We start from the raw sequence: 72089 nt of genomic DNA, 5'->3' as shown, positions 1-72089 counted from the left end.
ACTTTGTTTTGTATTTCTGAAGAAATAAACTTATATCTTGATTTATGTATAATGAGTCAAAATCTGTCACGATGTTAGATATGAGGGTCTGGTTTTTTCTGTTGGTGGAAATGGAAGATCCTATGTATTAATTCTCGAGGCTGGTCCATTGGCGAATCCAAGTCAGAGCAAGTTATATTTTGCAAGAATTAGTACAAAAGTGGGATTTTGTAGGGTAACAATCATTGCCTTCTAATGAAGTTATAGTCCATTGATTCTACATTTTTTTTATTAACCTGCTTTGAATTCTAAGTCATAATAGGTAAAGTTATAGCTTTTGTTTACTATATTTATTTATGTGCCAGGTTAGAGTACCATTGCTTCTACCTTTCCCTCCTTTCTTTTTTAATTCTATTTTATTCCGGGTCTGTCTTTTTCCCATGTTAATTTTTGTTGTTTTAAAGTAGGCAATATTTTCAACCATTGCTCATTTTATATTCATTATTGTTTTAGAAGCCTGTCGAAGTAAATGCTGAAACGAAACAGGATTTGAGAAGTTTTAAGCTTATATTGGAATATATAAAAGCCTTGCCTGTAAGTGTTGAACTACAGTTTACTCTTCATTATATAGCATGAACAATAATGCTGATTTGTGTGCATGTCTAATGTTCAATGTATGCTAATTGTAAAGCTTGTTTATTTGTAGATTCTGATGGTAGAGCTTATTCGTATTATTTATTACTTCTTGCCTTTTTATAGAATGTTTTGAAGTTTGGATTTTGATATAGGGACCATGTAACTAAAGTGGTTTAAATTTGAATATTTAGCTTCTCAGCCTAGGAGTTCTAGGAAGTTAGATCACAGAGCTCTGAGTTGAATAGTTTTGTTACTGCTTACACCAAATCAACTTCTGCCCCTCACTTAATTATCTATTGAATTGCATTTTCAAGTGAAAACTCTGAATGGTGTATGGTGTATTTGCAAGCAGAGTCTAACTGATTTACTGGTGTTGCAGAAAGGAAGCTTCGTTATGTTGAAGCACGGGAAGATAACCTAAGGCGGAAAATCATTACTTTCAAGTCAGAGTATGTTATTTTCTATATAATTTGCATTTTTCCTTTTATCCCAGAGTCATTTTAATTATGATACTGATTTGCTAATTCCGTTGTCATTGGGAGCATGTACAAATAGATTATGCAATATCTACCTGTGTTGTCTATAATGGCTTGTTTAGGAGGATACCTAACCTTACTTTTTTAATACACAAATCCTGTAGTTATACAGGAGACTGTGAAAAGCCTTGAAGCAAGAAATTGATTAATGAAATTTGTTATTGCTTTGAGTTGAAATCTTCTTTTACTTAAAAAATTTACTCAATTTTTGGAATTGAAATGCTGACTATAATTAGATCATGAATGGTGCAACTCACAGTCAATGTTAAGTTTCATATGTTATTAAAATTTGATTGTTTAAAAAGTATGATGATCTCTGTTGTGTGTGTGTGGGTGTGCGTTTGCGTGTTTCAGTTGTGATGAAAAGGACAAAGAGATCATACTTGAGAGGCAATCCCTTTCTGAAAGGCAGAAGATTTTACAGCAAGAACAGGAAAGGCTACTTCAATCACAAATGTTGCTCAATGAGAGAGAGGATCACCTTTTTAGTATATCTCAGGAACTAGATCGTCTTCAAAGAGAATTAGAGGATACAAAAAAAGAGTTTGAGAAGGAACGTGAAGCCCTTCATGATGAGAAAACCAATCTAAAACTAATGGATGCCACTCTAAGACAAAGAGAAGAGGTTTGTCTCTAAAAATTCTTAGTCTAGATGAAATTAATATGAAATATATACTATCTTTCTATTATTCATGTTTGGATTTGCATTCTGTAAATATAGGTACTTGCTAAATAGGAAACCGAGCTGAACAAGAAAGAGCAAGAGTTGGTTGAATTTCAAAGAAAACTTGCTAGTAGAGAATGTGTATGTTCTCTCACATTTATTTTACTTTAAAATTCTAAGTTTTTTCTATACATTAATTTAGTTTGATTGAAAATGTAGGATGAAATTCGGAAAGCAATAGCTGGTCAGGAAGCTGCATTGAAAACAAGAAAACGAGTTGGAAACTGAGCTACAAATGCACCGGAAATCGGTTCAAAATGAAATCGAGACGAAGAGAAGAGCTTGGGAATTGAAGGAGGTTGATCTTAAACAAAGGGAGGACTAAATCTTGGAAAGACAGCATGATTTGGATGTTCGGTCAAGGTCACTGAGTGATAAGGAGAAGGAACTGGAAGATCTGTCAAGTACTCTTGAAGAAAAAGATAAAAGCTTGAGAGCTGCTGAGAAGGAATTTGAATTAAATAAAACCCTTTTGCAAAAAGAGAAACATGAAATTGAAAAACAAAACAAGATCTGCATAAGTCTTTGGCATCTTTGGAGGATAAAAGAAGAATTATAGTTGATGATCAATACATTTTGTTTATGTTTTGAATTATATTGACTTGCTTGTTTATAGTACTTTTCTTTTAGTTTGATAATACAATTAATTTGTTTATTTTTTTTAAATATTATAAATATTCGAATACAAATTAGATAAAAATTTGTATTAAATTTATATTTATTTTGTATGAAAATAAGTTTATTTTGTAATTAGAAAAATAAAAAAAAATTCTATTTTACCTTACAGACGAATTTTCTGTCTGTAATTAGAGTGTGATGATTTTCCAAAGTTCAAATTACAGACGGAAAATCTGTCGAAAAATTCGTCTGTATTACAGACGGAAAATCTGTCGGAAAATCCGTCTGTAATTACAGACAGAAAAATCCGTCGGAAAATCCGTCTGTAATTACAGACGAAAAATCCGTCTGAAAATCCGTCTGTAATTACAGACAGAAAATCTGTCGGAAAATCTGTCTGTAATTACAGACGGAAAATCCATCGAAAAGTTCGTCGCCTTCGGAAAATGGATGGAGAATTTACAGAGGGAAAATCCGTCGGTAACTGGTAAAAATCCGTCGGTAAATTTCTGACGAAAAAAAATTCGTCGGTAAATAATTTCCGACGGGGCTTTTACAGAGGAATAAAATCCGTCGGTAACAAAAAATCCGTCTGTAATAAAGACTAAATCTGTCTGTATTAATCAATTTTCTAGTTGTGAATAAATTATAAATAAATTTATTATTAAATTTTTTAAAATCAGGGATCTTATAAGCTCACCTTTTTAGAGGTGTCACTACAAGAAAAAGCGTATTTTTCAATGCAAAAAATCGACGGCTTGTTATATATATTTTGTCGACGAACCAGGGGGTGACGTCTATTTTTATATTTAAAATATCGACAATGTTTTCGTCGATAAATTTGAATGGTCTCGATTTCTTTCTAAAATCGAATAAATGGTGTGGATTTAATGTATAAAATAGATGCAAATGATGTTGCTTTTTTTCAAATTAAAATCGACAAATTTTGCTGTCGATTTTTATTGTTAAAAACACAACCTCGCGTCCACTTCCCGCCCAAGTTCAGGAACACAATTTTCCCCCAATTTTCCTTACCAACCCTTATTTTACCTCCAAATTCACCAACCTCATTCTCCGCTGCCGGCATTACGGTTGTGCCGTCGTCACTCCGTTTGCTCGCGTCGCCGTCGCGTTCTGTTGCTGTCGTGTCACTGTCGCTCTCCACATTCGCGCCATCGTCGCTCCTTTTCTCTGTTGCCACCGTCGCTCCTCCTGCTTTGGTCTTTCTTTGCTTTCTCTCAATCGAGCTCACAAGAACCATTCAAGGCCTCGTCGAATTGCTCTCTTTGTTGAGCTTTCTCCTTTTGCGTGAGTCCCCTACCTTTTTGCTGTTATTGCTTCTTCTTTATTATGTGGATCGTTTGAAATTGAAACCCTTTTTAGTTTGTTCTGTTCTAGAATTACAAAACATTGGGTTTTGAATTATTGCTGTAGCTATTGAAATAGTGTTGACTTTGTGATTATTGGATGGCGTTTATCATTAGTCAAAAGTTATAAGTATAACAGTCAGTTAGCACAGGATTTTTTAATAATTAACATTAGTTTATGGTTTAAGAGTAATCCTGGAAGAAACTTTTTAAACTTTTTAATAAAGGACGATATAGTTTAGAGTACTATATAATCAAAATTTCAGCTGCTGTACAAATATGCATTTATATTTAGTTCACTCTTATACTATATTTAGTAATAATCATAGGACAAAAGTATTAAAACAGTTACTGATGAAGTAAAAATACAATAGAAAAAATTGGTAGATTATACGTGGGGCCTGTGAAATATATCTAATATGAAAATCATGCTCTTCCAAGCATTCAAGTCTCAAATATGAAAATCATGCTAATAATGAAGGGTCGGTTCCTTTTTCATTTTTTGGTTTCAAAATTGATTTACTTAAATTGTGATCAAGTGTTTAATTTTGAAGGGTTCACTTAAATTAAACAAACCATTTTTCTTAATTTATTTATTTATTTACTGTCCCTCTCATTTTGTTGTGGTTTTTAATTTTTATAGAGGTAAAGGCTTATCTAAAGTGATATTGGTTGAGAGATATAGCAATGGTACTGCTAAGAGGTTTTTACTCTTTACTTTTAAACTATTAAAGATTTGTTCTTTGGCTTCTTCCTATTTTTTAATTTATGAACAAAACTTCACAGCTTATGGTAAGTACATTTTACATATTTGATTATTTTCCCCCTTGTTATGAGTAGATATGTGTTAGGTGATGATTCACAGTTGCAAACTATTCTTGTTGAGGAGGATAGGTCTACAACAAACAGGTTCCAAGATTTGCATTCTTTTGATGGAAGAATATCGTGGCTTCCACAGATAATCAAGGATTTTATTCTACCAGTTGGCTTTCCTGGTGATTCATTTAACATAAATTTCATTTCTTATTTGTATATCATAAGCTATTGTTGAGCTTATTTTCCTATAAACCACTATATCAGCTGAAGTTAGTGGTTTTGATATCAACTTTTCAGATATTAAGCTTTAGGGAAGTAGGATAAGCATTGTGATTTTGACATGTTCACTTATATAATTTCATTCTTATATTATTTTATAGTTTATACGGAGTGCTTCAAAACTTGATGGTACCGGTAGTTGTATAAATTTTTAATGATTTGAGACTTGTCTAATAGGCTAGTAGATATTTGTATAAGAGTAGAAAGCTTATGTTATAAACTTTAGTAGAAGCTTGTTGTAAACTACGATAAATTAGTAGATAATTAGTCAATAAATTAGTTTTTAATAAGGAAGGTTAGAAATGCGAAAATAATATTAAATTAGGATAGAGCTCATGGAAACGAGAATTTTGACATTAATTTCGAAGAAAACGGTCCAAGATTAGACCGAACGGCCGAACCGATTGAATCGGGTCTAAATCGGGCCGTCGGTCCAACCGGACCAACACATTAAATGAGCCCGAAAGCCCTTTCTTCCTCATTTCACCTGTAAGCATCGTGAAAGCTCCAGGGAGAAGAAAACACTCCCGAACCCTTACGGCAATCTTCCTTGCGCCGTAACTTCTCCGTCCGAGCTCCGATCGCCGCGCCGTTTCCGGCCACACATTCACCGCGTCGAGCTCTACGTTTCTACCAGAACAATTTCATAGGTAACTTGTTATTTTATCCTTAGCTTTCTCTTCCCCCAATTCATGAACTATTGAATAGGAAGTTGAATTTCTTTGATTTCTGATGTTTTAGGATCCAATTAGCTTGAGGAAAACATTCACTTTTGCTTATGTGAAGCTTGGGTAAGGCGAGGATACAATAATTCTATTTTAATTTCATTGAATTTGAGCTTTGAGTATTAAATTAGATATATATATATATATATATATATATATATATATATATATATATGTTATAAATGTGTATTAGGCTGAAAATAAATAACTGGAGCTTGAAATTGTGAATATTGGAACATGGAGGAAGCTGAGCTTAGAGTTTGTTGAATTTTAAGGAGCTGCCTTGGTTTTGAATAAATTGATTTGGTCGCTACATGGACATTGGCCAAGGTATGGTTTAGGTTTCTTACATTTAATATGTAAGGTTCTGTGAAAATGATGAGCGGATAATTTATACGCTTTTTGGCATTGTTTTTAGGTAGTTTTTAGTAGGATCTAGCTACTTTTAGGGATGTTTTCATTAGTTTTTATGTAAATTCACATTTCTGGACTTTACTATGTGTTTGTGTGTTTTTCTGTGATTTCATGTATTTTCTGGCTAAAATTGAGGGACCTTAGCAAAACTCTGATAAGAAGGCTGACAAAGGACTGCTGAAGCTGTTGTATTCTGACCTCCCTGCACTCGAAATGAATTTTCGGGAGCTAGAGAACTCCAAATGGCGCGCTCTCAACGGAGTTGGAAATTAGACATCCAGAGCTTTCCAGCAATATATAATAGTCCATACTTTATTCGAGATTAGATGATGCAAACTGGCGCTCAACGCCAGTTTCATGCTGCATTCTGGAGTCAAACGCCAGAAACACGTCACGAACAAGAGTTGAACGCCAAAAACATGTTACAACTTGGTGTTCAACTCCAAAAGAAGCCTTTGCACGTGTAAAGTTCAAGCTCAGCCCAAGCACACACCAAGTGGGCCCCGGAAGTGGATTTCTGCATCAAATACTTATTTTTGTAAACCCTAGTAGCTAGTCTAGTATAAATAGGACTTTTTACTATTGTATTCCGTGTCTTTTGACTGTCTAGTCTCTGACCATTCGGTCTTTTGAACACAATTGGGGGCTGGCCATTCGGCCATGCCTGGACCTTCATCACTTATGTATTTTCAACGGTGGAGTTTCTACACACCATAGATTAAGGTGTGGAGCTCTGTTGTACCTCGAGAATTAATGCAATTACTATTGTCTTTTATTCAATTCAAGCTTATTTTTATTCTAAGATATCATTCGTACTTCAACCTGATGGATGTGATGATCCGTGACACTCATCATCATCCGTCCTTATGAACGCGTGCCTGACAACCACCTCCGTTCTACAAGCAAGAGCTAGAGTGTGTATCTCTTGGATTCCTGATGCACGACACATGGTTGCCCTCACCTGACAACTGAGCCTTCCATTCCGTGAAATCAGAGCCTTCGTGGTATAAGCTAGAATTGATGGCGGCATTCATGAGGATCCGAAAAGTCTAAACCTTGTCTGTGGTATTCCGAGTAGGATTCAGGGATTGAATGACTGTGACGAGCTTCAAACTCGCGATTGTTGGGCGTGATGACAAACGCAAAAGAATCAATGGATTCTATTCCGACATGATCGACAAACCGACAGATGATTAGCCATGCTGTGACAAGCATTTGGACCATTTTCATTGAGAGGATGGGAAGTAGCCATTGACAACGGTGATGCCCTACATACAGCTTGCCATGGAAAGGAGTAAGGATGATTGGATGGAAGCAGTAGGAAAGTAGAGATTCAGAAGGAGCACAGCATCTTCATGCGCTTATCTGAAATTTCCACTAATGAATTACATAAGTATTTCTATCTTTATGCTTTATTTACCTTTACTTTCGAAAACCTTTATAACCATTTGAATTCGTCTGACTGAGATCTACAAGATAACCATAGCTTGCTTTATACCAACAATCTCTGTGGGATCGACCCTTACTCACGTAAGGTTTATTACTTGGACGACCCAGTACACTTGCTGGTTAGTGATACGAAGTTGTGAAAGAAAGTGCCGAGTTAGTAAATGCGCATAACAAGTTGAATGATATTGTTAGAGATCACAATTTCGTGCACCAAGTTTTTGGCGCCGTTGCCGGGGATTGTTCGAGTTTGGACAACTGACGGTTCATCTTGTTGCTCAAATTAGGTAATTTACTTTTTTATTTTCAAATATTTTTCAAAAATCTTTCAAAAAAATTTCTCACCTATTTTCGAAAATTTTTCAAAATTATTAAGAATGGATTCTAGAGTTTCATGTAACATGTTGAAGCCTGGTTGGCTATAAAGCCATGTCTAATTCCTGGACCGGAGCTTTTGACTAACATTACATGATTCCTGGAATTCTGATTGAGGACTTTGGATTTATTACTTCCTTTTTCCAAAATATGTTTTTGAAAAATTTATTACAAAAATCCAAAAAAATAATAAAATCATAAAAATAAAAAATATTTTGTGTTTCTTGTTTGAGTCTAGTGTCAATTTTTAAGTTTGGTGTCAATTGCATGTTTTAAAAATTTATGCATTTTTCGAAAATTCATGCATTGTGTTCTTCATGATCTTCAAGTTGTTCTTGATAAGTCTTCTTGTTTGATCTTGATGTTTTCTTGTTTTGTGTCTTTTGTTGTTTTGCATGTGCATTTTTGCATTTATAGTGTCTAAGCATTAAAGATTTCTAAGCTTGGTGTCTTGCATGTTTTCTTTGCATAAAAAATTTTTCAAAAATATATTCTTGATGTTCATCATGATCTTCAAAGTGTTCTTGGTGTTCATCTTGACATTCATAGTGTTCTTGCATGCATCATGTGTTTTGATCCAAAATTTTCATGTTTTGGGTCATTTTTATGTTTTTCTCTCTCATCATTAAAAATTCAAAAATAAAAAGAAAATTATCTTTTCCTTAATTTGCTCATAATTTTCAAAAATTTGAGTTGACTTAGTCAAAAAATTTTTAAAACTTAGCTATTTCTTATAAGTCAAGTCAAATTTTCAATTTTAAAAATCTTATCTTTTCAAAACTTTTTCAAAAAATCAAATCTTTTTCATTTTTTTCTATTATTTTCGAAAATTTTTAAAAAGAGATTTTTAAAATCTTTTTCTTATCTTTATCTCAAAATTGAAACTTTACTAACAATTAATGTGATTGATTCAAAAATTTGAAGTTTGTTACTTTCTTGTTAAGAAAGGTTCAATCTTTAAATTCTAGAATCATATCTTTTAGTTTCTTGTTAGTCAAGTAATCAATTTTAATTTTAAAAATTAAAATATCTTTTTCTTAAAAATCATATCTTTTATCATATCTTTTAAAATTATATCTTTTTCAAAAAAATTGATTTCAAAATATCCTTTCTAACTTCCTATCTTTTCAAAAATTGATTTTCAAATCTTTTTCAACTAACTAATTGACTTTTTTGTTTGTTTCTTATCTTTTTCAAAACCACCTAACTACTTTTCTCTCTCTAATTTTCGAAAACATCTCCCTCTTTTTCAAAATTCTTTTTAATTAACTAATTGTTTTAAATTTTAATTTTAATTTTGTTTCTTCTTTTAATTTTCGAAAATCACTAACTCTTTTTCAAAATTTATTTTCGAAAATTCTCTCCCTCTCATCACCTTCTATTTGTTTATTTATCTACTAACACTTCTCCTCTACTCAAGAATTCGACACTATCCTTCCCCTTGTGTTTGGATTCTTACCTTTTCCTTCTCCTATTCCTTTCTTCTTCTACTAACATAAAAAGGAATCTCTCTACTGTGGTAAAGAGGATCCCTATTATTATTTTCTGTTCCCTTCTTTTTCATATGAGCAGGAGCAAGGACAAGAACATTCTTGTTGAAGCAGATCCTGAACCTAAAAGGACTCTAAAGAGGAAACTAAGAGAAGCTAAATTACAACAATCCAGAGACAACCTTACAGAAATTTTCGAAAAGAAAGAGGAGATGGCAGCCGAAAATAATAATGCAAGGAGGATGCTTGGTGATTATACTACACCTACTTCCAAATTTGATGGAAGAAGCATCTCAATTCCTGCCATTGGAGCAAACAATTTTGAGCTGAAGCCTCAATTAGTTGCTCTAATGCAACAAAACTGCAAGTTTCATGGACTTCCATCAGAAGATTCCTACCAATTTTTAACTGAGTTCTTGCAGATCTGTGAGACTGTTAAGACTAATGGAGTAGATCCTGAAGTCTACAGGCTCATGCTTTTCCCTTTTGCTATAAGAGACAAAGCTAGAACATGGTTGGACTCACAACCTAAGGATAGCCTAGACTCTTGGGATAAGCTGGTCACGGCCTTCTTGGTTAAGTTCTTTCCTCCTCAAAAGCTGAGCAAGCTTAGAGTGGATGTTTAGACCTTCAAGCAAAAAGATGGTGAATCCCTCTATGAAGCTTGGGAAAGATACAAGCAGATGACCAAAAAGTGTCCTTCTGACATGTTTTCAGAGTGGACCATGTTAGATATATTCTATTATGGTCTGTCTGAGTTCTCTAAAATATCACTGGACTATTCTGCAGGTGGATCCATTCACCTAAAGAAAACGCCTGCAGAAGCTCAGGAACTTATTGAAATGGTTGCAAATAACCAATTCATGTACACTTCTGAGAGGAACTCCGTAAATAATAGGACGCCTCAGAGGAAGGGAGTTCTTGAAATTGATGCTCTGAACGCCGTATTGGCTCAGAACAAAATGTTGACTCAGCAAGTCAACATGATTTCTCAAAGTCTGAATGGATGGCAAAATGCATCCAACAGCACTAAAGAGGCATCTTCTGAAGAAGAAGCTTATGATCCTGAAAATCCTGCAATGGCAGAGGTAAATTACATGGGGAAAGCCTTTGGCAACACCTATAACCCCTCATGGAGAAACCATCCAAATTTCTCATGGAAGGATCAACAAAAGCCTCAACAAGGCTTTAATAATGGTGGAAGAAACAGGTTTAGCAATAGCAAGCCTTTTCCATCATCTACACAGCAACAGACAGAGAATTCTGAGCAGAGCACCTCTAACTTAGCAAACATAGTCTCTGATCTGTCTAAGGCCACTTTAAGTTTCATGAGTGAAACAAGGTCCTCCATCAGAAATTTGGAGGCACAAGTGGGCCAGCTGAGCAAGAAAGTCACTGAAACTCCTCCTAGTGCTCTCCCAAGCAATACTGAAGAGAATCCAAAAAGAGAGTGCAAGGCCATTGACATAATCAACATGGACGAACCTAGAGAGGAAGGAGAGGCGTGAATCCCAATGAGGAAGACCTCATGAGACGTCTCTCAAGTAAGAAGGAGTTCCCTATTGAGGACCTAAAGGAATCTGAAGGTCATATAGAGACCATAGAGATCCCATTAAATCTCCTTCTGTCATTCATGAGCTCTGAAGACTATTCTTCCTCTGAAGAGGATGAAGATGTAACTGGAGAGCAAGTTGCTCAATATCTAGGAGCCATCATGAAGCTGAATGCCAAGCTGTTTGGTAATGAGACTTAGGAAGGTGAACCTCCCTTGCTCATTAGTGAACTAGATGCATGGGTTCAGCAAACTTTATCTCAAAAGAGACAAGATCCTGGTAAATTCTTAATACCCTGTACCATAGGCACCATGACCTTTGAAAAGGCTCTGTGTGACCTAGGGTCAGGCATAAATCTTATGCCACTCTCTGTAATGGAGAAGCTGGGAATCATTGAGGTACAGCCTGCCATATTCTCATTACAAATGGCAGACAAGTCAGTAAGACAAGCTTATGGATTGGTAGAGGACATGTTAGTGAAGGTTGAAGACCTTTACATCCCTGCTGATTTCATAATCTTAGACACTAGGAAGGAGGAGGATGAATGCATCATCCTTGGAAGACCTTTCCTTGCCACAGCAGGAGCTGTGATAGATGTTAACAGAAGAGAATTAGTCCTTCAATTGAATGGGGACTACCTTGTGTTTAAGACCCAAGGGTGTTCTTCTGTATACATGGAGAGGAAGCATGAAAAGCTTCTCTCAATACAGAGTCAAATAAAGCCCCCACAATCAAATTCTAAGTTTGGTGTTGGGAGGCCACAGCCAAACTCTAAGTTTGGTGTTGAATCCCCACATCCAAACTCTAAGTTTGGTGTTGGGAGTCTATAACATTGACCTGATCACCTGTGAGGCTCCATTAGAGCCCACTGTCAAGCTAGTGACATTAAATGAGCGCTTATTGGGAGGCAACCTAATTTTTATTTATCTAATTTTATTTTTTATTTCATTGTTCTTTTGTGTTTTATTAGGTTCATGATCATGTGGGGTCACAAAAAAATACTAAAATTAAAAACAAAATAAAAACAGCAGAAGAAAAAGCACACCCTGGAGGAAGGGCTTACTGGCGTTTAAACGCCAGTAAGGAGCATCTGGCTGGCGTTCAACGCCAGAACAGAGCATGGATCTGGCGTTGAACGCCAGAAACAAGCAACATCCTGGCGTTTAAACACCAGGAATACACCCTGAGGAGAGCTGGCGCTGAACGCCAGAACCAAGCATGGAACTAGCGTTCAACGCCAGAAACATATTGTAGATGGGCGTTGAACGCCCAAAACAAGCATGAAGCTGGCGTTCAACGCCAGAAACAAGCATCAATCTGGCGTTAAATGCCAGGATTGCATGCATAGGGCATTTTACACGCCTAATTGGTGCAGGGATGTTAAATCCTTGACACCTCAGGATCTGTGGATCCCACAGGATCCCCACCTACCTCAACTTAGCTTCTCTCTTCTTCACACAATCCAATAACACTCTTCCCCAAAAAAACCCTTCACCAATCACCTCAATCTCTCTTCCCCATCACCTCTTCACCACTCACATCCATCCACCCAAACCCACCTAATATGGCCGAACCTTAACCCATCTCCCTCCACTATATAAACCCCTCCATTCTTCTTCAATTTCACACAACATAACCCTCTCCTCTCCTCCTTGGCCGAAACACAACCCTTTCTCCCTCTCCTCCATCTCTTCTTCTTCTTTATCTATTCTTTCTTCTCTTGCTCAAGGACGAGCAATATTCTAAGTTTGGTGTGGTAAAAGCATAGCTTTTTTTTTTCAAAACCACCTATGGCACCTAAGGCCGGAGAAACCTCTAGAAAAGGGAAAGGGAAGACAAAAGCTTCCACCTCCGAGTCATGGGAGATGGAGAGATTCATCTCCAAAGCCCATCAAGACCACTTCTATGATGTTGTGGCCAAGAAGAAGGTGATCCCCGAGGTCCCTTTCAAACTCAAGAAAAATGAGTATCCGGAGATCTGATATGAGATCCAAAGAAGAGGTTGGGAAGTTCTGACCAACCCCATTCAACAAGTTGGAATCCTAATGGTTCAAGAGTTCTATGCCAATGTATGGATCACTAGGAACCATGATCAAAGTATGAACCCGAACCCAAAGAATTATCTTACAATGGTTTGGGAGAAATACTTAGATTTTAGTCCGAAAAATGTGAGGTTGGCATTCAACTTGCCCATGATGCAAGGAGATGCACGCCCCTACACTAGAAGGGTCAATTTTGATCAAAGGTTGGGCCAAGTCCTTATGGACATATGTGTTGAAGGAGCTCAATGGAAAAGAGACTCCAAAGGCAAGCCGGTTCAATTGAGAAGACTGGACCTTAAACCTATGGCTAGAGGATGGTTGGAGTTCATCCAACGCTCCATCATCCCCACTAGCAACCAATCCAAAGTTACTATGGATCGGGCCATCATGATTCATAGCATCATGAATGGAGAGGAAGTAGAAGTTCATGAAGTCATCTCCCTTGAATTCTACAAAATAGCCGAAAAGTCCTCCACCATGACAAGGCTAGCTTTTCCTCATCTTATCTGCCATCTATGCTACTCAGCTAGAGTTATCATAGAAGGAGACATCCTCATTGAAGAGGACAAGCCCATCACTAAGAAGAGGATGGAGCAAACAAGAGAGGTCATCCATGGATCTCAAGAGATGCATGAGGAAGCTCATCATCAAGAAATCCCTGAGATGCCTCAAGGGATGCATTTTCCTCCAAATAACTATTAGGAATAACTCAACACTTCTCTAGAAGACTTGAGTTATAACATGGATCAATTAAAGGTGGAACATCAAGAGCACTCCATCATTCTCCATGAGATTAGAGAAGATCAAAGAGCAATGAGGGAGGAGCAACAAAGGCAAGGAAGAGACATAGAAGAGCTCAAGGATATCATTGGTCCTTCAAGAAGAAGACGCCACTAAGGTGGACTCACTCCTTGTTCTTATTTCACTGTTTTTCGGTTTTTATGCTATATGTTTGTCTATATTTGTGTCTTTACTTCATGATCATTAGTATTTAGTAACTATGTCTTAAAGCTATGAATAATTCCATAAATCCTTTACCTTTCTTAAATAAAAAATATTTTTAATACAAAAGAACAAGAAGTACATGAGTTTCGAATTTATCCTTGAATTTAGTTTAATTATATTGATGTGGTGACAATACTTTTTGTTCTCTGAATGAATGCTTGAACAGTGTATATTTTTTATCTTGTTGTTTATGAATGTTAAAATCGTTGGCTCTTGAAAGAATGATGAATAAGAGAAATGTTATTGATGATCTGAAAAATCATAAAATTGATTCTTGAAGCAAGAAAAAGCAGTGAAAAACAAAAGCTTGCGAAAAAAAACTGGCGAAAAAAAATAGAAAGAAAAAGAAAATGCAAGCATAAAAAGCCAATAGCCCTTAAAACCAAAAGGCAAGGGTAAAAAGGATCCAAGGCTTTGAGCATCAATGGATAGGAGGGCCCAAGGAAATAAAATCCAGGCCTAAACGGCTAAATCAAGCTGTCCCTACCCATGTGCTTGTGTCATGAAGGTCCAAGTGAAAAGCTTGAGACTGAGTGGTTAAAGTCGTGATCCAAAGCAAAAAGAGTGTGCTTAAGAGCTCTGGACACCTCTAACTGGGGACTTTAGCAAAGCTGAGTCACAATCTGAAAAGGTTCACCCAGTTATGTGTCTGTGACATTTATGTATACGGTGGTAATATTGGAAAACAAAGTGCTTAGGGCCACGGCCAAGACTCGTAAAAGTAGCTGTGTTCAAGAATCAACATATTTAACTAGGAAAATCAATAACACTATCTGAACTTTGAATTCCTATAGATGCCAATCATTCTAAACTTCAAAGGATAAAGTGAGATGCCAAAACTATTCAGAGGCAAAAAGCTACAAGTCCCGCTCATCTAATTAGAACTAATATTCATTGATATTTTGGGATTTATAGTATATTCTCTTCTTTTTATCCTATTTGATTTTCAGTTGCTTGGGAACAAGCAACAATTTAAGTTTGGTGTTGTGATGAGCGGATAATTTATACGCTTTTTGTCATTGTTTTTAGGTAGTTTTTAGTAGGATCAAGCTACTTTTAGGGATGTTTTCATTAGTTTTTATGTAAATTCACATTTTTGGACTTTACTATGCGTTTGTGTGTTTTTTTGTGATTTCAGGTATTTTCTGGCTGAAATTGAGGGACCTTAGCAAAACTCTGATAAGAAGGCTGACAAAGGACTGCTGAAGCTGTTGGATTCTGACCTCCCTGCACTCGAAATGAATTTTCGGGAGCTACAGAACTCCAAATGGCGCGCTCTCAATGGCGTTAGAAAGTAGACATCCAGAGTTTTCCAGAAATATATAATAGTCCATACTTCATTCGAGATTAGATGGCGCAAACTGGCGCTCAACGCCAGTTTCATGCTGCATTCTGGAGTCAAACGCCAGAAACACTTCACGAACCAGAGTTGAACGCCAAAAATACGTTACAACTTGGCGTTCAACTCCAAAAGAAGCCTCTGCACGTGTAAAGTTCAAGCTCAGCCCAAGCACACACCAAGTAGGCCCCGGAAGTGGATTTCTGCATCAAATACTTATTTCTGTAAACCCTAGTAGCTAGTCTAGTATAAATAGGACTTTTTACTATTGTATTCACTGTCTTTTGACTGTCTAGTCTCTGACCATTCGGTCTTTTGAACACAATTGGGGGCTGGCCATTCGGCCATGCCTGGACCTTCATCACTTATGTATTTTCAATGGTGGAGTTTCTACACACCATAGATTAAGGTGTGGAGCTCTGCTGTACCTCGAGAATTAATGTAATTACTATTGTCTTTTATTCAATTCAAGCTTATTTTTATTCTAAGATATCATTTGTACTTCAACCTGATGGATGTGATGATCCGTGACACTCATCATCATCCGTCCTTATGAACGCGTGCCTGACAACCACCTCCGTTCTACAAGCAAGAGCTAGAGTGTGTATCTCTTGGATTCCTGATGCACGACGCATGGTTGCCCTCGCCTGACAACCGATCCTTCCATTCTGTGAAATCAGAGTTTTCGTGGTATAGGCTAGAATTGATGGCGGCATTCATGAGGATCCAGAAAGTCTAAACCTTGTCTGTGGTATTCCGAGTAGGATTCAGGGATTGAATGATTGTGACGAGCTTCAAACTCGCGATTGTTGGGCGTGATGACAAACGCAAAAGAATCAATGGATTCTATTCCGACATGATCGAGAACCGACAGATGATTAGCCATGCTGTGACAAGCATTTGGACCATTTTCACTGAGAGGATGGGAAGTAGCCATTGACAACGGTGATGCCCTACATATAGCTTGCCAAGGAAAGGAGTAAGGATGATTGGATGGAAGCAGTAGGAAAGCAGAGATTCAGAAGGAGCACAGCATCTTCATGCGCTTATCTGAAATTTCCACTAATGAATTACATAAGTATTTCTATCTTTATGCTTTATTTACCTTTACTTTCGAAAACCTTTATAACCATTTGAATTCGCATGACTGAGATCTACAAGATAACCATAGCTTGCTTCATACCAACAATCTCTGTGGGATCGACCCTTATTCACGTAAGGTTTATTACTTGGACGACCCAGTACACTTGCTGGTTAGTGATGCGAAGTTGTGAAAGAAAGTGCTGAGTTAGTAAATGCGCATACCAAGTTGAATGATATTGTTAGAGATCACAATTTCGTGCACCAGAAAACTTAGGCTAGATGACCATAGGATAAGTTGGAACGTATGTATATATTGTGGTTTAGTATTTTGTTATTAAATACGGATTCATATGGTATTGATTATTTGAAGGATTAATGAAATGTTAATCAATGAATTGAGGACACAAATGTGTAATTCATAAACTATGGTGTGGTTGTGAGACTTGGTTGTGAGTCTATGCAATTGTTGTTGGTGGTTTTGGCTTGTGTAAATGTGATAATTGTGGGTGTCAAGTATGATGTTTATGGTGGATATGGTGTTGAAGAAATAGGACTTGTTGATATTAATATGTGCAGGTGAATGTATTGGGAGCATGAGAATTGTTTGAATGAGGAAAGAGGTTTTGCAAGTTTTTCTAAAAAGTTAGTTTTTGGCCAAACTTCGGTGAGGTATAAATTGGCTTCCGGACCCTCAATTTGCTTCCAACTTGTTTTAAAATAAAAATTGGGTTCGTGAAGTTTATGCCATTCGAAAAACGGGTGAAAAATATTTTAAATCGAATAAGTTATTGTTGTTGGACGATGGTATGTCAAAACTTAATTTTATCATCATGCGGCCTTGCTATCGAATCTGTTTCTTTTCAAGACCGTACGCGTGATATGAAGATTTTACCTACGCGTACACATGACAAGAGATGCACGCGCGAACTGCATTTTTACACTCCCACGCGCACGCGTACGCGTGAGCCACGCGTACGCGTGGCACCTGTTCAAGCAAACATGATTTTTAAGGCTTTTAAAACCTATTTCAAACTACTAAACCTCTATTCTCATTCAATTGGCCATAAATAATAGTATTAAACCTGATAATCAGATGAAGCTAGGAAATGAAGATAACTTAAAGGTGAAGTAAAGTTGAAAAAGTGATGAATTGATTATGAGGTGTTACAGATAAGCCATATATGATACTTGACTGGATATTTGAATGAAAGATTATGTATGAAATTTGGCTTGAATGATTTAATGATCTGAGATACGAGATTCCCTGGATAAAGTGTCGTGGCTTGCCACCATGTGTACCAAGTTGAAAACTCGATAATCTGATGCCCTACGACGTAAGGGTGATCGGGCACTATAAATTTCCGAGAATGTTACTCCCATTGAGCAATATTGATTATTTTGAAAAAACCTATGCATAGACTCTTGGGGATGCACGTCGAGGGACAGTCTAAGATTTTCGGACTTGTCGGGTTGGCGGGATAACCGACAGATAAGCCTCATCAGCCATAGGACAGACATGCATCATATACATATTACTTGAATTACTTGCTTGTGCTTTAATTGGGTGTGACTAAGTGTACTTGCCATGTTAAATGTATACTTGTTACCTACAGTATTTGTAACCTTCTTGTTCTTGCTTTTATCTGTTTATTTGTCTGTGAATGCATGATGGAGTTGGAGGTATGGAGGAATGGCAGTGTGGGACTTAGATATAAGGTTAAGTTAAGTTAGGTTTAGATACTTTTAGAAAACCATCTTTTATGACTCCTGTTTAATACTTTAAGCTCTATAATCTGAGTGTCGGCGTTCTAGGATTGCCTCTGGCATTCCCACGACCTTATATATTATGTGTGTGGCACCTTTACCATACTGAGAACCTCCAGTTCTCATTCCATACTATGTTGTTGCTTTTCAGATGCAGGTCAAGAGGCATCTCACTAGGCGTCTGGATACCTGAGGCGACGTGGTTACTGAGTTATTTTGTTGTGCAGTGATGTATATATATGTACTTGGCTTTCTCTCCGAATAACTTATTCTTTTTTATCCTCTTAGAGGTTTATGGAGAGGCAGGATTTTGTTTATGTGCATTTGGGTTTTGGATATGTATGTATATATGTATAAATATTCTCCAGCCAATCTTGACTTCGCAAGCTGAGTTAGGAGCTTGTTATTTTGTATCTTTGGCACTCTATTCCTACTTTTATACTCTTATATTTAATGGTTATAGCTTTCTTAGCATGCAAGTAAACTCGTTTATTGAGCGATGCGCTTTTTTTTGCGAGTTTTATTTCTCCCATTCTTCAAGACTCCTAGTATATTATAATTCTTCTCCTATTACATGTACACATTTTATTTTAAAGGTCGTAATACCACACCACTTTTGTTTTACGACTTAAGCGTAAAGCTCAGTATGGTAGGGTGTTACACTTGTTGATATTTTACTCCAGTGGTTAAGTGAAGTTGGAGGAAAACTTCTTGTTTACATAACTTGGTCATAGTGCAGGATCTGTCTCGGGTGATTACTTGAACTACATGTTGTTGCAGTTCCCTACCAATGTGACTGGATGGATCTTGTAACTATATGCAAATAAATTGCGGTATGGTATGAGACTATGAAATATGAATGTCACATTACTCAGTTTTTGGTAGATTGTATGTGGGGCCAATCTGGTTATAGTTTAAAGTACTATATAATCAAAATTTCAGCTGCTATACAAATATGCATTTATATTTAGTTCACTCTTATACTATATTTAGTAATAATCATAGGACAAAAGTATTAAAACAGTTACTGAAATAAAAATACAATAGAAAAAATTGGTAGATTGTATGTGGGGCTGTGAAATATATTTTGTCTGCAGTTTTATATGTCAATTGACAAGGGCCTGTGAAATTTGTTTACTATCTCGGACAGTAATTAAATAAATATTTAGTATGTGCGTATGGAAGATGCTCCTCCACATATTTTTTGAGTGTTCACAGACATCTCTATCTTATAGTAGAAACTGTGTGTTAGAAAAAGGTGCTTGGCATCTAATACTTTTTTTAATTTTCTGTTTTACTTTTTAATACAGTATTGAGAAGCAATTCCCACATCAAAAAAATTGGAAAGTTGGAATTAAATGTGTACAGGATATGATTGGTAGAGACGGAGATTGCGGCCGTGGCCAAGGCCGAGGCCGAAAGGGGAGGCCTAGGCTTTCTACCAGTCACCCCCTTGACTTACATGCGGATCCATACATTTTTGTTGGGTCATTATCAGGCATGACTGTTCCGACCAATGGGAGACCACCACCTATTGCTACTACTACCCATTTCCGTTAGGAGCCTCAGATACACATGATGCCTACTTCAGGTGTGCCAAGATCATACACTCAACAAGCCAATGAACCTTCCAACACTGCCTCACATGATGTGTAAAGTGATCCAGCTATTGTAATTTCCAGTCGAGTAGGACCTTGTGGGGAAAGACAAATCACATCTAATAGTACCCAAGATGTTCAGAGTCAAGAAACATCTACTGTCATTGGTCACTCTAGCACAAGTGCTTCCAAACTTAGATATAATAGTGTCAAATGGTTTGTTATTTACTTTAAATTTTATGAACTAAGCCTGCATTTTAAATGTCAGTATATTCTGTTATACGTATTGCAGTTATTTGTTTCTTTGAATCGCCGTTCCTGTACATTCACTTTTTCTATTTATTTCTTTATTTATACTATTTGAGACAACTGATAACAATGCATACAGTATTATTTATCAGGATACTGCTGCTATAATACTTGTCAGATGGTGAAATTATACTTATATTACAGTTTTTTTATACTTATTATTAACTTCTTGAAGATAATTTTCTCTCATTTTTTTATATTTTTTTTCTCATTTTGATTTCGAATGAAAGTATTTAATGTCCGATTTTACTTATCCTTTCTTTAAAATCTTCTTTTTTTTAAAAAAAAAAATTCTAAGAAGCGACCACTAATATAATCTCCAAATATACCATCAGAGATTAGCTAGAAAGCTTTGCATACATTTTTTCTTGACTATAAAAAATTAAAAACCAAAAAATATTATAATTACTTCCAGAGTTGGAAGCAAAGACACTTATACCTACATATGCATGACGCAATATATGTATATGGGATACATGAATATACTAATTACAAATTCTTTTGTTAAATACGTGAATAAGACATATATGCACGATATAAAAATTAAAGTAAATAAATCATAACAACATAATAAATTTTTTTTGTAAACGAAAAAGTTTGACATAAAATTTTTTAGGAACTTATTAGATATATACTTTTAATGTCTTTAATTTTTTTAATTTTATAAAGTATTTTAGATTTTTTGGTATTGATAATAAATAATACACATTATTATTAAACTCATTTTAAGAATATATATAAATACAGAATAAAATTAAATATATTGATACTTAATTATATTTAAAAGTGTTTGTTTCGTTTAATTTTTGTTCGACTTTAACATAAATATCGATTAAACATGTATCAATAATCTCAATTCCAGAAACAGATATGACTAGATTGTATATTTGGAGATTATACTAGTGGTCACTTCTTAGAAATTTTTTTTTTAAAAAAAAAAGAAGATTTTAAAGAAAGGATAAGTAAAATCGGGCATTAAATACTTTCATTCGAAATCGGAATGAGAAAAAAAAATATAAAAAAAATGAGAGAAAATTATCTTCAAGAAGTTAATGAATTCCATATATGCTTTTGTACGTAGGTATTAAATGCATTTAAGAATTTTTAAGACTATTTTAATTTTTGACACAGCATTTCTTTTATTTTTTTATTTTTGGGTTTTTTAAATTATTATTGTTCCAAGAGCACAAAATAATTTAACTAAAAAAATTTATCGATCTCTTTAATAATAGATCTATCGAGTAAACTATTAAAAATGTATTTGAAGTGTCTTAACAGTGATAAAAAAATATTTTTAAATTTTAATTTGTTATCGATAAAAATTTTCTCAAATAATTTTAAAATTTGTAAAAAAGTTTTAGCTATGATCAAAGATTTACTTCTTAATAAAAAAGTATGACGTGAGTCACTTGTAAATATTAGAATCTTACTTTTTATATAAAAAGTTCCATTGGCCACATCATTTTTTGTATTAACGTTAAATATTTAAGTTCACAATATGTATATTTTTGTCACGTTTTTAAATAATTTAAAGATATTTTTATTGATAATAAAATTTAAAAATATTTTGTCAATAATAAAATAATTTAGATATATTTTGATAGTTTGTCCTAGATCTATTCTTCTACATATTTTTCTAATAATAATACTTTTTAACTTGTATTCAAATAAGTGTTTATTATTTGTTTTCCTTTATATGAATTGAGAGAAAATTGTCTTGTTAACATGCTTTTAGAGTCCATTCTAAAAACATCATAAAAAGAATATTTTACTAAAATTATTAATTAAAAAGATATTTATATTTTTAATATCCTGGATATATTAAAAAATTAAAAAAATATTATTACATTTTTAAAATATATTATTAGAGTATCAATTGAAATAGCTAAATCTTTAAGAAAATATATAGTCTTGCTAATATATGAGAATGACAATAAAAAAAAGTGAGAAGGTATTCCAATAGCACACACGTTTCGAATATTAACTATTCATTTCATTATTTGTGTCATTATTCGCAAACATTTTATTTATGAAGAAAAGATAAATAAATCTTTGACTTTTTAATTTGTAGATATTTAAATTTTTTAAAATTTAAAAATATATTTAAGTTTTTGATTTTTTTTTAAATTTGGACATATCAATTGTTAATGTTCATTTGGATCTGTCAGACCAATAAAAAAATCAAACGTGATTCCTGTTGCACTAACCTGATCGATATAGTGCTTGTTTGGGCGCCATTATTTTGATAAAAAAAGATCTTTTTTCATTGAAAAAAGATCTTTTTTATTTTTTAGTGTGTTTGGTAAATTTCTAGTAGTAAAAGTAAAAGCACTAGAAAAATCAGAAAAATATCTTTTTTGAAAAGCTGTAATTTACATCTTTTTTTAAAAGATCTTTTTCCTTAAAAAAAAGATGTTTTTCATATAATAAATAAACAAAAAGTACTTTTATATTGTTATACCCAAACATAATTGATAAATAAAAAGATCTTTTTACATGAGATACCCAAACATAAAATTACTTTTACTTTTACATAAGATCTTTTAAAAAAAGATAACTCGAAAAAAGATCTTTTCTTATAAACTCACCCAAACAAGCCCATAGATGCACACGAAGAAGAGTTTTTAAAATGGGACGAATAAAACTTAGAGATCGATGTGTTTAAATTTAAAAAAAGTCAGAAATTTAAATATATTTTTAAATCTTTAAAGACTTAAATATTCGCGGACCAAAAAGTTAGGCATCAATTTGTCTTTTTTTTGGCTCAAATCTATCTATATTTGTTGCGAGTACCTTACAAACCCATAAAGACATATTCATATTAATACTCGTCCAAACTTAAACGTGATACATTTTGTCTTTGTTTTTACAACTCCGCTAGGAAGACAATGAAAAATCTAAACAATATGAACAATGGACTGCAGATTTAGCCCAATACATATAAAAAAATAAAAAACACTCTACAAATTACCTAAATAAAAAAATTCACTTAGTTGTTTCAAAAAAATAACTATCACAAATCCTAATTTATCAAAGCATTTCACTCCAATACCTTCTTCTTTTCCAACTGGCTGCCACCCCACCTTCATCAATAATCATCCTACTTCACAATTGTTGCTTGGCATGCCACATACCGCCACCAGTGTCGCTCACCCCTAATAAAAATATTTTTTTATTATTTTGATTTAGTTAATATGTGACGAATATCTCTAATACTAGTTCTAATTTTAATTTCATTTTGAATATTATAAGAATATTTGTGGGATTAAATAGTGATTTAAAATTAAAATAAATTTGCTCCCCCAATATTTAGTCTTGGTTTATTTAAAATTTTATATTTTTTTAATTATTTCATTAACATAATTATATGAGTGACAAAATTTTATTGGTTCTCCATTAAGGTGATACTATATCTCAGATGATATAAATAAACTCCAATAAAAATTTTAATTCTAAATCAATTTATTTTTTGAAAGTATCAAAAGTAATACTCTAAAAACATACCATTATAAATTTTCATTATAACATTATTAATAAAAAGTGTTAAATTTTTTATTTTAATATATATGAAATAAATATTAAAGATATAAACTTTGTATTATTTACATAAAATAAATAAATAAATAAATAAATAAATAATCTATGTGTTTTGGACACATATTACTTAAATATTAATTATTTTACTATTTGGTAATACTATAGAGATAAAAAAAACTAAAACTTATTACAATAATTAATAAATATTAAATAAGATAAATTCTAATTATTTTTGACTAATTTTTTTGTTATTAAATATTTTCATTTACTACTTTTGTTTTCTCTCATCAGTTATGATCGAAAAAAAAATAATGCTGCATTATTTAATGACAAAAAAATTTTTTGATCCCTAATAGATTCTGTTTTTGTTTTTCTTTGAATGCATTATATTTAAAAACAAAAATAGTACATACATATTACATATTAATCACTAAATTAATCATTACACACATACACGCACATATATATTATTTTAGTTATTTTAAATATATATGTTATATTTTAATATATATTTTATACGAGTGATTAATTTAGTGGTTAATTTTGTATGTACACCTAATATAGTAAATTTAAAAATTAATGTATGTATTAATGTATAAATTATATTCATGTAATTTATTAATTGGTAAATGTATTAAAAAAATTCAAAACGATAGTTATGAATGACTAAAGATTGTAATTATAAATTTTTTGTTGACCAATTATTTTTTTGTTTTCGTACAATTTCTAGTTGAACATTATATTTAATTTTATAGAATTTTATAAGGACTTGATGGCTTAGTTCTCTATAAATTACATAGAATCTAAATTTCAATTTTCTTCAATCTTTTGTTCACCACAAATCAAAAAAAGTGAAATAGGAAATACGCTTATTTCTTTTTCTTGTTATATTTTATTTTAATTTGTCCATGATTGTATCCTAAACTTAGAGACTCCATTGGAGATGCTCATTATAACATTATTAGTAAAAATTGTTAAATTTTGTATTTTTACATAAAATAAATAAATAAATAATCTATGTGTTTAGGAACACATGTTACTTAAATACTAATTATTTTACTATTTAGTAATACTATAGAGATAAAAAAAAATACTAGAATAATTAATAAATAATTAATAAATATAAAATAAGATAAATTTTAGCTATTTTTTATTAATTTTTTTGTTATCAAATATTTTCGTTTACTACTTTTGTTTTCTCTCATTAGTTATGACTGGAAAAAGATAATACTACATTATTTAATAACAAAAAACTTTTTTAATTCCTAATAAATGCTATTTTTGTTTTTCTTTGAATGCACTATATTTTTTTTTTTTGTGACTTGAATGCTAATATTTAAAAACAAAAGTAGTATATACATATCAAATATTATTCACTAAATTAGTATATTAGTAACTAAATTAGTCAACACACATATATTATTTTAGTTATTTTAAATGTGTATTTTTTATTTTAATATATATTTTATACGAGTGATTAATTTAGTGGTTAATTTTTTATGTACACCTAATATAGCAAATTTATAAATTATATTCGTGTAATTTATTAATGGGCAAATGTATTAAAAAATTCAAAATGATAGTTATGAATGACTAAAGGTTGTAATTGTAAATTTTTCTATTGACCAATTATTTTTTTTGTATAATTTTTAGTTGAACAGTATATTCAATTTTATACAATTTTATAAGGTCTTGACATAGAAGGTATGTTTATTTCTTTTTCTTGTCATATTTCATTTTAGTTTGTCCATGATTGTATTTTAATCTTGGAGACTCGAGCTCTACAATTTTATTTTTATCTTCTAACAAATTTATTTTTTTCGTTTCGTGAAAAAATTGATTATACATAAATACGGTTAAATCATATTGTTCGAAACTTTTTTTTAAGTCGGATGTTTCATCCATCCTTGAATACATGTTTATCATAAGGTATTATTCATACATGTCTCTAAATTTAGCCAACTATTAAAAATTTTGCACCCATTCACAAGATCGGATTAAGTTGGGTCGACTTAAATTGCCATCTCTATTATAAAAAGAAATATTTTAAATTGAAAATTCTCATTATAACATTATTAATAAAAATTATTAAATTTTTTATTTTAATAAATATAAAATAAATATTAAAAATATAAACTTTGTATTTTTTACATAAAATAAATAAATAAATAATCTATGTGTTTATGACACATGTTACTTAAATACTAGTTATTTTACTATTTAGTAATACTATAGAGATAAAAAGAAGTTAGAATTTGTTACAATAATTAATAAATAATTATTAAATATTAAATAAGATAAATTTTAATATTTTTGACTAATTTTTTTTATTATCAAATATTTTCCTTTACTACATTTGTTTTCACTCATCAATTATGACCGGAAAAAGATAATGTTACATTCTTTAATGACAATAAATGCTGTTTTTGTTTTTCTTTGAAAGCATTGTATTTAAACACAAAAATAGTATATACACATTAAATATTAGTCAACACGCGCACATACACACATCTAAATTTGAGTCTTCTTTAGTCATTCAGTCTTCTTTGGTCTTTTGTCTAAATTCCAGTCTTCTTCCATTTTTTGTTCACCACAAATCAAAGAGAGTGACATAAGAGGTATGCTTATTTTTTTTTCTTGTCATATTTCATTTTAGTCTCGTCCATGATTGTATCCTAATTTTGGAGACTTGAACTCTACAATTTTATCTTTATCTTTTAACAAATTTGTTGTTTTCGTTTCGTAAAGAAATTGATTATACCTAAATACGGTTAAATCATATTGTTCAAAACTTTTTTCAAGTCAAATATTTCATCCATTCTTGAATATATGTTTATTTTGAATTTTACAAGAATTAAAAAAAAGACAGTTGCTTCGGCACCATTTTAAAATTAGAGGGTACATTATCTTCTCATCATATGTATTGTTGCATAATAGATCTTAGTTGTAATTTAAAAAAAAAAAGTAATTCACCTCTTATTTCTAAATAATACTAAGTATATTTGCCTTGAAAAATTTGTTGAAATGTGTTAAAAAGTAGGTCAAAATTATCTTTAATAACAATAATTACTCTTCTTTATTATTTTAGTTGTATTCTCTTTCATCCATTAATTAATTTTGGGGTATGATTGAAGCAGAAATCATAGTATTGAGAATATTCAATTCTATTGATTTGTGGAGAGAAAAAAATTCTAAAAAATAACACTTATTTGAGAAGAAAAGAAGTGCATAAGATTTTGGGTCAAATATGATCATAAAGAAAATCTTCAGTTTCTGTGACTTATTAATTCGTATTTTTAAAAACTGAGTATCTAGCTTTAATTTTGTTAGATTTTCAATCTTATGTTTTGATTATGGCCTAGTTCATTAAACAACATGAAAATTGGCTAATCTAGGACTAGTAAGATTCAAAAATCTATGTGACATTAAGAATGAAGTGTTTTGTTATTACAAGAACATTTCATTTAATTTATGAAGATATTCTTAGCATATACGCAGTTATATATATAGTTCAATCAATTTAAAATGCTTTTTTTTCATATAATTTCTTTAACAATCTCATGCATTTGACAATTGACATATATTAATTAAGGTTTTAATGATTATTCATGTAGGAAAAATTTTGAACAATGAAAAAAAAGTGTGTGAAATCCAAAATCAGCGATGCTAGAAACATCAATGATGTTTTATACTACGAGTTGTTGGTGAATATTTTCATGGCCCTTAATGTTGTAGAGCTTGCAACAGTATCAAGAGTGTGTAAAACTTGGCGTGAAGCTCGTAGTGATCCTAAACTTTGGCATAAGCTTGACCTTAGTGTACTTTGCTATAAACCTTTTAACGTACCCCGAATGCTAGGATCTTGGAAAGATTCAAGTGAAAGACTGACTAAAGTCTTGAGGGGAATCTTAACTCTGAGCGAAGTAAGGCACATTCGCTATTTTGTGTTCAATTACTATACTTACTTAAAGGACGAACACTTGCTCCTTGTTGCTGAAAGGTAACACTTCTTTCAATTATTCTTTGTGCTCGGATTGCATAATTATATATGCTATATTATATACATAAAGTGTATGCATGTCTAAAAAATTATGATAGGTGACTGGTTTTAGGCTTTGAGCACTTCATTTGTGTGGTTTGATAGGTAATATTATTGAAGCCGAATTTTTTAAGATATTTTTTTGGAGTAGAGTATCGTTCTGTACTCAATGTTTGGGATAAGTTTTAAAGTTCTTTCTAACGTTTAGATTGTCCTATTTAAGTTCCTATTGTTTTAAAATTGTCTCAATATTGTCTTGTCGTTAATAAATTGTTAACAAAATTAATAGCGAGACGAAATTGAAACAATTTTAGATTAAGATAACTTCAAGTCAAGTTGTAGAATATAAAGTCTTAGCATCAAGATACAAAAGCTATGGCGAAACTTTTTATTCTTCAGGTTGGTAAATCTAGGATAATAAGTTGTATCTACAAAAGTTTTCAACGCTCAAATTAGTAATAATTTAAAATTAAAAGACATAAGAATTAGAAATAAATTAAACACCTTAAACATGTGTTAAATTATTTATTTATAATGTTTGAAAAAAATTAAAAACAAATCGAATAAATTCATACAAGATTTGACGTGAATATAACCATTATTTATTAACTTTCTCATTATTATTATTACTGAGGTAGAGTTTCTTCTGGCAGGACTCCAAATCTGAAAATGTTAGTTCTACCTGCCATATGCAACTTATCAAAAGAAGCAATTGAACATGCAATTAGTTTATGGGTAGGGCTTGAATCCATCACAATTACCCGCATGATCAATCATAAGGACATTTTTCCTGCAATTGGCAAATACTGCAAAGGAATCACCGGTCTGAAATTTACTATTGGCTTCGAAATGGATCATGCTAGAGCCTTGATTGAACACACCCCAAATCTCAAGTTCTTGAGCCTTCAATCCATAATAGTGAGCTTTAGAGCATTGCGTTGTGTGCTTGAGAACTTGAAGCATTTGGAGATTGTGAATCTCTGCCATAGTCTCATCATAGACAAGCCTGACACATCAAACCGGGTTGTTTTGTACACTTCTCACCAATTGCAACATCATCAATGGCCGCTCCTCCACCGTTTGAGAAAGATTCTGACTTGTCAAAGTAATAACGGCTGTGCCATATGCAAGAATAGGATGGCGGGTCATAACTATATGACCAAAAAGGCATTATATGAAGTCGTGAATAAATTATATGATCATGAATGAAGAAGCTTCAAATAAATGTGGTTGTTTGAACATACACCATTTGAATTACTTTCATGGAGGTGGCTATTATGAATTACTGTTATTCTTGTTTTGGCATAAAGATATATGAGTATCTATGTTTGATCATTTATATTCCGATATGCAAAATTAGCTGTTATTCAGGGAAATGAAATAGTCTTGCTAATATCTAAGAATGGCAATGGGAAGAAGTGAACACATATTCCAATACCATACATGTTTCGAATATTAACTATCTATTCCATTACTCTTCCTATTATTTGCAAATATTTATTTATTGTCTCAAATCTATATTCATCGTGAGTACCTTATAAATCCATATATGATCATATTTATACTCATACTCATACTCGTCCAATCTTAAACGTGATACATTTTGTCTTTTTTTATGACATCTCTCCTATGGTCCTACCTAAAATATAATCTATATCCTAAAAAAATATAAAGTGCTAAAATATAATGTAAGTTACAAATATAATAATTAAAATCATCAAACTAAATTACAAATTCCATTTAAGCAATTTTAAAAAAATTTAAATTCACCAAACTGAATCTATCAAATTCAATAATCTGTCTCATCAAAATTTATGTTTTGGAAGTGTGGGACGACCACTACTCAAACTCACTCTATACCGAAACAATTATCATTAAGTATTACCCATATCTGTCCTTAAATTTAGCCAACTATTGAAACACTATAAAAAATTACTAAAATAGCAACCGATTTTAGTGACCAACAAAATCAGTTGCTAATAGTGACCAATTATTTTTTATACCAAAAAAAAAGTTGGTCGCTAATTTCTAAGTCAGAAACCGATTTAGCGACTGCCACCAAAATCATTCTATTTAGTTGCTAAATTAGGAATTAGCGAGTGAATTTAGTGACCAACATTTTTTGGTAATAAAAAAATCATATCAGTCACAAAATCAATCGCTAATTTTATCATTAGCAACTGATTTAGAGACTAACATAAAAAATAGCTGAAAATTTGTTACTCGCTAAATTGATAGCTAAGGAGTTGGTCTTTAAATCGGTCTCTAATAATAAAAATTAGTGACCAATTCAACGACTAACGAAAAACTAAGGTGATAAACCAGTTGATCACAAAAAACTAGGCTAAAATTTGTTGGTCACTAAATCGGTTACTAAGGAGTTGGTTTCTAAATCAGCCACTGATGATAAAATTAACTACTGATTCAGCGACTAATTAAAATATAAGGGGATAAAGCAGTTGGTTGCTAAAATCAGTTGCTAATTTTATCACCAGCGACTGATTTGGCAACCAACATAAAAAATATGCTGAAAAGTATTGGTCTCAAAATTGGTTGCTAATTTATTAGCGACCTACACTAAAAAATGTTGAGTATCATCAGATTTACTGTCAGATTCATCAAATAAATTCGTGGGTAATCAGTTTATCGTCGTCCCAGGGTTGACGGTATAAACGGCGCCAAAAACTCGTTACCAGCGGATTTTTTCTTCCGACGCTAAGTACCGGCAGATTTTCCATTGGTGTTTTCAATAGATTCGTCGAGGCTGAGTTGACGATTATCCGACGGTGAAATGGCGCCAAAACTACCATCGAATTAATCCGACGGTAGTATTTTTTATTTTTTTTATTTTTTTAGACACTAATAAACCACATTTAGTAGCAAATTAAGTTAATAAAATTATTAACAAAAATCTAAAATTATCAGAAATCAACAAATTATTTTGTTAAAAAAATAGTCTGAAATACAAATTAATGTCACAAAATTAGAGTACAATGAAGTAGACAAAGAAAAAAATAAAACCCCAACCCCTACAAATCTCGGTAATCGTCATCGTCGTCGTCGTGGCTCCCCTGCTAAGGCGGTGAAGAAAGTGCTGACGTGGGTGCCCCACCAGCAACGTTGCCTTTGGAATCAGCAACGCCACTACCTCCGGCGCGTATCTACTAGTTGTACTCCTCCATATCTGCTGTCGCAATCGATCGAGATGCTCCAGCTTCTCCGTCAAGTCCAAGCTGATTGCAACGGCTCCTCCCACGCATACAAGAAGGTCGTTGTACCTCTGCTCAGACTGCTCCGCTTGCTGGTTAAGCTCCTGTGTCAGCTTCTGCTCCTCCTCCCTCAAGTCGACAACCTCCTAGGGATCGGCAAGGCTGGTGGCGGTGACAGAGGAAGCCACCAACACGGAGGAGCGGAGGTCACTAGCAAAGAACGACTCCAACCCGAAGCGATGATTCTTGTGGGACTCAAAAGTGGTCTCGCGCCAAATTCGATCCCTATCTACCACTGAGGACTCAGAGCCGACTTCGTCGTTCCCATCAGGCAGCTGAGGTTGCTAGGTCACGGCCTCCAATCTCTGCGTCTAATCCTTCTGTGTGTCAAAGCACCAAAGCTTACAAATGAGTAACATGAAGATGAAAAATACCCAATAATAAAACTGATGTTTGAAGCATATTTCTCTCTCTACAAACTTCCAATCAAAATCTCCACCTTTTAGAATGAAGAACAAGATGAGATAAAGCTGCAATTCAAATTTCAAGCCGATCCAACAATGAGAGAATGAGAAACTGTTGTTTGAAATCTGTTGCTTTGCACAAAAATGAAAATTATGTTTTCCCCTCTTCTCTCTCACTTTGTGGTAGGGATGGCAAAACTCCCCGAAGCACGGAAACTGCCCCAAATGGAGATTCGAAGACGGAGAATTTTCTCCGTGGGAATGGCGGCCAAAATTCCTCCGAGGCAAACATGGAAACCCGAGCAGGATCCCTGCCCCATTCCCGATAATCTCCAAATTATTAAATTTACTTAAATACCCTTAATAATTTATTCTAATATAAATATTTTAGTCATTTCACAAACCATATATATATATATATATATTGAAAAACCTAACCCTAATTTCAAAAGTGTCTTTCCTTATCTCTATAACACTAACATTGCATCGTCCCACTTCCCAATAACCCCAAAAGACCAAAACTCGTAAATCCAAATCTTCTATAGCATCGCAATCATACCCCTCGCTACTCTTATTCAGTGCCCATAGTGTCGTCACCTCCTCGGCGCCTCATTGTCTCTGATCGCGGCGTCCTTTCCCTTTTCACCATTACGTGATTGTGTCCTTGTATGTTGTAATAATATTTTTTATTTTTTTATTTTTCATTACAATTTTTATATAAATGATCAATATAGAAAGATAGGGAATGAGACCCCATAGGAAATGAAAATTCCCGAAAAATGGAGATGGAAGACAATATTCTCCCATGATGGGGATTGGAGCGAGGACAAGAAGCAAATCTAGGGGTAGAGACGGAGAGCCGGAAGATATCTCCCACCCCCACTCTGTCATGTTGCCATCCCTATCTTGTGGCTGCTCTCTCTCACTTTCAAATGCCGCAAAAATTCCAACTATGGTAATAATGCAAATATATAAGAAGACACTCAATAAAAAATTAAATTTGAGCCTCACAAAAAAAGAAAAAAAAAATCTAACAAATTAAATGCTAATTATCTTACTATTTTTGTTTTCTCTCATGAGTTATGACTGAAAAAAGATAATACTACGTAATTTAATAACGAAACAAATTAAATTAGTTTTTTAATTCCTAATAAATGTTGTTTTCGTTTTTCGTTGAATGCATTATATTTAAAACCAAAAATGGTATATGCACATTTAATATTAGTTACCAAATTAGCCTTATTTATTTTAAATATGTATTTTATATTTTAATATATATTTTATACGAGTGATTGATTTAATGGTTAATTTTTTATGTACACCTAATATAACTAATTTATTAATTAGTAAACGTATTAGAAAATTCAAAACGATAGTTATAAATGACTAAAGGTTGTAATTGTAAATTTTTCTATTGACCAATTTTTTTTTGTTTTCGTACAATTTCTAGTTGAAAAGTATATTCAATTTTATAGAATTTTATAAGGGCTTGACTGGTTATCTATAAATTACATAGAGTCTAAATTTTAGTCTTTTTTAGTCTTTTGTTTATCACAAATCAAAGAGAGTGACGTAGGAGGTACGCTTATTTCTTTTCCTTCATGTCATATTTCATTTTAGTCTGTCCATGATTATATCCCTAACCTTGGATACTCGAGCTCCACAATTTAATCTATATCTTTTAACAAATTTTTTTTGTTTTGTGAAAAAATTGATTATATATATTGTTTGAAACTTTTGTTCAAGTCAAATGTTTCATCCATTCTTGAATATATGTTTATGTTTATTTTGAATTTTACACGAATTAAAAAAAAAGACAATTATTTTGCCACCATTGCAAAATTAGAGGGTATGTCATCTTCTCATCATGTGTATTGTTGCATAATAGATCTATTTTGCATATTTTTTAATGGTTTTCATTTTTTTTTCAAAAGCTCAAAGTGATAATAAGAGACATATGAATAGTTATATATCTAACACATCTTTTTAAGCAAGAGTATGTTTTTGAATTTGTGTGACTTTTTTTAAATTTTTTACCTCTTTTAAGATTTATGTGAATTTTTTTTGAATTTTTTGTATAGATTTTTTTTATTTGTTTTATACTGAATTTTTTTTAGGTTTGACAAAAAATAAACTCTAGAGCTTTCAATCATAGAAATTAAGATATCATGTCATGAAAACACTTTTTTTTTAGTTTAAATTATTAGAAAAAGACATATAAATAATTATATCTCTAACATTTAAAATCAAATTGGGTTGATCTAGTGGTTAGCTCACTAGTCTACTTAAACAAGTGTTAGGGGATTAGTCATTTGAAAACCAAAAAAATATCTCCAACATTTAATACATGAAATAATTTTTTTAACTTATTATTTAGGTTATTCAAAAAAAGTGTATACAAAAAAAAAATAATTTACCTCTGTTTTATGAATGATACTAAGTACTTGCCTTAAAAATTTTGTTGAAATGTGTTAAAAAGTAGGTCAAAATGATTTTAATAACAATAATTACTCTTTTTAATTATTTTAGTTGTATTCTCTTTCATCCATTAATTTTGGGGTATAATTGAAGAAGAAATTATAGTATTAATAATATTCAATTTCATTAATTTGGGCAGAAAAAAATACTAAAAATTGAACACTTATTTAATAAGAGAAAAGGAGTGCATAATATAAGGTCTTGGGTCAAATATGATCATAGAAAGAATTTTCAGTTTTTCTGCCTTGTTAATTCGTGTTTTTAAAATCTAGGTATCTATACGACATGAAAATTGACTGATCTAAGACTAGTAAGATTCAGAAATCTATGTGACATTAAGAATGAAACGTTATATTATTACAAGAAGAATATTTCGTTTATGAAGATGTTCTTAGCATACGCAGTTATATATATTAGTCGATCAATTTAAAATGCTTTTATTTCCATATAATTTCTTTCACAATAATCTCATGCATTTGACATACATTAATTAAGGTTTTAATGATTCATGCAGAAAAACTTTTGAACAATGAAAAAAAAGTGTGTGGAATCCAATAACACCGATGCTAGAAACATTAATGATGTTCTATACTATGAGTTGTTGGTGAATATTTTCATGACCCTTAATGTTGTAGAGCTTGCAACAGTATCAAGAGTGTGTAAAACTTGGCGTGAAGCTCGTAGTGACCCTAAACTTTGGCATAAGCTTGACCTTAGTGTACTCTGCTATAAGCCTTTTAACGTACCCAAGATTCTAGGATCTTGGAACCTTGAAAATTCAAGTGAAAGAATGACTAAAATCTTGAGAGGAATTTTAACTCAGAGCGAAATAGGACACATTCGCTGTTTTGTGTTCAATTTCTATGCTTATATAAAGGACGAACACTTGCTCCTTGTTGCTGAAAGGTAACACTACTTTTAATTGTTTGTGTTCAAATTGCATAATTATGCTATATTATATTTATAAAGTGTATGTATGTCTAAAAAATTATGATAGGTGGCTGGGTTGAGCACTTCGTTTATGTAGTTTGATAGGCATAATACTATTGAAATAGAATTTTTTTAAGATATTTTTTTATTTATATCTATAGGAGATGAGACTATTTTTTTCTTTGGACAGTAATAATATAAGATTTAGTTTTTCAATTAATATTCTCTCTAGTGTCTTTAGATATTATTTCTAGTAAGATAGAAATATAGAAGGGTGCCAAAGTATATAGATTAAGATAACTTCAAGTTGAGTTGTAGAACATAAAATTCTAACATCAGGATATGAAGCCGCGGTAGAATTTTTTATTCTCCAATTTGGCATATCTAGAATAATAAGATGTATCTACAAAAGATTTTGACACTCAAGTCAGTAATAATCTAAGACTAAGGTGTATCTTAAACATGTATTAAATTATATAGGATAAAGTATAGTTTTTGTCTCTAAAGTTTAGCAAAAGTTTTAAAAATATCCCTAAGTTTATTTTGTTTCAATTTTATCCCAAAAGTTTTCGATTTGCATTAAATATATTCTCGACGGCTAAATTATTAAAAAATTTAAGACAAATCTAACAATAATGCAAGAAAATTATGCTTGATTTGCTCGTGTTGAAGGTTGTTCTTATGAAATTGTTGTTGAATTGGTCTTAAAATTTTTTGAAAAATTAGCCATTAGGGGTATATTATTTGATGCAAATCGAAAACTTTTAGGACAAAATTGAGACAAAAAAATACACTTTACCTAATTATTTATTTATAGTATTTGAACGAGAAATTTAAAAGATTCAAATAAATTCATATAAGAATCTACTATGTGAATATAATCATTATTTACTAATTTTGTTATTTTAAAGTATATAAATTATTTATTATTATTATTGAGGTAAAGTTTTTTATGTATTATATTTTTGAACAGGACTCCAAATCTGAAAAGGTTAGTTCTACCTGCCTTATGCAACTTATCAAAAGAAGCAATTGAACATGCAATTAGTTTATGGGCAGGGCTGGAATCCATCACAATTACCCGCATGACCAATCATGATGAAATTTTTCCAGCAATTGGCAAATACTGCAAAAGAATCACCGAATTGAAAATCACTAGCTGCTTCGAAATGGATCATGCTAGAGCCTTGATCGAACACACCCCAAATCTCAAGTTCTTGAGCATTCAATCCATAATAGTGAACTTTAAAGCATTGTGCTGTGTGCTTGAGAACTTGAAGCATTTGGAGACTGTTAATCTCTGCCACAGTCTCATCATGGACAAGCCTGACCCATCAACCCAGCTTGTTTTGTACACTTTTCGCCAATTGCAACATCAATGGCCGATCCATCGTTTGAGAAAGGTTCTTTTTTGTCTAAGTAAAAGGTGTGTCATATGCAAGAATAAGATCGGTAAAAATTATCTGATGAAGAAACCATATGAAGTCTTTGAGGATCTTTGGCGTCAAGATGATATAACATCTCTAGCACATTGAGATGGGTTTGAATAAATTATATCTTGATGAATGAAGAAGCTTGAAATAAATATGGTTGGTTATGATGAAATAAATTTCATAAACATTTTCTTCATTTTCTTTTGTCTTTGTTTTTAGTTATTGTTAGTTGGTCCTTGATGATCATTATATATCCTATATATTTGGTAAACCTTTTTTTATTAAGATGGTCAAACTTGTTTTCACGTGAAGATGCACAATCTCAGAAAGAACCGACATATATGTTATATTGCCCGTCGATAAAAATAAAAAATATTGATTTCTTTAAAAAGAGGTTTACTTGAATTAAACTGCTAGACTACCGGTTTTGTTTTGTTTTTTTTTTTCCTTTTTTCTTAAGGATAAACCAATTTTTTCTTTAAACTGCTACATAACAGATATGTCCGTCATTGAATATACATATATTCACGTGAACACAATTTGAATTACTCTAATGCAAGTAGCTATTATGAATTACCGTTATTCTTGTTTTGGCATAAAGATATATGAGTATTGTTTATACTATATTCTGGTCCAAAAACACAGATAAATTTAAACTGAATAAAGTCTAATTAAGAGAGTTGATCTAATCGATACTCATCCAATTTTAAAGAGGTCGAGCACAGTGATATGAGTTCGGTCCAATTTATCTAAATAAGCAATTAACTACTACTATTAACAACCTTTTTAATAAAAGGGAAACGATTATCCATCATCAAAAGTAGAACTATTCTAAAAGGTTGTTATCGATTCTAGATTTACACCTATAAATACTCTGACACCTTCAGGTATATTTTGAATCTAATCTAGTAAAATCTACTAAAATTCTTACTGACTTAAGCATCAGAGTCTCTTACAGGTACTACCCCCATCTTTTCAGAAACAACTCGGATGGATTCATCCTCGTGGGAGAAGATGTCGGACAAACCATTCAAAGGCGTTTGGACTTTACGTTCAAACTCAAAACAACCTAGTATCAGGTAACCCTCGGAACATTGGCGCCAAGGCCGAGGACCTGGAAGTCTACACCCAATCATGGCGGATGATCACCCTAAAAACGAACATACGGCATCCGAATTTGAACTGGAATATCACAACGATGAACGGATGGCCACAACAGGGAGGGACTTCTGATAAACCCTATTTTTAGGGTTTATCTTGTGCTTAATTTAGTAGATTTTATCCATTATCCTCACACTTATTCATATAATTCGAATGTTTTACATTTTCCTTCCTAATTTTCTACTATGAGTGAAAACATGCTTCTTTGGCCTTAAATTAGCTACTTTTAATCCTCTCTTATTACCATTCGATGTCGTGATATGTTTGCTGAGTGTTTTCAGAGTTTATAGGACAGGAATGGCTTGGAGGATGGAAAGGAAGTATGCAAAAGTGGAAGGAACACAAGAAATTGAGATTTTAGGAAGCTGGCAGCGACGCACACGCGTGGTATGACGCGTACACGTAACTGGCGCAGGATACAAGTGATGCCTTGTCATGCGTACGCGTCGCTCACGCGTATGAATCAAAAACTTAGTCACGCGTATGCGTCGTCCCACGTGTACGCGTCTCTTGTATCCTGCGCCAGTCACGCGTACGCGTCATACCACGCGTGTGCGTCGCTACCAGCTTCCTAAAACCTCAATTTCTTGTGTTTTTCCACTTTTGCATGCTTCGTTTCCATCCTCCAAGCCATTCCTACCCAATAAACTCTGAAAACACTCAGCAAACATATCACGGCATTCGAATGGTAATAAGAGAGGATTAAAATTAGCTAATTTAAGGCCAAAGAAGCATGTTTTCACTCATAGTACAAAATTAGGAAGGAAAATATAAAACATGCGAATTATATGAATAACGTGTAAGGATAATGGATAAAATCTACTAAATAAGCAGAAGATAAACCCTAAAAATGAGGTTTATCAACGTCACGAAACCCTCAGCCCAGAATGATAAATTCAAAAATCTATCCTCCTAAGGATATGGTAAACCAAAATCCGATCAAACTAATGGGACTCGTACACGGCACCATAGTCGATTAGAATAATTTGAGCAGGAGATAGAACGTCAAAGAGAGGCTGAAAGAGATCTGAAAAGGGAAGTGCGATGACGAAGAAAGATACAAGAAAATCTTTTGAAATTAGAAGCCGACCTTCGAGGTTGGAACAATCATGCAGATTGGGAAGAAACCCCCCTTTGGAGGGAAAGATCTATTTATCGAAGAGTTAGGGTTCCCAGAAACTTTAAAAATTCTTAACATAGACCTCTATGATGAAACGGCTGACCCAAGACATCACTTAAGCAACTTAAAAAGCCGGATGCACTTGGTTGACGCGTCAAATGCAACTCGTTGAAAAGCGTTCCCGACGACATTAACCAAAGCATCGATAATGTGGCTTGATAGTCTACCACCAAAGTCCGTGACCAGCTTCGACGATCTTGCAAGAAAGTTTCTCACTCGATTCTCAATCCAGAAAGACAAAGTCAAACATGCTCCAAGCCTCCTAGCGGTCAATCAAGAGATTGGAGAAACTCTCCGAACTTATATGGAAAGATTCAACAAAGCCTGCTTGGAGATTCAAACTCTGCCTCCAGAAGTAGTGATAATGGGGCTAGTTAATGGCATCAACGATTATCCCAATCCAGAGCAAAATGACATCCGACTTTTCTATACAAGGTACAAGAGTGAGCAAAAAAACACATCAACATGAAAGAGAATTCCTAACTAAGAGAGCCAACTCCAAGACAAAATCTTTCTCACCATGTCGGGATAAAGAGAAGGAAGCAAAAAAAAAAGGATGAGTATAGCTTAGAGAAGCCTCAAAGGTATCATAATTATACTCCTTGCAAGTTTCTCTTGTTGACATCTACAGAGAGATCTGCCATATCGAAAAGTTTCCACCACCTTGGCCCATAAAAAACAAGAATGGTGGAAGTCGAATAGAATACTGCAAATATCACAAGATATATAGACATTTCACTAAGAATTGCTACGACTTGAAAAAACAGTTGCAACGAAGAAGATCTAAGACTTTGAGCAAGAATAAAGCAAAACGTTTCAGAAGAAGCAAAAAGAAGGGAAAAAAAGGGTTAAATATTTATAAGATCCAAGTGGCAAAATGACAAATTCACCCCCCCCCATTTATGGTGTGCACGGTTATTAAATGTAACCATGGAGAAACATGCAAATGATTACGAAAAGACGTAATGCTTCAGGTTCATAAAAATCACGTTGAGTACCAAACCTAATCCCTCGAAAGGTGGTATGCCCGATGTGATGCGCCGACACCATAAGAGATCAATCTGACCTACAAATGCTTGAGTCTCACCTAATAAAGCTCGGCCTCAAGTAGGGATGCTATTTATACCCTAGCCCAAAAACACAGTCACACCCAAAATGAATAAAGCCCAATTAAGAGAGGCGATCTAATCAACATCGTCTCACCCGACCTCACAGAGGTCGGGCACAGCGACATAATTTCGGTCCAACTTATAAACAAGTAACCAACTCCGACTATCTCTCCTCCGCTTCTAAAAAGGAGATCTTAACAACATCCTTAATAAGGGGGAAACGACTATCCATCACCAAAGGTGAAATCACTCTAAAAAATGGTTATTGATTTTATATCTACACCTATAAATACCCTGACACCCTCAGGTATACTTCAAATCCAATATACTAAAAACCTGTTAAAACTCTTGCTGACTTAACCATTGGAATTCCTTGCAAGTACTACTCCCCACCTCTGCACAAACAACTCAGACGAATTCATCTTCGTTGGAAAAGATATCGGACAGACAATTCAAAAGCGTTTGGACTTTATGTTCAAGCTCAAAACAATTCAATTTCAAATAACTCTCAGAACAAGTATTTATGTTGGATAATTTATATTCTTATATACTGTTAGAATATAATTAGGATCAATTAGTATCATTTAGTATATCTAAATATTTATTATAGGAGATTACGTCTTTATTATTACGATTCTCTTAGTACCTATAAATACCCTTTATAGTGTACAATTTCAGACAAATTTGAATAGACAACTTGATTACACTCAATAATACACAAATCCTTTCTTCAGGTTAGTCTCTTGTTTCTAACATATACAAAATTAGATGTGTTATTTGGAGAAATAAAATAATGTTAATTACCTAAAAATCATGACTACTTGCTTTAACTTGAGTGAAAAAAATCATATTGTTAAAGACTTAAAGTCCACTTTAAAGAAAAAAAGACAGATATCTATTAAGTATTAATCTCTTTGTATATTAAAGATAATTGTTAATTTATTATGATGTCTTAAAATATTTGTCTAACTTATTAAAAAAATTAAAAATTAATATTTAATTTTAAAATATAAAAATAAATAATTATTAAATATTTAAAATTTATTATAAAAAATAAATTAAGCAAAAATTAGACGCTTAAGTTATAACCACGAAATTCACAGAAATGTCCCTAGGTGCAAGTATGAAAAGTTGCATGCATTATATAGTCATGAAGTGGTATAAAACGTCTCATATATGTGTCTTTGTTCGTTGGTACTAGGATGAAAACACATGTGAGGTTTTATTGTTAAAAGATCAAGATTGTAATTTGTTAAAGGTTTGTTTAAACGTGTGAGTACGATCTATTTAAAAAAATTAGTCTGGCCCAGAGTCTGTTAACAAAAAAAGTTTAAATTGGACTAAAATTTTAAATAAGCCTAAGATCTAATAAGATACAAACATTTTTTTTTCATATAATTATAAAAAAAGATTCGATAGATTAGTAGAAATAATAAGATTTTTAAATAATGGTTTAGAATACAAACCTCGCTTATAATATTTTTAGAAAATAATTTATATGCATAGTAATTTTGAATAGGTCCAGACTAATTTGACAAGTCTTGTAAATCTTTCAGTAAGTTTAAATTTAATCTCTTAAAATGAAAAGACTTTACTATAAATTTAAGCCTAAAAAAAATTAGATCAAGCCAGATTCATTGACGGCTAGATTTAAAACTCTTGGCAGACCGTCTCACCGGATTTCATCCTTAGTTGATACACTCATTAGTTTAGTTGAATTAACTTTTAGAAAATTATTCAATTTTTTTTTTTTGTTGGAAGATAAATCTAGAGTAGGTCTTTTTGTCTAAACATAAATCTCGTTTTTCTTTCTTTCGGCTTTTTTTTTTAAATAACACAAACTTAGAGTTAAAATTATGCTTATAATTGCATCAATGTTTTCTAATGATTTTTTTTTTTTTTGCCACTAAGTTTTCCATGGTTTAAACATGTATTTCTGGTCAACAGTTAGGCCTTAATTTAATTTGATAACTAAAAATGAATCAGATATTTGTTAGGCCTTTTTTTAATTTGAAACTTTTCCCCCTTGGATATGCAGATATTTGTTATTTGATTCTTATGATGATTTTTTTTTTTTGGTTTATTCTTATGATGATTTTCTTGTGCTGTGAATATGAAGATTCTTGCTTTTTGTCAAGAAATTCTGTGTATTTATTGGGTAAAAACTATTTTCGTAAGACTTCTGATTTTGGTGAACATTGAAGCTCTTCTAGGATTGTTTTAATTTGAAATTCGGTTCTCTTGGCCCAATATAATAGAAAACTTGAAATGAAGTTGGGTTTACTTGGCCCATATGATCGAATGTTAAAAGAAACCCGAAAGAATAGTTTGACCCAACAAACTTATAAAGATAATAAGAACATGTTGAGAGTGGGATTTGAACCCACGCCCTTTCGGACCAGAACCTTAATCTGGCGCCTTAGACCAACTCGGCCATCTCAACTTTTGATTTTCTTAAGTTTGTAGTATAATAGATTTCAACATTGTATATTCAAAATTTCAAATCCAAGAAGAAAAATTGAAATAAAAATGACAAATAAAACGGCGTCGTCCACCATTTTTAACACCAGCTGAAAAATTCGTGCTCTCTAGAATGAAAATCAGAATCGAAACCCTCCGACGAGACGCCATCATCGATAAGCTAGCTTTTCAATGGCACTATAACGAACGAATTAAATTGTAGGGTGTCTTTTGTTTTCATCGAAATCAAATTTTTACCTTCAAACTCTGCAAAAAATAAACAATTCTTTCTTATTCCGGTGAAGCAAAATGGATGATGGTACGGCTACTACTGCAGATTCATCTTCATTGTTGAAGAACCCAACAGTATCAGAACACACCCTTCAGTTACTCCTCACTGCTTCCGACACTTCTTCGTTGGAAAACACCCTTGAATCTCTCATAGAGACTGCAAAATCCCATGGTGGTCGTTCAGAACTTGCTTCCAAAAAGGTCCTCGCTGCTGTTCTAGAAGTACTTGAACACCATAATCATAATCATGATATTATTGCTTTGTGTTTCAAGCTCCTTCGAAACCTGTGTGCTGGGGACATTGAAAATCAGAACTCGTTTATTGAGCACAATGGGGTGGCTGTTGTTTCAGATATTTTGAGGTCAGAGGTTGGTTCTTCTTCTTCTTATTCTTTGGGTTTGGTTCGTTGGGGAATTCAGGTTCTGGCGAATGTTTGTCTTGCTGGGAGAGAACACCAGCGTGCTGTTTGGGAAGAGTTGTATCCAGAAGGGTTTGTGTTGCTTGCTAGAGTTAGTAGCAAAGAGACTTGTGACCCTTTGTGTATGGTGATTTATACTTGTTGTGATGGGAATCCTGAATGGTTTCAAATTCTGTCAAGTTATGATGGGTGGCCTGTAATGGCAGCAATTGTGAGAACTGCTTCTTCTGGTTAGTAGCTTTATGCTCTTGCTTTTGTACTTCTCTTTTTTAAGGAAAAAAAAAAAAGAAATTGTAGTTTCTTTGTTTAAATATAGCAATTTTATGGGGAAGTAATCACAATTATAAGTAGTATAAGATAGCAGTATTTGGTTATTTGGGTGGGATGAGAGCACTGTCTATTGTTGTTTTATACTTTCCTGTGTAAGATGTTATAATTTGGGTGATGAGAATGCTTGTTCTGTTCCCCTTTTTTATTCTTTCCTTATTTGTGGTTTATTTGTTCATTTATTTTTTGTATCCTTTTCTGTTTCTGTTGTTGCTGTTGTTCTCTTTCTTTTTCTAGGTTATTTTGATTTTCTTAATCATTGGTTTATGTTGATCTAGCTGGTTTTGCTGAGGATTGGCTAAAGTTGCTTCTTTCAAGAATCTGCCTTGAAGAATCTCAATTGCCTGTGTTGTTTCCTAAATTAGAGTATGTGGATGATCCTTTGGGTGAAGAAGATACTGAGTCCAAGGATGGTCAGTTTTCCTCTGAACAAGCTTTCCTTTTGCGAATCCTATCGGAAATCTTAAGTGAGCGGCTAGAAGATGTTACTATCTCAACAGATACTGCATTGTTTGTTTATGGAATATTCAAGAAGTCTATTCGGATTCTCGAACATGCAGGGAGGGGCAAGTCTGGTCTTCCTAGTGGCTCTCCCGAAGTTGATGTTCTCGGCTACTCGCTCACAATACTGAGGGACATTTGTGCTCAAGATAATGCGAGAGGTAACAGGGATGATGCAGAGAGCGTTGTTGATGTGCTATTCTCTTATGGCTTCATAGAGTTGCTTTTGTCTTTGCTTAGAGATCTTGAGCCACCAACAACAATCCGGAAAGTAATGAAGCAATTTGAGAATCAAGATGGTATTGGTGCTAGTAGTAGTTCTTTAAAACCATGTCCTTACAGAGGGTTCAGGCGAGACATTGTTGCAGTTATTGGAAATTGCGCATATAGAAGGAAGCACGCAAAAAATGAAATCCGGCAGCAGAATGGGATTCTGCTGCTATTGCAGCAGTGTGTTATTGACGAAGACAATCCTTTCTTGAAAGAATGGGGTATATGGTGTGTAAGGAATATGTTGGAGGGCAATGAAGAGAACCGAAGGGTAGTTGAGCAGTTGGAGTATCAGGGAACTGCCGAAGTCCCGGAGCTTGCAGCCCTTGGTCTTCGAGTGGAGGTTGATCGGAGTACTATGCGCGCAAAACTTGTAAATGTAACATGAAGTATCTTGAGAAAATGGAGACACAGTTTTTAGGATAATAGCAAAGGCCTTGCTCCTTGTTTCATTTAATGAATTGGAACTGTTTTGGTTATATTGATTAGTATAGGAAATAAAGATGATAGAGATTTTTCTAATGTGATGAGTTCTGGTTTCTAATTTAATATCATTCTCTGTTGAAAAATTACTGAACTAGTAAAAAGAAAAAAGATGCATGAGAGTTTGGGAAATTTCCCACTTAATACATGTGAGTATGTGACTATTGATATTTATGTATGACAAGTTAGTGAAATTACATCAAACAATAGAACAAAACCTTAATAAGTTATAAAAACAACAATTGATAGAGATTATTGTTTATTATACAGTGAGTTTCTTTTCTTTTCTTCAACCTATCATTCTCTTCAAAATTGTTTTTACTGTTTTAATTTACAATGATCATTAATTCATTATCCTAATGTTAGTAGCTATATTCAAATGGTTAGATTCTCCTTCATGGCAAGGAATGACCCAACTATTTTCCCTCCAACATCAGGGAACTCTTCATGGCCAGGAAGGGGTCTAACTTTGCCCTTTCTATCAACATCAACAGGGTATTTCATTAGATGTCCTCTCATCTCTGTTACTTCATTTGCTGCATACTGTCTCCAGTTCATTTCGCCCATCGCTTTAACCCTTCGCACGCACTCGAGGCTCTCTGGCTGCAAGAAACAATCTTCAATTGTTCCTGTGTGTTCTGCCCAAAGCGACATCCTATATCCATGGACCTACATAGCATAGTTTCATAAAATTATTGCTAAATAGAAGAACATGCTAATGGCCTACAAAATAAGAGTGTAGAAAAACAATCAAAACTATTATCAACTCAAGTATTCTCCTTTTCCTCCTAAAATTCAAATTGAGAGAATTTTGTTCCCGCATGTTCCCAACAGGAACATAATGCATATTAAAAGAGCTGCTAGCCTGCTACAGTGCTCAATAAAATATGACCATAGTTGGTATGCATGGCAAATTCTAGAGGTTGGAAAAATTATAGGTGATTAAAAATTCTTAAATGTTCCTATCACATTAGCTATGTAATCCACATAAACCGTTATTAGTATCCATTGATGGGAAAAGGGAAGCTTACTTGTCCAAGGGGGTAAGTAGATTTTCTTGCCCAGGTATAATGTGGTTGATAGGCTCCCATTGCAATCTCACTGTCTCTTGTTCCTTCCATAGAGCGCTGATTGATGTTTGCGGATCCCAATATCACATATTCATCATCAACTATCATGCCTTTCGAATGAACATAAATCATGAAACGCCGACTATTTCGACTATTTGCCTGGAAATAGAGCATCAACATACAAAAATTTAATAGCGCGTTCATTAACAAAACAAGGCATGCAACAGAAAAAATTGTGAAGAATTCAAATGTTTGTAGTGACTTTTAGAAAAATAGCTTGCAGAAAATTAAGTTCTAAGAGGAAAACAAACATATTACGAAACTGGATTAGAATATTGTAAGACACAACTGGTTACTTTCTGAGTATCAATAACCAATTGAAATGGAAGATACCAAACAGCTGCTATCTGAAAGTGGGATTTGGCTCATCTAAAGTGCAAGTAGCACTTCTGGGAGTAGTGTCAATCAAACCATTGATGAAATAACCAAGGTTTTTAGCTTTAATAATATACAAACACATGCTTAACTCTAGATAATTTGAAACTGTCGGTGAGGTGCCTATTGGTACTAGAAATCTAGAATTTATAATAAAAATGTGAAACTAAATGGCAGAAAAAAAGTATGTAACTCGGAAGAGAAGGACAAGGAAAGGTGGTGTTCGTGACATACTTGGACACTATTTGCCTGGGGAGGAGCTCCAGAGACTGTGACATTATCATACATACTTGTGGCCTCCCGATTGCCTAGACAGAAAAAATTCAAATAGTCTTGTGGAGAGAATGCTGCTTCAACCCCAGCATCAACCAAAGCCTTGTAAACAGTGTCATACATCATTTGCATTGTATTATTCTGCATAGAAAATGAATCCAGATCAATAAGTGCAATAACCAAGTACCCGTGTTTTAACTTCTCAGCATTGTGGTCTATAGCAGACAACGGTGATAAAAAAGAAAAATGATCAAATATGACAATGGTAGCACAGTAGAGCTGATATGTGATTCCAGGTCAGAGTGAACAATGCCAAATGCAAACTTATCCGATTGAAAGGTTCAATCAAATCTGATTCTGTTAAATAAAATGCTTTTATACTGTTAATTGAATCATACCTGCCAATACAGAATCCTTTGTGTAGCAGCCCCGGTCGGAACACCTTCTGGCCACATTGGAATAACAATATACACTGCAAATCTTTCATGTGCTTTTATCTTTTCAGCAATCTTCAGAGCAATTTCCAATGGTATCAAATTATTAGCACCTGCCAAAGCATAAAGCCTAAAGATTAACATAAAAGAGACCATTATAAAATCTATTTGCCACATTGTTAACATTGCTTTATTCTTCCACTGGACTAGTGAATTAGTTTAGCATCTACATCCCTATAATATACTTTTCAATGAGATTTTTGTTCCAACTACAAAATAATCTGCTGTATCAGATAGCTTTTGATGCATATAACACACCAACATGGCATGGCATACCGCACACATCTAAAAGACTGTTTCTCTATGTATGTTTTGTAGGACACTTACATACATTAGTTCTGTACATGTTACTTCATGCTCAATAAAACATCCATGGTTCTAGTATGCAACTGCATATTTATTTTTAACTTTTTTACAAAAAGGTTATGCAGAAAGATGAGCTACATACCAAGATCTTTATGTTGACTCCAATTGTATGAAGACCCAATGAAATATTGATTCTCTATATAAATGTAATGCTGTGCAGCTCGAATGGCCTTCACATATGCTGTATGTATGCTCATGTCGATCAGCACATTCTTCCCACATACTAGGTTCTGCAACATATATACACACCAATGTTTGACCTTCTGATCACACATGAACAATTGAAACAAGCACTAGAAATGAAAAATTGAAACATAAAGCTTCCATTTACCTTGCTAGAAGCTTCTTTTGGATCCTTTGGAAATCCTTTAACAGAATTTGAATCAATTGAACGAAATATCTACATCCCAAAGTAAACAGAATGATAAATTCCATTACTAAGAAAACTGAAGAAAAATTGCTTCTAGAAAACTAAAATATCTATTTGGTATTTAATAACCAGTTACCTGAACATGCCAAGACTCAGGATCGTCATGACCAATACAAGGAAGATCAGTCATGCGAATGATATCTGGAATTCTTTCCAGCTTAAGCAAAGCATCATCATATTTCTTTAACTTTTTGATCCCATGAGGTTTTGAAGCTCTTAACCAGCGCTCCTCAAAATTTTTCAAAACATCATAAGCTGCTGGACCATCAATTTTGGAATGCAAGTCATGCCATGGCTCCCGGGGACAACCACCTACATTACCCTGTAACATAATTATATCATATGAATAAATTAACCTGCTTATTTGAAACATTAATATTTATAAATTGCTGCAAAATGTTCCTATCTACAATATTCATAATTTAAACTGCTTCATAACTTAGTATTTTGCACGAAAGTTGTAAATGTGCAATTGGGGGAGGTAAATAGAAATAACATCATTCTTGTATTAGGTTAAACATATCCCAAGAAGATTGCAAAAACATTTCTCAACTACCCTTTGACTTCCTCTAAATCTGGAACTATACATTTTTGAAAATACTTAATTTAAATATTTTCAGAAGATTGATTTACACATCTAGTTAGTCGTGTTAATGAAACAAAATGGAGTTGGAAATAAGAGATTACCGTGAAAGTAGGGTTGTGATAGTCATCTTTATGCAGTGTATGCAGGGTCCTAAGTATATGATGATCGGGAGTATCATAACGTCCATCACACAAATCAAGTCCACCAACAAATGCTATTATTTTTCTCATGTTATTTCCAGCATCAGCATCCACAATAACGGTTTTCTGATGATGTGTATATATTGTTCCAACTTCCTAATAAGAGGAAGACAAGCAGATTCAATATAGAAATCTGAAACCAAAATCATTAAATTATGTGATAACATGAAAAGTGATCCAATGCAAACAAGTAGATATCACTGCTGGCAAACCAGAACTTGCCCAAAATCCGAAGTTGCAATTAAAGCTTCACATTCCTATATGAAAAAAACTTGTGGATACACTCAATAGAAATATAAAAACAATTGACAACCTTTGCAGCTAAAAGATACTCATGCAAATCTTGAGTTAAAGCTTTAAGCTAGTTCGTAGGAAGTAGGTTTAATGTCTAGACTACACAAAATTTCACATTAAGCTAACCAATGATATAAACATATATGTTTAATCATATGTTCATGAACACTTATTTATGTTAATGTAATATAGCTTGATGTCTGATTTTATAACTACCAACAAACAAATAATCATAAATAAAATATTAGATTCTTATGAGCTACAGCATTAACCAATTCATGCAAGGCTTTAGAGAATAACCATATAATGTTAGTAAGAAACAGCACTTCAGCAAAATCTGTAGAGAGAATCAACCATAAATAAAATAAAATAAAAATAAAATATTTCAATTGGACAGTAGTTGTCAAGCCTGACCTTTTGCTTGTACCAGCTATGTCGTTTTCCAGCACTGCGAGGACAAAGCAGCACATGCACTGAAGAATTCTTGAAAAATCGTCTTGTTTCCTCATCATGAGTTGCCATGACACCATCCTGAATGTAAAGTTGAAGACTTTTACATAATCAAAACTAGAAGGGAAAAATATAAGTATCAAATCCGTAAAAACATTTTTGTTTAAAGAAGCAATAACAGGATTACCAATAGTCTTAATCTTACTTGTCAGAGAATAAACATTTATTAGCGCAAGACAAAAGAATGGCTTTGCTATGTCAATTATTTTATTTATGTTACCATCTAGACTAGAACATCATAAGGATAACCTAGTTTAAGAGGTTAACATCACGCTGGTGTGAGTTTTGTGCAGATAAATTTTGAGTAGAGAACAGAGATTCTAGTTTAGGAGTACCACTAGCCAATATATAGTGTCCCAAAGTCCAAGAGAAAAACAAATTTCAAAAATATTAAGATGATTATATGTAAGTTAAGCACCAGCAATGGAAGAACAGAAACAAACATTGTCAAGAAGTATGAAACTAGTAAGTAGGAAAAAATATTTGTGGATTAAATCCTAAAAAACAAGTATATTTTAATATGCAGAACAACTTTCAGCATCTCAAAAAAAAAATTTTTGTTGCAAAAACTGACATGTAAACCTTTTCATGTAAAAAATGTAAACCTTTCTATACAAAAAGGAAGTCACAATCAACTAAGTTCAAAAGATATAAGAGTGTATTTTTCATAAGTAATGAATCAAGGATGTGATCATGTAGACAATTTCGAACCAAATCCCACCAGCCCATCCAAGCAAATAAATGCAGTAAACATAATCGAAATGTAGTAATACTTACTGTTTTATAACCCAAAATGCTTCTTGATGTAGGGTCGTCCCATACAAGGAGAAGCACTCTTACTCCTTCCTGTGACTTTGACCTCAAAAGATCACCCAAGGCATAATCCGATGCTTTGACAGCACCATCCCTTATTAATGTAACTTTGTGCCACACTGACCATCCTGTAATATAAATCAAACGCCGAGCTTGACGTATGGCATCATAGATGTCATACCAACACTTTCCATTCACATAAGTCTTCCCATTGTCAAGAAACACGTTAGGGAGGCAGCCATCTGGAACATGAGCATCTTGATATAGAGTAACCGTTCCACCTTTCCTCAAAGGAAAATAAGTCGCAGGAACTCCAATGTACTCAGGCCCTGCTCCAACTCCTTGATGATAAATGCTTAGTTGTGCCATTGGGATATACTGAATGGATAATCTCAGAACAGCACCTGGCTTACAAGGCTTCCCACTACTATTTAGGATGGGATAGGTGCCTTCGACCAGCTCCCCCGAGTATATCTGTTCCACTGGAATTGCCACGATGCCGATGAGCTGTGAACCGACAACATCACTGTCTTTAACAACAAAGTGCACTTCAGCAGCATGATGTGCAACAGGAACATAGAAATGTTGCATCCAAACGGGATTTTCACTATTGCTAATCACAAAAGTCCTCCCAATTACAGCGTTTGCTACAGAAATTGTTACATAAGGATCACTGGTAATCACCTTATTCATAGTTCCTTCAATTTTATTGCCCATAGTGCCAGGTAATTTACCGAACATATCACCTAATGTTTTGTGGAACATGTCCATATTAGGAAGATTTTTGGCCTCAAGCACCCATATATCCAAATTTCCATGTAGAAGCAGAACTCTCAGTGACCCTTTATTCTGCACTGGAACAATCTGCACAGACTCATTAAATGAGCCAAAACTAGATGATGAAAGTTTAGACGAATCCACCCGAGAAGAGTAGGAATTTCCCCATCCTGAGAAGGAGTTATTAGCATGTCCATAAAAGTCATCTTTCTTCTGCTCTATTTTTGAAGTTGAAATGGAATGCATTAGGGGCCTCACTGGCTGTTGAGGTGATGACACAATATCACTAGGCATGCTATCGGACAACCGAACATTACTCATAAGATCATCCAAAGGCGGGTAAGTAATAGCACTCGGAGAAGGCTTGGAATCATCACTGGGTTGTGGGGTTCCACTTCCACCACCTGTGGAGCTAGTGTTCTCCACATAGTAGGGACCTGCAAAGCTATTGGTTCGCGAGTGGGCATCGGATTGCTGAGGAGACAAATAGGCCTCATTTTGTGGATAGTAATACTGAGATGATCCATATGGCAAGCTACTGGTGTGAGAATGGGAAGCTCGAGACGGACTCTGACTCCCTGGAGGAACATGGTAGGGATAAGCAGGGTAAGGATTGGTAGGAGCACTAGGGGCAGTAGCCGGATAAGATGTCTTCGGTGGTGGCTGGTTGAAGTCTAAGGGGGCACATGAGGAGGGTGATTGAGGATGAGGAGGGCAGGGATAGTCGATATGGCCCGAACCAGAGTATGATAAGGATGATCTAGGAGGTGGGGGATAGGAATAATTGAAGGAATGTGAAGGATTATAAGGGTATGGATAGGGAACATGTTCATATGGATTAGGAACTGGAATTCCAGTTGGTGGAGGTGGGTAGGGTTGGTAAGGGTTGGGAGGGTAAAAGTATGGGTTTGGATATTGGTTTGGAGATCCATTATTATCCATCAAGTAACCACAGAAACACAAAATTCTAAACCCCCAAAAGGCAAAGAAAAAGGATCAAACAATTTAATTGCCAACGTAAAAGGGTGTAAAATAATGTCTCAAAATAGAATCATTCAAAGAGCGGTTTATGCTAATTGGATTTCAATTGATACAATTACAAACTAATTGTACATGTAATACACGGAAGTTCCGAATAAGAATACAAATAGAGCAATATGCGAAGTGCTTGAATGATTATAATTTGGATTGATCAGACACTGGTGATACGTATATCAATGGTGAATGTTCAAGGAAACAAAGAAAGTTAACTCAAAGATGAGATTTTCTATTTTTATTAGGAGATAGAGAGAATTAATAAAAATAAAAAAACTCACCTTCTCTTTTTTCTATGGAGATTCGGAGATTGAAAAAAAATGCAGAAATAAGCAGAATAAGAACAAGACGAAGATCCAGCTGATGAAACAAAGTTTTTGAACTCCGGCAACGCTCTCTCTCTCTCTACTAACCAGGTCAGCATTGACTACGTGTACAAAGTGCCCGAAGGATACCGGCATGGCAGGTTGGGGAAGTGCTGATGTTTCTTCTTTTTCGGTTGTTGTGAAGTTACCGGTGGAACAAGTTGTCCATGGGATCTTCCACGTGGGAGGATTTTATTGGATCTACAGGCGTTGACCCCTGCCTGACAAACTTAGGATACAAACACCAAATTGATCCCAAAAAGTTTTGATATATGAATTCTTAATAAATTTTTATTCATCCTTAAAAATTAATTTTCCGAGACATTGGTATTTCTCAAGAAAATAATTTGTTTTAAAAATATGTTTTTTTTAAGACTAATTTATTATAATTGATCAGTCAACTTATAGTTTGATTTTTATTTTTTAGTGTGTATTATAAGTCATAATTTAATTTTATTTGTCTTCATTCTAAATTTGTAATCGACAATTTTAATAGTCATTATTTTGACTTCATGACCAAACATCAATTTTATTCATCAACTCTATGTTTATACAAAGACATCTATTTTTATATCTCAAAGGGAGAATTCACACATGATAAACTTTGTTTTATGTTTAACATTTTATCATCATAAAATTCTTATACCTCTTAAATACTTATTAATTTAAATCTCGGAGTATCTTTTATAGATATCCACCCTCTCTGTTCTTTAACATTCGAATTATTCTCACTTCATTAAAAAAAAGTGTATTATAATGGCATAAAAGACGAGATATATTTCGAAAGTTCGTCCACACAAGAATAATAATAAAATTTGTTAAAAATTTATTTAATTAAAATTTTAATTCAAAACAAGAAAGATTAATTCATTTAACAAAATTAATTCTTGAAAAATTTTTAAAAATAAAAGCTTGTTAACAATCACAATGTCCTATATAAAATTTTTTAAAAGCCAATTTGAATATTTGTTCATTTTTTTATCTTATAACTATTTAGAGGTGTATATGGATGAAATAAAATCGAATTTGTCTTAGTCTGAACTCAATTTTAAATAATAATTAAATTTATTTTTAAAACTCTTATCCAACCTTAAATCCAATAAAATTTTCACTGATTTTGGACCACAATAAAATCTTATTTAGACCTAAGAAAAATTAGTTTAAATGAAGTTTATGAACAATTAAGATAATACTTTTTTATAAATAAGATAAAAATTTATTTATTATTAAAAATTTGATAAATTTAAATTTGTTTATGAATTTTAATTTCATGTATCTTATATCGCTTTCCTAATTTATTAAGTTTGATTGTAAACAAATCAATCAATTTATAATTAATATTACATATATTGGATAGGAGATGCAATAAGACTTGGGGTAGGAGTAACATCAAGGTCATGGTTAATGTTCATAACTATGTCTACTGATAATTTATTCAATGAAAATAATTTTCGAAAATTTTGAGAAAATAAAAATTTGCTAAAAATAACGTGTTCGATTTAAAAAATTTTGAGGATTAATTTTAATATTTGTTCTTATTTTAGTTTTGGGTTCAATTAAATGACTTAAGTTAATTGAGTAAGAAAGATGACCAATCCGTTATTAATCAGGTTAAATTGACCGATTTTTAAAACTAAGTAATTCTTTAAAATTAAAATATTGTGCAGCATAAGAAATAAATATAAGACATTCTTATGGATAAATATTTCATTGAATATTATACATAATGCATTTTTCATTTGTTTTGAATCGAGTAGAACTCCTTAATAAAATTTTGTCAAGAACTAACTGAAGAGAATAAGTTTTATTGGTAATAAATATTATAGGAAAAAAAACGCTAATAAGCTCTAGCCGTGGTTTTAAAATGCATTTCACGTTCAATCCAAATTCCAAACATAGACAAAGTCAAAAACACAAAGTTAATTTGAAGTAAAATATATTAACGTGTCAAACAAATACTACTATTGTTTATGAGTTAGTTTTTTTGGTGACTTGTTTATGAGTTAGTTTGAATGAATTATTTTGAATAATTAAAAAAATGTTATAATATGATATACTCTTTAAAGGGAATAGACCCAATTTCCTTCTTTAAATGTAAAAAATGAAGGGATTCTTTTCTCATTATAATAAAAATTAATTATCAAATTTAGTTTTTTAGCAAATTCAAAACTAATATTATTACCATAAAAAATACATTTAAAATATTTTAGCATTGACAAAAATATTTTCAAATTTTATTATAAATAAAAATATTTTAAATAATTTAAAAATATACCAAAAATACTCAACCACGAGGAGAGACTTGTTCTGTTAATAAAAAAAAGTGTGACCTAATTTATTTGTTAATATTAAAATTTTACTTACCATATAAAAAGTTTTGTTTGTTTGCCACATTACTGTTGACCATTATCATAGAACATCTTAATTCACGAAAATATATTTTGGTTTTATTTTTAAATAATTTGAGAAAAAATAATCTAGACATAATTTAGCCAATTTTTAAAGAGTAGTTGATTATCATCCAAGACAAATAGATTTTTCTATCATTTTTTTGGTATCCATCGTTAAAAGAGCATCTAGTTTCTCTTTCAGTTCCTCTTCTATTATTGCTATGTCATTTTTCATATTCATTTTTAGAAAAGTATCATCTATTTCTTTTACAATTATTCCTGCGTTCTGTAAGTTTTTCCTTCTTCTTCTTAGTTTTTTGGTCAGTTTCTTGATTCTTCTTCTTAATTAATTTCTTGGTCAGTTTTTTTGTTTAATTTTTTGTTTGGTTTAATTCTTAAATAATACATTTATAGAAATTTCACTTTAGATTAAAGTAGTTTAGATTACATTAAATTAAGGGAATTTTCGGAAAGATTTCATTTCATTCCAAGATTTTTTCTCTTCACATTTAATATAAACTTTACTTTATAAATTAAAGTGGTTTAGATTATATTAAATTATGGATAAATTCTAGATAGATTTCATCTTCAAATTTTTATTTTAGAATCTTTTAATTTTTGTATAAAGTAAATTTGAAAATTTTTAATTAAATAAAGAAACTATTCTAATAGGATGTAGAGCTTCTTTTCTGACTTGATGAAGTGAAGTTAATCGCAGCAACTCTTCGAACCCAAAAAAGATAAAAGCCAATGGAAGAAGCGTATGAATTGAAAGCAAAGAAGGCTTACAGGCAGAGGCAGGGACTTAGGTTGAGACGAGGAATGGCTTGATGAAACGTTCCGTTCTTGACAGCTACGAATTTAAAGAATGATAATGTGGGATTTGTTGTCTTTGGTAGTTATTTTGTAGTTTTTGATCTGATTATGAAACAAGCTCTTCCGCGACTACATGCTTTCTAATAAAAAATTGATTTAAATTTGTTTTTTAAAAGATATATTTCTCAATGTAAAACGAAAGTCTAGATTTTAGGATAAAGTACAAAATTGGTCCCTTATGTTTGGACGTAATTCCGTTTTAGTCCTTAAGGTTTAAAGTGTCATATTTGAATCCAAAAAAATTTCATTTAGCATCAATTTAGTCGCACAGTGAGGTCAAACTTAAATAATTAACGGAGACAATAGTACAAGAATAAAATCGATAATTTGAAGAACAAATACAAGTTCCAGAGGCACAGAATCAACCGTTGATGCATCAATATATTTATTGTACATTTATCTCAAAGGCACCACTCACATAAAATTGTCAAAAACAACTTTTTCTAAAGACGCCTACATGGCAAAATCTAAACCACATATTCTAAAACCACACTTTTAACTACATAACACTTAAAACCGTAGCCCTTTACAAGAAAAGCGTCACCTAATGGAAAAAAGTAAATTAGAAGATTTAAGAGAAGAAATAATTAAATTATCAAAATTAATAGATCAAAAACTAATGATTTTAACTAATGTTAATTGTAATGACACCGAATTCTTAAAATCAATACAAAATGATTTTTCTCAAAATCTTTATTTTACTATAAGTTTTATTGAAGGACTTCAAAAACCTGAGAAAACTTATATTTCACATGGAATTTCTAAAAATTGCTACTATGAAAATGATTCCCCACATCTTTATCATACTTTCAACCCACAATTAAATTCTATAGTAGATATGCTTGAAGAAATATTAATATCCATAAAATTTCAAAGAAATAAGAAAAAAGAGGAACCTAATATAAACGAAATTAAACAAATATTAAATAAATATTTTCAGAAAGAAAATCCTAAAGAAGAAAAAAATTCAAAATATAGACAACATAACAAAACTAAAAGTAAAACCACCATTAAAATTATGAATATTGATGAAAAATTAGAAGAAGTTACAATGCTTTTTAAACAATTAAAAATGGCTCAAAAAAATAATATTATGGAACAAGAATTTCAAATAGAAGAAGAATTAGTAAATTCTAAAAATATAGAAAATGAAGAACACATCCTAGATTATTCAAGTGATGAAGAACCAGCAGTTCCAATACAAGTAAAAAATGAAGCTGGAACATCTAAGGATAATCAATCTCAATTTAAATAGGAAACAGGTTTTGAAAATTATGCTTTTAAAAAATGATTTATAAATAAAAATTCAAAGTATACAAAAATACTATCAAAATACGTTCCTAAAATCCAGGAAACTGAAGGGAAAGAATGCTTGATTTAGACTGTAAAAAGAATGAGAAAGAAATTTTTGAGAACTGGTTGAATTCCTTCTTATTAGAAGCCTTTACTAATCCAAAACTTAGTGAATTATCTGGAGGAGATATCTGGAATTATATAGGGTTTCATACTAAAGGAACTATAAGAGATTATATGACATCAATAGAAAACCATTTAGCTAATATTCAAATATATGATTTATGTAATGTGAAATTTTACATATGTGAATACAGAATACATTATTATAAACTAAAAGAAGAAGATAAAAACCATTATCTTAGTATGTATATAACAAAACTTCCATACCCTGCTAATGAATTTATAATGGGAAGATTTATAAGAGAAATAAATAGAAGAACAATTGAAAATAATTTTGGCGGAGCAACTTCTGCAATAAGAGAGGAAATAAAAGAACGTTGTATGCAAGAAGCAACTCAAAAAAGATTTGAAAATATAATTAGAATTTGCTGTCAGGATAATGAAGAAATACCTCAAAAATATGGTCTTAATAAAAATTTTTAAAGAAAAAGAAAATATCAATTTAGAAAAAGAAAATACTATCCAAACTGGAGAAAAAAGAGGTATTTTAAAAAAAGAAATAACAATAAAAAACAAAAAAATAACTACTGCCCAAATAAAAAAGAAAATTGCAAGTGTTGGTATTGCCAAGAAGAAGGACACTATGCAAATGAATGTCCAAAAAAGAAAGATAAAAAAGACCTTACCAAACAATTAGAAATTGCTAAGTCTTGTTTCATGGAACCATTAGAAGAATCAGATGATAACTTAGACTATATTTTTGAATATGTCTCAGAAACAGGCTCAGAGACTGAGCAATAATGCCACATTTATTACTATAAAAATAACAGAAAAGTTTATAAATGCTTTCATAGATACTGGAGCAACACAATGCTTTGCTAATACAAATTAAAACTTGATTGGAAAAAATTAAAGAAACCATTAAGAGTTAGAATAGCTGACAAATCAATACATAAAATTGACCAAAAAGCAGAAATGGTTGAAATATTTATTCAAAATTATAGGTTTATTGTTCCATCCATATATATGATAGATTCTGGGATGGATTTTATTATAGGAAATAACTTCTTAAAACTATATCATCCTTTCATTCAAGAATTAACATATATAGTTTTAAAAGCTCCATACGATTCTTTAATAAATCAAAAATCAAAACGTATAAAGATACCAACTACTACTATAGATAAGATTTTAAAATTTAAAATATTTTCTATATTAGAAACATGTTATTTGAATTTATATTTTCAGATAAATATCCCAAAAAATAATCTTGAAATAAAGATAGAAGAACTTTTGGATGAAGTTTGCGCTGAAAATCCTTTAGATATTAAAAATACAAATAAAGAATTAGTAAGCATTAAATTAAAAGATCCTACAAAAGAAATAAATGTTCCAAATAAAATTTCTTATTCCGCAAGAGATAGAGAAGAGTTTTCATTAGAATGTAAAGATCTTTTAGAAAAAGGAATTATAAGATTAAGTAAAAGTTCTCATGCAGCTCCAGCCTTTTATGTCGAAAACAATAATGAAATTAAAAGGGGAAAACGAAGAATGGTAATAAATTATAAGAAAATGAATGAAGCAACTGTTGGTGATGCTCATAAACTTCCTAGAAAAGATTCTATTTTAGAAAAAATCAAGGGAGCAACTTGGTTTTCATCTCTTGATGCAAAATCAGGATATTGGCAATTTCATTTAGATGAAAAAACAAAGAAACTAACTGCTTTTACTTGTCCGACAAAAGAATCAACAAGTGTGTTGCTCTATGAATGGAATGTTTTACCATTTGGATTAAAACAAGCCCCAGATATCTATCAAAGATTTATGGAAGAAAATCTAAAAGAATTAAATGAATTTATTTTAGTTTACATTGATGATATATTAATTTTTACAAAACAGGATAAAGAAGATCATCTTCAAAAATTATTAATAGTTTTAGAAAGATGTAAAGAAAAATGATTAGTTCTTAGCAAAAAGAAAGCAAAAATTGCAAAACAAAAAATAGAGTTTCTTGGGTTAATTTTATCCACTCAGGGAAAGTTAAAACTTCAACCAAATATTTTAGAAAAGGTAAATTTATTTCCTAATAAAATAGAAGATAGAAAATAATTACAAAGATTTTTAGGGTGTATAAATTATATTTCTAATCAAGGATTTTTAAAGAATATAACAGAATACACAAAAAACTTATTTCCAAAAATAAGTACTAAAAAAGAATGGAAATGGAAAGAAAAAGATAGTATGCAAATTCAAAGGATCAAAAAATTATGTGAAAAGCTTCTGGAACTTTATATTCCAGTAGAAAATGACTACCTAATAGTAGAAACAGATGCTTCAGACATAACCTGGTCAGGATGTCTAAAAGCTAAGAAAGCTATAAAAAGTTTGGAACAAGAAAAAGAATCACTAGATTCTAAATATTCCCCAAAGGAATTACTTTGCAGGTATATTTCAGGGATTTTTACTCCAACAGAACAGAGATATACTACTCATGAAAAGGAAACTCTAGCAGCAATTAAATCTCTTAAAAAATGAAAAATTGATTTACTACCCAAAGAATTTACATTAAGGACAGACTCAAGTTACCTAACAGGTTTCATTCGATACAATTTAAAAGTCGATTATAATCATGGGCGATTGGTAAGATGGCAATTATTTTTGTTACAATATCCAATAAAAATTGAATATATTAAGGATGACAAAAATATTATTGCAGATACATTGACAAGAGAATGGAGTTCGTGTACAACGCATTAAATCAAGAAATTCAAAAATATCAGCAAGAACTCGAAGAATGCAAACATTGTCAGCAAATAAGGACACAGATCCAATCTCTCAAGAAGGCCATTGAAACAATGAAATCAACCCAACAAGCAAAACCATCAGAGTTCAGCCAGCTAAGCATGGTGGACAAACCTGGTGAAGAAAAAATTTCAGAAAATAAAACAATTGCTGAAATTATTAAAAAATCCACACAAGACAAAAAATATTATGTGATTTATAATGGCCCCATGAAAGGAGTATATGATGCCTGGGAAAAAGCAGCACCATTCACACATCAATAAAAAATAGTTCATAAAGGAGGATTTTCAACACTAGAAGAGGCAAAAGAATCCTTCAGGGAATATGAAGCTCTTCATCCAGAACAAACCCTAAAAAGAGCAGATAAAGCTCCGATTCAAGCCCAGAGAACAGGAATAATGAGAAACATTCCTACAAGAGCTGAAATCAAGGAAAAGAAAAGGGTCTGTAGATCAAATCTCAGAGAAACCCTTAACATAGTCTTGAATTGGACTGAAGAAAAAAGGGCGAGTTTGGGATACTATCCCATCGCCAAAGAACAGCTAACAAAACTGGTTATTTTTTCAGAGGCTTCCTCATCTGACACTTATCAGTTTTTCCAATATGGATTAATTGATACAATTTTAATTTTTAATGATCTGAAAATTATTAGTGAGTTTCCTGCAGGATTCGTTGATGCAGTAAAGAGATTTAAAAATATGATGACAATGTAAATCCAATGGATATATCCCTAAAATTTACAAATAGTCAACCTATTTTTAATGAAGAAGAAGAATGCTTGGTTCCAGCACACCAAGTAATATTCATGTCCGTCTTCCCAGGAAATTTTCAACCAATTGATCAAGTTCAAGATTTAACAATCTATAGTCATGAAGGAAGACTAGCCAGCACATTAGCAAGGGTCTTTGAAAGAACTCAAAAGATAACAAGGGAATCTCACACAAGAATTAACTATAAAAGCAGAAATACTCTGCTTGTGTCCAGTAAAAGAAATGAAATTGAAGAAAGAGAGATGAGACTTTTGGTGGAATTTGAATCTGCATTCTACAATCTATCCGGACTCTTAGAAAAGCTCCCTGAAGGGATAAAAAGGAATCTCTGCTATTTGATAAAAGACAGAGAAGACCACAAGTGCCAGCTGTGTGTCTCAGAAATATCTGAAGAAAGCAATAATGAGATAGGATCCACCCACATGATAAAAGAAGAAGACAGTGCATCCACCCACATGATAAAAGAAGAGGACAGCGCATCTGAAGCATCCCTCAACATTATTGCATAATGACGTAAGCGCTTAGGTCATAGAGCACCAACAATGTAGCTGGAGCAAGATAATAAACAATGACGTAAGCAATGACGTCATAAGAAGGGTAAGGATGGGAATTGTCCATCAGACCCAACCATTATAAATAGATTGCTTAGGCAATTGAAGAAGGCATAAGAAAACAGAAAGTAGAAGGCTAAGAGTACTCATAAGCTAGGAGAGCAAGAAGGAAGCTGCCGAGGCGATTCTGTAGTCTGACAAAAGAATTCTCTTAGGAAAAAATAGTTTTAAACTCCCCTCTGGAGTTAATATCTATAATCTCCCCTATGGAGATAAAAACATCTTATGTAAAATATACTAAATAAAGGAAGTTTTTCTCCAGAAAGGTACGCCTTTATCTTAATCTCTTAATTATGAATTATTTAGAAAGCTTAGAATTAACGGAAGAATCTGATTATTATAGATTAACTGCTTTATTAGATAATGAAAAACAGGCTGTTCTAAAAACAGAACTAAATCTCAAATCAAATGAAAATTTTAATAAACAAAGTCTTTTAAAAGAAGTTTTTAATAGAAAAAATATAATATACTATGGAAAAATTCAACTTGAAGCCCCTGTAAAAATAAAATCTGCTAATGGAGAACTTGAAATAGCCTTGATAAATGATGAAGAATTAAGTAAACAGATTGAGAAAATTAAGGATCAATAGAAAAGATTTAAAATTGGATGGATTCATATTAGTACTATACAAGTTTTAATTAAATCTACATATATGAAAGGAATTAATTCACCAATAAGTTTAGCAATCTGTGATAAAAGAATTACCGATGACCCAATAGATCAAATAATTGGAATTGTTCATGAAAATTTGGCAAATGTAAATGTTAAATTTAATACCCATCTTGGATATGCCATACCTCTATCAACCGAAAATCTTGGTAGATCTATAAGTTTAGCTTATAAATTTCATAGAAAAAGTTTAATGGAACAAGATGATGAACCATTTTCAATTACATATGCAATAAATTATGCTTTAACAAATAGTCATCATAGTATAATATTTAAAAATAGAGAAAGAATTTATGTTGATGAATTATTTCAGAAAATTGTAAAAACAGAAATACCAAAATATAAAGCTATTGAAAACCCAATTCTATTATTAAAAGAACCATAAAAAAGATCGGTTTCATCAAATTTTCAAATAAGGGAATCTAAAATCAATAGTCCTTTAAGTTTATCTAAATTAAAAATTAAAGAAGAAAACTCTGAAATAAAAGAATTAACAAAAAAGGTCGAAAAATTAAATGAAACCCTAAATACTAAATTATGACAATAAATAAGGAAGAAATATATGTAACTTATCAAGATAAGAAACAAGAGCTTTTTGAAATGTTAGGATTAGGTTGAATTAGTCCCACGTTGCTTAGGATAGCAAATGGAGTGGGTGGCCTAGGCTATAAATATGAGGCTAAGTTCTCCATTTGTTTTTGCACCAGTCAGAAACACTTTAAGCTTGTATCTGATTTTTCTTTTCCTCTGTACTCTTTGATTAGAGAGTGTTGTGAGGTGTAGTTAGATATTTGCTTTGAGAGAGTGTGGGTGTACTGGGGTGCCGGTGTTAAAGAGAAAAAAGTCTATGTGTTGTAACAATTTTCACATAGTGATATTCTCTGGTTGTCATTTGACAACGGCCGTGGTTTTTTCTCCGGTAATTGGAGTTTCCACGTTAAATTCTTGTGTTGTGATTGTGTTTATTTTATTTCTCTGTCAAAGGTGTTTTCTCAAGGGGGAATGGTGTCTTATTCCCAACAAGTGGTATCAGAGCTTCAGTTCGGTGGGATTTATTCTTAGTATGCTCTGTGGTTGCAGCCTAGTCTGACCTTCCACATCAGAAAAGAATTTTGTCCTGTAGCTTGAGGTTGATCTTTGGTTGCTGTTGTTGTTGTTGGAAGGCAGTGTGACACTGTGAGAGTGCAGTTTGGAAAGGTTCTGGCTAAGGAAAGACCTGGTATTTAAGTGTGTCCATCGTGACCCACCTCTCTTTCCTAGGGACCCTTCCTAGTGCACGGTCTACAGTTGAGTTATACTATTCCAGTATACGGTTGCAACAATGTTAGGATATTCAAGTGCTGTGAAGTTTGAAATAGAGAAATTTGATGGAAGAATCAATTTTGGCTTGTGGCAAATACAAGTCAAGGATGTGTTGATACAATCAGGTTTGCACAAGGCGTTGAAGGAAATGATCTCTGGTATGAAGGATGAAGATTGGGAGGAACTAGATTTGAGAGCTACAAGTGCTATTCGTCTGTATTTGGCTAAGAATGTTCTTGCAAATGTGCAAGAAATGAAAACAGCCAAGGAACTTTGGGATAAACTCGAAGGGTTGTATCAGGCAAAGGGCATCTCAAATTGGTTGTTATTGAAGGAGCAGTTCCATAATCTACGCATGGATCACAATGTGAAAATCTCCGACCATCTTAGTGCTATCAATGGTATTGCCTCTGAATTAGAGGCAATTGGAGTGAAAATTGATGATGAAGATAAGGCACTGAGGCTCATATTGTCTCTTCCTTCTTCCTATGAGTATATCAAACCTATTTTAATGTAAGGGAAGAAAACTCTAAATTTTGAAGAAGTTGCCAGTAAGCTCATTGCTGAAGAAAGAAGAATGAAAAATGAGGGTAGCACTTCATCAGATTTGGCGCTTGTAGCTAGAAGTGACAATTATGGAAAAGGAAATCGTGGAAGGAGTGTAACATGCTGGAAATGTGGAAAGTCTGGGCATGTAAAGAGAAATTGTCCAAGTAATGCGGTTTCAGGAAAAGACTCTCAATCTGATACTTGCAATATTGCTCTCTCTATGAGAGAAGATGATGTTCTCTAGAAGACAAGAAGTATCCTCATGGTATTACCGCACTGCCATGGATAAGGATAAGTTGTGGCAATCGGGTCCACAATTGCACACGGGTATTGGTTGGCGTTGAGATGCAAGGTGTGTGGCGGAGTTAGGTCGATGGCTGAAGAACTTCCAGGAAAGGCCAATTTGGAAGTTGCACTATGAATTTTCAGCAAGGTTTCGATCTGTACCAAGGCGAAATGCTTGGAGTGGTCTAATTCCAAGTGAGTATACTTTCATGGTGGAGTATGATAGTTCTCTGAACTATGATTGTCGGTATAGACAATGGCAGCAAAGAATTGTCGGTGTTGACAATGGAAGCTGAAGATGTGTGACTATTTCAATCAAGGTGGAGATTGTTAGGATTTGGTTGAATTAGTCCCACATTGCTTAGGATAGCAAATGGAGTGGGTGGCCTAGGCTATAAATATGAGGCTAAGTTCTCCATTTGTTTTTGCACCAGTCAGAAACACTTTAAGCTTGTATCTGATTTTTCTTTTCCTCTGTACTCTTTGATTAGAGAGTGTTGTGAGGTGTAGTTAGATATTTGCTTTGAGAGAGTGTGGGTGTACTGGGGTGCCGGTGTTAGAGAGAAAGAAGTCTATGTGTTGTAACAATTTTCACATAGTGATATTCTCTGGTTGTCATTTGACAACGGCCGTGGTTTTTTCTCCGATAATTGGAGTTTCCACGTTAAATTCTTGTGTTGTGATTGTGTCTATTTTATTTCTCTGTCAAAGGTGTTTTCTCAAGGGGGAATGGTGTCTTATTCCCAACATAAAAGAGAAAATCGTTTGAATTATTTACAGTTTTCTGAAATAAATCAAAGAGCATTTAAAACTCTAAAAATAATCTATAACAAGTTAAAAAAGGAAGTTGAAGAGTTAGAAAAATTAATAGAATCTCTGGAAAATAGTGATGAATCAATGATAGAGTTTGCAGAAATTCTAAAATAAATAATGATAAACAAAAACTATTTTAGGAGTTATAATAAGATTACCTAATTTATGAGACATAAAAAGATTGAAAAACCAGAAAATAAAATAAAAAGGAAAAGGGTGAAAAATTAAAAAATAAAATAGAGGAGTATAAAAGAGAATTAAACAATTTACAGATCGAAATTGATGACCTTATAATAAAAAGGATAGAAATAAGAATAAATATAAATAAGTTAAAATTAAATCTAGGCAATTTATAAATGTTTGGAAAACCATATTACGATTAAAACTGATGAAAGAAAAGATGGAGAAGGAAATTGAAAAGATAATTAACAAAAGAAAGTGTAACAATAAAAGAAGTTTTTAAGGATTTAAGAAATTATAAACAAATAAAAGATTTTAGAACAGAAATAAAAAGCTATAAAATTAGAATACATCAAGAACTAGTAATAAATAATCATTTAACAAATACAAGAGAAATTACAGAAATGATTAAATACTCTAGATTATGAAGTTGCAAATTATCTATACAAATTATAAACTTATTCGAAAATTTTCGATTAAGGGTAACACTTTCTCTTTAAGCAATACTTTTAATAATATGCTTTTAAATCAATAACAACCACAAGATGGAAAACGTCTTTACAAAAAGTTGAAATTGACAACTTTACCGCAGCATCCACCTTATCTCAATACATCAAAATATATATATATATATATATATATATGTATATATATATATATATACTTTTTTATTGTATTTTTTTAAATAAATTGTTATTCGGAATCTTTATAAATAAAAATAATAATTTACTCATTTGATACCGTGAACATTAACTTTTGTGTAATTGCCTAACGGGTAGCAAAACTAAGTAAAAGCGATTTAGTGACAAGAGATTTTAAATTTAATTTTATTATCGTTAATATTACAAAGATAAAAAGTTTACGAAATAAACTACGAGTTTTTTCTTGTCGAAAATTTTATTTTCCACTCAGAACGAAGAAAGAAAAGAAAAAACGAAGAAGAAATGATGATAAGAAACCGTGTAAAATTAAATAAAAAACACGCGTCGGGGAAAAGTTTAGATACCGTAAGAAGCTGCCTTTCAAAGAACAACGTTGAAAGATTAGTATCTAATTTTCTTTATTTGTTTAATTTGTTCAATTTGTTTTTGTAAAAGGGAACACATAACATCATATTCTATACGAAATCCAAAATATGGAAGGGATGTAATAAATTAATTGATCACTAACATATCCAAATTAGAGCTTTGTAGAACTATAATAGAGTAGTATATCCGTGTAGAAGCTTCTAGCAACTTATCATTGGTATTGACGCGAGTTCATATATTACGATATTTGTCACTATGTATATCAAACGTTGTTTTCATTATCAATTCGCAAGCAATTGAATTTTCACAAGTCGATATATACATTTCTCACTTTAGGACTCTATTAATTATTGAATTAATATTCAAAATCGTTTTTAAAAGAGACTTCGATCTTTATATGAGTCTTTGAATGATAAAGTTAATTAAAATTGTCTTCGAAAAATGATGGATATAACCACGTTAATTCTTCCGTCAATTCAATAGAACATGTCACTCAACGTTAGCCAGCTCAGCGGACGAATTAATAGAAGAACTAACGTGGTCATGTCCGTCATCTTTCGAGACAATTTTGATTAATTTTATCATTTGAAAATTTATATGGAGATCGATGTAACAGTTCAGACCACCCGCTAGTACGATATTGTCCGCTTTGGCACACAAAATCTTACGGTTTTGCTTTTGACAATAGGAATGACAGCCAAAACCCCCCATACTTACTCGTCAAAACGTGTAATATTAGAAAGAGGTATCCACAACCTTTATATCTTTAATGTTTAATTTAGTTAAACTTTACGTTTAATTTTAAAATAAATTTTAATTTTATTCTTTAATAATATCAATTTTTATTGTAAATAATTATTCAATTATTTTTTAATTTTACTCTTAATCACATTATTTTTAAGTGAATTTATTTTTTATTAAGAACAAAATTAAAAATAAATTAAGTAATTATTTGTTGTAAAAAAGGCAATAGGTAATTTGATCCAAAAATTGACTATTGATTAAAGGAATAATTATTTATCCTATATTTGATCTTCTTATAGTATGAAACAATACAATATTTACTACACTGTGAATACTAGTGAATAATCCGTGCAATGCACGGAGTTCGCACTGGAATTGTATGGAAAATGTTCACATGAAAATTTAAAAAATACGTTATATATAAATAACATAATTCCATAATCAAATTAAATTATAAGGTAAAGTATATTTTTTATCCTTAAAGTTTACTAAAAGTTTTAAAAATACCCCTAAGTTTTAATTTGTGTCAATTTTATCCTTAATGTTTTTGATTTGCATCAATTTTATCTTTTTTTTTCAAATTTTTTGGTCAAACTATGATCAACATTGTAAGGTTCCACATCGGTTGGGGAGGGGAACGAAGCATGCCTTATAAGGGTGTAGATACCTCTTCCTAACATGACGCGTTTTGACGAGTGAACTAGTGTGGGGGGCTTCGGCTATCATCCCTATCGTCAAAGGCAACACCTTGAGGCCTTGTGTGCCAAAGTAGACAATATCGTACTAGCGGGTGATTTGGGCGGTTACATTATGCTCTTTCGTGAAAATTGAGATTGATAATATAAATAGAATTTTCTTTTTTCGATACTTGACAATATAAATAGAATAGCTCTACATAAGATTAATTAAATCACAGTCTAAATAATACTACACATTGTATTGCTTAACGTGATAGTTATGGCCCAAGCTGAGAAAACCACCATGGCCAATGACGGCAGCAATATCCCCGCTGAAACCACCAAAAGGGGTGGCTTCAATTTATGCTCTTTCCTGCAAATTGAGATTGATATTATAAATAGAATTTTCTTTTTTCGATACTTGACAATATAAATAGAATAGCTTTACATAAGTTTAATTAAATCACAGTCTAAATAATACTACACATTGTATTGCTTAACGTGATAGTTATGACCCAGACTGAAGGCACTACCATGGCCAACGACGGTAGCAATATCCCCGTTGAAACTATCAAAAGATGTAACACCCTACCATACAGAGTCTTATGCTTAAGTCATAATTCAGAGATGGCAAGGTATTACGACCTCTAAAATAAAATTTAGTATGTATAGTAGTATGAATGATTGATTATAACTAGGAGCCTTTGTAGAAAAAAGGGTAAACAAAAATCGCAACTCGACAGCGCAACACTCCGATCGATAACGTAACGAACAAGGATAAACCAACGCGAGATAATATATATACAAAGGAGTGTCAAAAACAGGAATATCAAGACTCAAAATCCGGCTGCGAAGATAACCGGTCCGAGCATATAGCAATATACACATATGATAAAATAAGGAAAACCCCAAAGAAAACCCAAAGGGACACAAAATACAGAAACCTATTCTCCAAAATCTCCCATAAGAGGAGTCATCACAGTTTGTATTATTTAATGGAGATAAAAGTATCTAAGCAAAATATATAAACTAAAACAGAGTCCCCAAGAACAAAGGATCTTTGCAAATCCAGAAGTTTCCAGCAGGCCTCAGCGAGAAACCTCACGTCCTGCATCTGAAAACCACAAAATTCGCATGGGTGAGAACCAGAGGTCCCCAGCATGGTAACAGCTTCCACATATATAATACATAATAATAGAGGAAAGCCGAAGGCAATCCTAGAACTTCTCCCAGATAATATCAAAGCTTATAAACAAGCTAAACCATATGTGGCGACTGACTAAAGATTCTTCAGTCTAACTAATACTTTCCTTTCCAATTCCTTCAGACCTCCCAACTACCAGCAGAAGTATAATGTAGTAAACACAGTTATATCAAACAAGAAATATACAAATAGGAATAAATAAGGCATTTAGACAATTAGCAAGTAATATGCAGTCAAATAGGCAATCTCAAACAATTCATATAGTATGCATATGATGAATGCCTGTCCCTAGTGGCTGATGATATCATCTGTCGGTTATAGAGCCAACCCGACAAGTCCTGGTAGCTAACCATTGGACTGTCCCTTTGTCGCGCATCCCCAACTCGAGTTATACACATCATAAACTTGATCATAATCATGATCTATATCCATCACCTTCACTGGTGAATATTTACGGGGGCGAACTCATCCGGGGCTTTCACAGTGCCCGGCCACCCTTACGATATAGGGTCAAAAGAGCTTCGAGTCTCAACCTGGAGCACATGGTGGCTAGCCACTGCTTCCTTCCAGGGAAACTCTCATCTCCAATAGCGGAAGTGCAACATTCACAATTCATTCAACAACATATATGCATTTATTCTTAGCCATAATCATGGCTCCGTCGTAACACGGCAATAATCCAGCCATCCGGCTCACGGTTAAATCCATAACCAGCCGTTTCATTAACAATTACGGCCTTTCGGCCCATGGCATAACAAGCACTTCCACCGCCATCCTCCGCCTCTCACATAATCATCTTTGATCCTCATTGATCATTCATTTTTCTCTTGCTTCACTCGCAAGTTACCACATTCACTAGCTCCTTTTCTAATAACTAGGCATATCATAATGATTTAAGACATAAATGGTGAGATCGGAGGCTTAGAAGTATGAGATTTGGCTTTTAAAACTCAAAAATCAACTTTGGGATGAAAACAGGGCCACGCGTACGCGCACTCCACGCGAACGCGTGGATGGCCACAAAAACTCATCGACGTGTATGCGTCATGCACGCTAACGCGTGGATTGAAAATTAGCCAATCGATGCGCACGCGTCAACCACGCGTACGCGTGGGTGCTCTCGTGCCCCAGGCACAAAACTGGCACAGTTTTGGCACAACTCTCTGGGAAATGGCTGAGCATTGGGTGCAGCACATTCGGCGCGCCCGCGCACATCACGCGCACGCGTGGATGGCGCTTTCTGGAAGAACGGCGCGTACGCGCCAGGTGCGCCTACGCGCAGGGGGTCATTCTGTTAAAAATTTTCTAAGTTAAAAGCTGCAGAATTCACAGATTCAACCCCCAATCTTCCAACGGACATAACTTTCTCAATTTAAATTGTTTTTCACCCGTTCTTTGAACGGCATGGACATCCCGGATCCAATTTTATTTTTAAACAGATTTGGCACAAAACAGAGATCCGTAGTCCAAGTTATGTCCCGTCAAAGTATGCCCAAAAATCATATTTTTCATACAAAACCACAAAGTGCCATTTTCAAAACAAGCCATTTTCAACTCTTCTCAAAATCAATCAAAACATGCCAATTTCATCCCTTTTCTTTGAAATTAATCAAAATATATCAAATTCAACATCAAGCCTCCTCAACTCACACATTGACACTTTACTATAATTTACAAAATCACTATCCCATCATTTTAACCCACTTCACCCAAGTGGCTCAAACCCAAACACATTGACATATCATATACTCTTCCTCATGCCAATTTTCAATAACACCAATTCCAATAAATCATATTGTACACAATCAATATCATACTAACCATCAACATGGTTCCACCCACAATTCAACCATAATCAATCATCAAGCATATATCACAACATGCATATTTCTCATACATCATACCATCAAGGCATCAATAATCATCATCACATATATGACCACATCATATATATCAACCATTCAACAACACCAATAATTCAATGCCTATCTTAGGGCCTCTAGCCTAAGTATTTCCTACCACATTACATATTAGATACGAGAAACCGAGACCATACCTTAGCCGATTTCCCAAACTTAACCAGAGCACTTCCAACCCACTTTTCTTCAAGCTCTCAAGGCCTCAACACCTCCAAGAACAGATTTTTCACCACCAAATCCCTTTTCAAGATTTTCAATATCACCAATCAAGCTTCAATATTCACATATACACAACCTAAGCCACAACCATCATACCCAAACACAACATCTCAATACCCAAACATCATAGAACAAAAAATTACTCTAGGGTTGAGAATTTTACCACATCCAAGATCCAAAGAGACAAGATTAACCTTCTCCTTCAAGAGAGTTGGGTCCTATAACATCAAAGAGCCCAAAATCTCAACATTTTTTCTCATAAAACTCGAAAACAAGGCTGGAAATTCGAAGAGCAAAACATGGCTTACCTCAAGATTGATTGTATGAGTTTTGTAGAGCTATCCGCGGTGAACGCGTGGCCACAAACGGAGCGGCAATCGAAGTTCTAGATCAAAAGTTATGGTGGTTTGAAGAACAAGGGAGAGATAGAACTTGAGAGAGAGTTCTTCCCTCTTGTGCCTCCAATTTCAGCGTGTAAGAGTGTTATGTGAGGAGAGAGAGTGCTGAAAACTAGGGTTTTGGTTTAGTTTAGTTGGGCCAAGGGCCCATTTTGGGTCCGGTTGGCCCGTTCAGTCCAATTTTGGTCCGAATTCTATAAAATTGGTACCGAAATTCTCGTCTTAATCTCCTCTATCACATTTAGCCATAAAAATTACATTTTGGGCTTTCTAGAATAAATTCTCATTTATGGGTTAATTAGCCGTTAATTAATCGGGTTTTACAAAAGAGGTGGCTTCAATTTATGCTCTTTCGTGCAAATTGAGATTGATAATATAAATAGAATTTTCTTTTTTTCGATACTTGACAATATAAATAGGATAGCCCTACATAAGATTAATTAAATAACAGTCTAAATAGTACTACAAATTGTATTGCTTAACGTAATAGTTATGGCCCAGACTGAGAACAACACTGTGACCAACGACGACAGCAATATCCCCGTTAAAACCACCAAAAGGGGTGGCTAGCATGCTGCCATCTTCATCACATATGAGCTTTTCTTTTCTTCCTTTTTTTTAAAAATTTGTATTTAATTATTTGTATTTGGAGACAAAAATATAAAGACCCAAAGATAGAAAAATAGAATGATATTTTTTTCTCTCTTAAAAATAATAAAAATTAGACTCTAAATTTTTTGGTTATAGACTGATATCATTTCATAAAATTAGTATTTTTTAAAAATTTAAATTAATAAAAAATAAATATAAATTATTATATCTATAATAATTATACATGGTAGAAATATAATTATTTATATATTTTACATAATAAAAAATGTGTTAAAAATATAATTATTTATATTTTTTTATTATTTTAAACTTTTAGAATAAGTAATTTCATTGATATTTGTGGTATGAATAAGTGTGAAATTTGCAAAGAGATTTACTTTGATGAGTTTGTCGCAAATTTGATAACATACCTAACAAAAGAGCTTAAAGAGTCAGTAGTAAATGCAACAAAGAATGTAAACACATGGATTGGTATTTTCTCTCTCTTCTTTTTATTTGGTGGCTTTCTCGCCGATTCTTATTTCGGCCGCTTTAACACCATCATTATCTCCTCCTTCATTTTTTTCATTATACGTATTTTCGTTTTA

At 32.7% G+C, this 72089-nt stretch overlaps 2 protein-coding genes and 2 non-coding genes across 4 annotated transcripts; 1 reads left to right on the top strand and 3 right to left on the bottom strand.

The window, feature by feature from the left end:
* Positions 1-10010: 10010 nt before the first annotated feature.
* On the bottom strand, positions 10011-10114 carry LOC130977175 (small nucleolar RNA R71). Its single transcript, XR_009084880.1, has one exon. It is a non-coding gene; the product is annotated as a small nucleolar RNA R71 (small nucleolar RNA).
* Positions 10115-42000: 31886 nt separating this feature from the next.
* TRNAL-AAG (transfer RNA leucine (anticodon AAG)) lies at positions 42001-42081 on the bottom strand. The gene has a single exon. It is a non-coding gene; the product is annotated as a tRNA-Leu (tRNA).
* Positions 42082-42214: 133 nt separating this feature from the next.
* Positions 42215-44512, top strand: LOC130973467 (uncharacterized). Its single transcript, XM_057898010.1, has 2 exons — positions 42215-43038; positions 43414-44512. Exons 1-2 carry the CDS (start codon positions 42408-42410, stop codon positions 44292-44294), a joined length of 1512 nt encoding a protein of 503 aa, XP_057753993.1. The 5' UTR covers positions 42215-42407; the 3' UTR covers positions 44295-44512.
* Positions 44513-44521: 9 nt separating this feature from the next.
* On the bottom strand, positions 44522-52004 carry LOC130973466 (phospholipase D beta 2-like). Its single transcript, XM_057898009.1, has 10 exons — positions 49825-52004; positions 48952-49068; positions 48145-48339; positions 47534-47779; positions 47359-47427; positions 47110-47257; positions 46566-46714; positions 46129-46308; positions 45421-45618; positions 44522-45058 (listed from the first exon to the last, which is right to left on the bottom strand). Exons 1-10 carry the CDS (start codon positions 51577-51579, stop codon positions 44765-44767), a joined length of 3351 nt encoding a protein of 1116 aa, XP_057753992.1. The 5' UTR covers positions 51580-52004; the 3' UTR covers positions 44522-44764.
* Positions 52005-72089: the final 20085 nt, after the last annotated feature.

Source organism: Arachis stenosperma, chromosome 4 (genome assembly GCF_014773155.1).
Source record: "Arachis stenosperma cultivar V10309 chromosome 4, arast.V10309.gnm1.PFL2, whole genome shotgun sequence".
NCBI lineage: Eukaryota > Viridiplantae > Streptophyta > Magnoliopsida > Fabales > Fabaceae > Arachis > Arachis stenosperma.
This window is presented reverse-complemented; position numbering and strand designations above follow the sequence as displayed.

What these genes read in the sequence shown, in the direction of transcription:
- LOC130973466 (XM_057898009.1), bottom strand. Translation starts at nt 51,579, where the DNA reads ATGGATAATAATGGATCTCCAAACCAATATCCAAACCCATACTTTTAC. An exon ending in ATAGCTGGTACAAGCAAAAG is followed by an intron (nt 48,340 to 48,951) that starts GTCAGGCTTGAC and finishes TCCTCTTATTAG; the next exon opens with GAAGTTGGAACAATATATAC. An exon ending in CAAAAGAAGCTTCTAGCAAG is followed by an intron (nt 47,258 to 47,358) that starts GTAAATGGAAGC and finishes TATATGTTGCAG; the next exon opens with AACCTAGTATGTGGGAAGAA.
- LOC130973467 (XM_057898010.1), top strand. Translation starts at nt 42,408, where the DNA reads ATGGATGATGGTACGGCTACTACTGCAGATTCATCTTCATTGTTGAAG. An exon ending in TGTGAGAACTGCTTCTTCTG is followed by an intron (nt 43,039 to 43,413) that starts GTTAGTAGCTTT and finishes ATGTTGATCTAG; the next exon opens with CTGGTTTTGCTGAGGATTGG.